This window comes from Hemitrygon akajei, chromosome 12, assembly GCF_048418815.1.
Source record: "Hemitrygon akajei chromosome 12, sHemAka1.3, whole genome shotgun sequence".
NCBI classification, from domain to species: Eukaryota; Metazoa; Chordata; class Chondrichthyes; order Myliobatiformes; family Dasyatidae; genus Hemitrygon; species Hemitrygon akajei.
This window is the reverse complement of record NC_133135.1, coordinates 112,705,265-112,777,353: the sequence shown is the minus strand read 5'-3', so window position 1 is coordinate 112,777,353 and position 72,089 is coordinate 112,705,265. Positions and strand designations below refer to the sequence as shown.

The 72,089-nt window shown below is 43.0% G+C and overlaps 1 protein-coding gene across 1 annotated transcript; it reads right to left on the bottom strand.

Annotated features, from left to right (window-relative positions):
- Positions 1 to 34,093: 34,093 nt before the first annotated feature.
- LOC140737392 (flavin-containing monooxygenase 5-like) lies at positions 34,094 to 68,246 on the bottom strand. The gene is made up of 8 exons (XM_073063873.1): positions 68,106 to 68,246; positions 60,562 to 60,750; positions 53,242 to 53,407; positions 50,710 to 50,852; positions 43,844 to 44,031; positions 41,876 to 42,228; positions 39,646 to 39,718; positions 34,094 to 35,911 (listed from the first exon to the last, which is right to left on the bottom strand). Exons 1-8 carry the CDS (start codon positions 68,235 to 68,237, stop codon positions 35,563 to 35,565), a joined length of 1,593 nt encoding a protein of 530 aa, XP_072919974.1. The 5' UTR covers positions 68,238 to 68,246; the 3' UTR covers positions 34,094 to 35,562.
- Between the last annotated feature and the right edge of the window lie 3,843 nt (positions 68,247 to 72,089).

Here is a 72,089-nt window from a genome sequence, read left to right as displayed (position 1 = left end):
ATCTTATACACCTCTATCAGGTCACTTCTCATCCTCTGTTGCTCCAAGGAGAAAAGGCCAAGTTCACTCAACCTATTCTTGTAAGGCATGCTCCCCAATCCAGCAACATCCTTGTAAATCTCCTCTGCACTCTCTCTCTATTACCCATATCCTTCCTGTAGTAAGGTGACCAAAACTGAACACAGTACTCCAAGTGGGGTTAACTAATGCCTTATATAGCTGTAACATTTCCTCATGACTCTTGAACTCAATCCCATGGTTGACAAAGGCCATCACACCATACACCTTCTTAACAACACTGTCAACCTGTGCAGCAGCTTTGAGTGTCCTATGGACCCCAAGATTTCACTAATCCTCCACACTGCCAAGAGTCTTACCATTAATGTTATATTCTGTCTTCAAATTTGACCTACCAAAATGAACCACTTCAAACTTACCTGAGTTGAACTCCATCTGCCACTTCTCAGCCCAGTTCCGCATCCTATTGATGTCCCACTGTAACCTCTGACAGCCCTCCACACTATCCACAACACCTCCAGCTTTTGTGTCATTAGCAAAATTACTAACCCACCCTTCTTCTTCCTCATCTTCCTTAATATTGACTAAGAAAATGCAGAATATATTAATGATGAATTGTCTTCATGAAAAGCCATTTGATTTGTGCATTGTCCTCTACAAGGATACCACAAGCAACAATTAAGGGCCATTATGTCTGGAATCTTGTCAAGCAGTAAGTAGTTTCAGTTTGTGGCCAAACTTAGTACTTTAAACCTGGAATCTTCTTGGCATCCACGAGATGGCACCAGCGACCAATGGCGACATCCTGCGGATGAGATGCAAATTAATGAGATGCAAACTTATTCTTCATCAATATGCATCTTCTCCTGAACTGCAATCTATTGCAGGCTGCAATTTTCATTTTGATTGTGTATTTTTGGGCTGATTGATCAATCTGGCGCCTTTGCTATCTCCTTGGGTACTCTACGAGATTGAGAGTGGGGTGTACGGCTATCATTTTCTAGTGGCGGAACATGAACCCACGGGCGGCTTCATTACTCCTCTCTGATGAAAGCATTGAGCAAGATTGAAATGAATGAGGGCGAGAGCGGAAGACAAATGGGTGTTCAGCACCTTCTGCCTATGTTTGACCTCTTGCTACTGCTGGAGGAAGGTGCAGGTTCAATCACCTCACCTCATGGTTGTGGTCCCCTTTTTCGGAGGACTCTGTGGTTTGTTGTTTAACATCCTCAGTACTGAATGCACTCCGCGGCTGTGGATTTGTCTCTGGAGGGCTCTGTGGTTTATGTTCCATGTGTTTCTTGTTACTCTTGTTTGCTATTTGCGTGAATTGATTGAGGCATTTTGGCTTTGCGCTGAGTCCTGCAGTCATTGACACAGCGCTAAACTGAACTGATTCGGTGCTGTCACATCTGGACCATTTTGGGAACTCTTGTGGTTTGATGTTTAATATTCTGTGTGGGATTTGCTCACTTTTTGCTGTTTGCGTGATTTGTTCTTTTTTCACATGCTGGGTGTTTGATCTCTTTGTTCCATGGTGTTTCTTTGTTTCATGGCAGTCTGCAGGAGGGTGAATCTCAGGATGTACTAATCTGTATACATACTTTGATAATAAATGTACTTTGAAACCTTGAAGCATAGGAGCAACTTGTTCCTCCAGCATTGTTGGAGATAAATAGAAAAGTAAGGCCAGCTATGCCATTGTCAAATCTTCTTTATTTAAAATAAACACAACGTGCATAAAACTAAATGTGCTTGAAAGGATTATAGTACCATACTTGTCAGACTACACCACAAGGATTATGTTACTTCCTGCAACATTCTTATTTTAATAATACAGGCAAACAGAAAGACCAGATTCTGAATTTTCAACCTCATACTTGAAAGACCAAATTGAAGTTGTCTTCAGCTTACTGATTTCAATCAATGAAAATGGTAAATCATGCCGTCCTGGAACTTTCTTGCTGTGTATCCTCATGAGCAAAAAAAACAGCAATTTCCTGCTCTTTAATTAAGAATCACCCAATAAATTAGAACAAAGGATGTGAAGCAATCATTAGGAACTGCTTCCTTCTCTGCTGCTTTTGAACATAGCTTCCTGCAAAGGTTGGAAATCCTCCAGGAATGCCTTGGAATCTTAGGAAATTAGGGATTCAACTCATTGGCAAGCAACCTCGGGAGAAAATAGTTGTTATTAAACTTGATTTGTATTTTTTCCATCTTTTGACCCAGCAGTTATTAAATATTAGAAATATAACAAAATGCTGTTAGACTGGATGTACTAGCTAGAAATGGGAACTCACATGAAGAAATTGGTAGGGCCACATCAAACCAGTTTTGTTAAGTAGAAATCCTGATTTCATGTGATAAATAAATAATTTCATTAAAATGCGAAGTTAATCAACTGGAGTTCTGTTTCACACAAGTTACAACTTGAATGTCACTTCCTCTATGTACAGTTTTTAACAGCCTCAGGTTATTGATCCCTATACAATCATGTTATGACGAGTTTGTCAGTTACTAGTTTTGTATGATGCTTAAGCCCAAGGCAAAGCTATGACTAAGCAGTTATGTATACTGATGAGATCTTTCCTACATTAGTAATATTTTGCAAAGAGGAATGGATTGAGAGTCACAGTTGCTTTCTGTCAAAACAAGTTTCTGTTGATAACTGATGTTTATATTCCATGTGAATTTCCACCCACGCCAATTGCTCCTTCCACCTTCTTGCTCCCTGAGCTCACACAACCATTAAAATCACTCTCCGGACTGCTAAAAGACAGCAGGTAAGCAAATTATCAAAATGCGTTATTAAACAAAATAACTTGTCTGGAGAGAGCATTTCATTTCTCTCTGTCAGCTTCCATACGGGCAAATTAAATCAAGCATGCTAATGTTGGATAGTTTAAGTGCACTTGCTCATGTGATCTAATTCTTATGGGGGGGAGGGGAAGTAAGCCTCATACCTTACAACTTGCATTTGAAAACAGTTTCTCTATAACTATCAAAGTCGGTGCTGGCAATATATGGGAGCATTTGTGGGCTGATTAAAAACTAATAGATACTCTACTAGATATACTGAACTATAATCACTGCAAACTGCATCCTGTAACTTCCCATTAAGGAATATACTTTTGAACTGTATAAAGGAATTAGCGATTATATGATCTCCTAAAGGATTTGGTAAACTTGAATCTTGAGAAATCAGGTACGGCCAGGGTGGCCATTCCTGGGGTGGATGCTGTGTCGAGGGTAGAGAATGAAAAATTAACCCATGCTTAGCTCTATTACTCTGTGTTGATTAAAGCGCTGAGCCAGATTAAAATGTTGAGGCCTGAGAGTGGAAAACAAACCGATATTTGATGCATCTCCCTCTCTTCTCACTATACCATCAGGATTTACACTGTCCATGTTTGGTGAGGTAGAGAGAGCAGTGGTAATTGGGGTGAAGGTAGAAACTGGTAGAGAGTGGCATCACGTCCAGCAGCCCAGCTCACACACAATCTTCACTTTCTCTTCAGCATCACTTCATCAAATTCCCAAAACTTTACTCAACACCACTATGAGAGTACTTTCACAGACTGTCACAGTTCAAGTCAGAGGCTGATACTAAATCTGGGCCTAGCCAGGGATTCTCTCATCTTAACATTGACTTTTAAAGCTGATCTGGTGTAGTGAAAAGATATACCAGTAATAGTTTAGAGAAGGAGTATTGTGAGCAGTTTTGGGCCCCTTATTTAAGAAAGGATGTGACATTGGAGAGAATCCAGAGGATGTTCACGAATGATTTTGGGAATAAAAAGCTTATCTGAAGAGCAACTGATGGCTCTGGGTCTATACTCACTTAGAAGGGGGGGGGGGAATCTCATTGAAACCTATTGAATGTTGAAAGGCCTGGATAGAGTGGATGTTTCCTTTAGTGGGGGAGTGTAGGACTAGAGGGAACAGCCTCAGAATAGAGGGAGCTCCATTTAGAATGGAGATGAAGAGGAATTTCTTTAGCCAGAGAGTGGTAAATCTGTGGAATTCATCACCACAGGCGGCTATGGAGGCCAGATCATTGGGTATACTTAGGGTGGAGGCTAAGAGCTTCTTGATTAGTCTGTGCTGAAAGGTTACAGGGAGTAGGCAGAAGAATGTGGTTGAGAGGAAAATGGATCGGCCATGATCAAATGGCAGACTCGATGGGCCAAATGGCTTAATTCTCCTCCTATGTCTTATGGTCTTATGATCGATGAATGAAAAAAGAACTGACTTTTAAAAGACGATTTAATTACAATTAAAACCAAGAAATTTATCCTGAACACATAGTTCTGATAGAGAGATGTAAATTATTAACAGACTTTATTAATGACTGGACTACATTCAATATGTTATAGAGATTTCCAAAATGAATAATAGATTAGATCTGGTAGTTGTTCAGATATTACGATTGAACAATGAATGCTGGCCTTGGCAGCATTACTCTCATCCTGACAATGGTTTTAAATTGCAGCACCATTACAGACAACACACACAAAGTACTGAAGGAACTTAGCAAGCCAGACAGCATTTATGGAAAGTAATACAGATGACGTTTTGGTGGGACTGGGAGAAAAAAAAAAGAAGCGGGGTAGAGATAAAAGGTGGGGGACAGACAAGGTGATAGGTGAAACAGGACAGGGAGGGGTGAAATAAAGAGCTGGGAAGTCGATTGTGAAAAAGATCCAGGGCTGGAGAAGGGAGAGTCTGATAGGAGAGGACAGAAGGTCATGGAAGAAAGAAAAGGGCGGAGGTGCACCAGAGGGAGACAATGGACAGGCAAAGAGATGAGGTGAGAGAGGGAAAAGGGAATGGGGAATGAGAAGAGGGGGGCATTACCAGAAGTTTGAGAAATAGATGTTCATGCCATCAGGTTGGAGGCTACCCAGATGGAATATAAGGTGTTGTTCCTCCAACTTGAGTGTGGCCTCATTGCGACAGTGGAGGAGGCCATGGATTGACATAGCAGAATGGGAATGGGAAGTGGAATTACAATGGGTGGCCACTGGGAGATCCCACCTTTTCTGGCAAACGGAGTGTAGGTGCTAGGCGAAGCAACCTCCCAATCTACATCAGGTCTCACCAATATACAGGAGGCCACACTGGGAGTACCAAACACAGTATATGACTCCAACAGACTCACAGGTGAAGTGTTGCCTCACCTGGCAGGACCGTTGGGGCCCTGAATGGTAGTGAGGGAGGAGGTGTAAGGGCAGGGTTAGCACTTACTCCTCGAACAGGACCCCACTAAGGAGCACCAGGCTTATTAACTTTGGGCATCTCCTATCCACTGCCACCAACCTCATAGTTCCCACACCCTACACCTCCTGTTTTTACCTCCTACCCAAGATACACAAACTTGCTTGTCCAGGTAGATGCATTGTTCAGCATTTTGCTGCTCCACTGAACTCAAATATCATACCTCAACTCTGTTTTATCCCCCCTAGTTCAGTCCCTCCCTACCTACATCCATAACACTTCACACACTCTGGATCTTTTCAATGATTTCCAATACCCTGACCTCCATCATCTTATTTTCACTATGGATGTCCAGTCCCTATAATCTCCATGCCCCATCAGGAAGGCCTCAAAGCTTTCCATTTCTGTCTGGACACCAGACCCAACCAGTCCCCTCCGCCCACCACTCTCCTCCGCCTAGCAGAACTTATTCTCACTCTTAATAATTTCTCCTTTGGCTCCTCCCACTTCCTTCAAACAAAAGGTGTAGCCAAGGGCACTCGCATGGGTCCCAGCTATTCCTGCCTGTTTGTCAGCTACGTGGAACAGTCTACGTTCTAAGCCTACACTGGTGATTGTCCTGCACTCTTCTTATGCTACATTAATGGTTGCATTGGTGCTACTTCCTGTACCTGTGCTGAACTCGTCAACTTCAACCACTTTGCATCCAACTTCCACCATGCCCTCAGATTTACCAGGTCCATTTCCGACACCTCCCTCCCCTTTCTCAATCTCTTTGTCTCAATCTCTGGAGACAGCTTATCTATTGGTATAAAATTAAAAACCCATAGACTCTCACAGTTATCTGGACTATACCTCCTGCCACACTGTTACTTGAAAAAATACCAATCCCTTCTCTCAATTCCTCGTCTCTGCCGCATCTGCTCCCAGAATGAGGCTTCATTCCAGAATGAAGATGTCCTCCTTCTTCAAAGAAAGGGGCTTCCCTTCCTCCACCAGCAACGCTGCCCTCAACCGCATCTCTTCCATTTCACACATGTCTGCTCTCACCCCCATCCTCCCACCACCCTACCAGGGATAGTGTTCCTCATCCTCACCTATCATCCCACCACCAAGCACATCAGGATTTCCCCCCAACTTTCTGCTTTCCGCAGGGGTCGGTCCCTACTCAACTCCCTTGTCCTTTTGCCCCTCCCCACTGATCTTTCTCCTGGCACTTATCCTTGCAAGCGGAACAAGTGCCATAGCTACCCCTACACTTCCTCCCTCACTACCATTCAGGACCCCAAACAGTCCTTCCAGGTGAGGCAGCTCTTCACCTGTGAGTCTGTTGGGGTCAAATATTGGTGAGACCTGACGTAGATTGGGAGACTGCTTCGCTGATCTCCTCCATCCGCCAGAGAAAGCGGGATCTCCCAGTGGCCGCCCATTTTAATTCCACTTCCCATTCCCATTCCGATATGTCCATCCATGGCCTCCTCTACTGTCGTGATGAGGCCACACTCAGGTTGGAGGAGCAACACCTTATACTCCATCTGGATAGCCTCCAACCTGATGGCATGAACATCAATTTCTCAAACTTTCGGTAATGCCCCCCCCCCTTCACCATTCCCTATCACCCTTTTCCCTCTCTCACCTTATCTCCTGACCTGCCCATCGCCTCCCTCTGGTGCTCCTCCCCCTTTTCTTTCTTCCATGGCCCTCTGTCCTTTTTTATTAGACTTCCCCCCCCCCCCCCACACTTCTCCAGCCCTGTATCTCTTTGACCAATCAATCTCCCAGTTCCTTACTTCACCTGTCCCCCTCCCGGTTTCACCTATCATCTCGTGTTTCTCTTTCCCCTCCTCTCCCCACCTTTTAGCTCTACCCCTCATCTTTTTTTCTCCAGCCCTGCTAATGGGTCTCGGCCCAAAACATTGACTGCACTCTTTTTCCATCGATGCTGCCTGGCCTGCTGATTTCCTCCAGCACTTTGTGTGCGTGTCTTGGATTGTCTTGGACACACAAAATGCTGGAGGAACTCTGTGGAAAAGAGTAAACAGTCGACGTTTCGGGCCGAGACTCTTCATCAAGACTGGAAAAAAAGATGAGAAGTTAGAGCAAGGAGGGGAGGGGTAGAAAGAGGCACAAGGCAGTTGGTGATAGGTGAAACTGGGAGAGGGGAGGGGTGAAGTAAAGAGCTGGGAAACCGATAGGTGAAAGGGAGAAAGGGCTGGAGAAGGGGGAATCTGATGGGAGAGGGCAGAAGGCCATGGAAGAAAGGGAAGGGGGAGGTGATGGGCAGGTAAGGAGATGAGGTGCAAGAGGGAAACAGAAATGGGAATGGTGAAGGGGGGGCAATTATCGGAATTTCAAGAAATTCATGTTCATGCCATTAGGTTGGAGGCTGACCAGATGGAATATAAGTTGTTGCTCATGCAACTTGAGTGTGGCCTCATCATGGCAGTAGAGGAGGCCACGGACTGGCATGTCGGAATGGGAACTAGAATCGAAGTGGGTAGCTACCGGGAGATTCCACTTTTCCTGTCGGACGGAGTGTAGCTGCTCAGCAAAGCGGTCTCCCAATCTACGTTGAGTCTCACCAATATACAGAAGGCCACAATGGGAGTACCAGATAAAATGATTGGGATGGTCCAAAGACTGGGGGCCCAGCAGATAGACTTGGAAACCCATACAAATTAATTTGTTCATTGTTACACTAAATTAGGAGACAGTCTCTTAGAAATTTTCAAATAATATTCAAGCATCATACAGGTCACTAAAACTCTTTATTCTTTCTCCACATCCTCCCATCACTCTCAAATCCTGATCTATATACACCAGAGCATTCCTATGTCAAAGAAGGAATGGATCAAGAACAAAATGAAAGACCACAGAAGTTAGTCCTAGTTTACCCAATGTTCAGGCATGCAGATTTTCCAGCTGGATTTAGTGAATCTGGTGCTGAACTGTTGACAAAGCTCCATAATAGGCTGTAGTGAGTCCAGGGGCTTCTTATTTGGTTCACAAATTCAGGATTTTCATCACTAGGACCCCATAAATATTGAGCATGCATGGGATTTCTTATTTTGTTGGCGATAATTCCCAACACTGGGTTTTTCCCAAAGTTTTTAGTGGATTTCATTTTTAACATAAGATCCTAGGAAATAAAAACAATAGGAGGCTGGCCTCCTACTTTGTTCAATAAGATCATTGTTGATACACTGCCCTAAGTGCATCTTCCCACCCTAATTTCCATTATGATGACCAAATATACATGGTGCATTTTAACCACCAATATAAGTGTATTTGTAGTCCTCTTTGCAGAGTTATCCAAAGGTTCATTATGTTATGGTTACAATGTTTTACCTAAGTTCTATGTGACCAATATTTTATCTTGAAATAATACTCTGTAATTTAGACTCTCCTAAGAGAGGTGTGGGCATCACATTATCTGTATAGTAATCCTTACAAAGTCTTACTGATTTCAATGTAGAACCTCTAACTCTTCTGTCTTTCTGTGGGAATATGTGCACTGGCTCTTCTCATAGGCAAACCCATTGTTACTTGTTGAATCCATGCTGGGTCACTTCTAACATCAAGTATATCTTTCCCAAGGAGCAGAGAGAGCAGAACCACATAGATTTCTCATGGAAAATCACATAAGATAATTTGGTTTCAGCAAAGTCCTGTCTAATTGCAGCAAAACTTACCCTTCTCATTCTTTCTAGCTGCACCTATACCTTACAGTCTCAAAACCCTGCCAATACTAACATTTACACAATTCTACTACATAAATTCTTGTTTTCCCATTCTTCTTCACATAGGTATCTTCCCTTACTACACAAAAATACAATTGCAGATGCTGTGGATCAAAGAATACGTACACAATGCTGGAAGAACTCAGCAAGTCAGGCAGCATCTGTGAGAAAAGAGTAGCCAATGTTTTGGGCCGAGACCCTTCATCAGGAATGGGGGGGGGGAAGAGAGGGCCAAAACCCAGTAATAGAGATAGGGGAGGGGGTAGGGCCTAGAGGCACCAGGTGGAAAACCAATCAGAGAAAAGATAAAGGGGGGAGGGGATAAGCATGAAAGAAGTGTAGAGATAAAGAAGCAGAAAGTTGAAAGGGGAGAGAGGCAGAGAGGGACCTGGGATAGGGGGAGGGGGAAGGGATTACTGGAAATTGGAGAATTCAATGTTCATACCACCAGGCTGGAGGCTACCCAGACGGTAGATGAGGTGTTGTTTCTCCAACCTGAGTTTGGCCTCATCATGGCAGTAGAGGAGGCCATGTATGGACATATCTAGATGGGAATGAGAGGCAGAGTTGAAGTGGGTGGCAACCGGGTGGTCCTGTCTATTGTCACTGACATCTTCTGCAAACCCACTGACTCCCATAGCTACCTTGACTATACATCTTCCCACCCTGCCCAATGCAAAAATGCCATTCCCTATTCCCAGTTCCCCCGTCTCTGCCACATCTGCTCCCAGGATAAGTATTTCTGTTCCAGGACTTCTCAAATGTCCTCTTTCTTTCAGGATCGTGATTTCCCTTATGGTGTCATCAAAGATGCCCTCACCCACATCTCCTCCACTTCCCACACTTCAGCCCTTAACCCATCCACCTGTCACCACAACAGGGACAGGGTTCCCCTTGTCCTCACCTACCACCCCACCAGCCTCCGGATCCAACACATTATCCTCCGCAACTTCCGCCACCTTCAACAGGACCCCACCACCAAGCACATCTTTCCCTCCCTACCCCCCTCAGCTTTTCGCAGGGATCGTTCCCTCCGCGACTACCTGGTCCACACGTCCCTCCCCACAGAACTCCCACCTGGCACTTATCCCTGAAAGCGCAAATGTTACACCTGTCCCCACACCTCCCCCCTTACCACCATTCCGGGCCCCAGACAGTCCTTCCAGGTGAGGCAACACTTCACCTGCGAGTCTGCTGGAGTCGTCTATTGCATCCAGTGCTCCCGGTTTGGCGAGACCCAACGCAGATTGGGGGACCGCTTCGTTGAGCACCTCCGCTCCGTCCGTCACAATAGACAGGACCTCCCGTTTGCCACCCACTTCAACTCTGCCTCTCATTCCCATCTAGATATGTCCATACATGGCCTCCTCTACTGCCACAATGAGGCCAAACTCAGGTTGGAGGAGCAACACCTCATCTACCGTCTGGGTAGCCTCCAGCCTGGTGGTATGAACATTGAATTCTCCAATTTCTGGTAATTCCCTCCCCCTCCCCCTCCCCCTATCCCAGGTCCCTCTCTGCCTCTCTCATCTTTCAACTTCCTGCTTCTTTATCGCTACAGTTCTTTCATGCTTATCTCCTCCCCCCTTTTATCTTTCCTCTGATTGGTTTTCCACCTGGCGCCTCTAGGCCCTACCCCCTCCCCTATCTCTATTACTGGGCTTCAGTCCTCTCTTCCCCCCATTCCTGATGAAGGGTCTCGGCCCGAAACACTGGCTACTCTTTTCTCACAGATGCTGCCTGACCTGCTGAGTTCTTCCAGCATTGTGTACATATTCTTCCCTTACTACATCTGCCTATCACAAGCCATTTCACTGTATCTCAATAAATAAAACTAAAACATTTGATTCCTGTTTCTATCCTATATCATCATTCTCATCTCCAAAGGGATCCTATCACCAAACATACCTTTACGTCCCTCCCCTCTGCTTTCTGCAGGGATCGCTCCCTCCACGATTCCCTTGTCTATTTGTGTGTCCCCCCCCCCCCCCATTAATCTGCCTCCCAGCACTTATCCCTGCGAGCAGCCAAAAGTGCCACCCCTGGCAACTCATCTCCTCTGTCAACTCCATTCAGGGCCCCAATCAGTCCTCCCAGGTGAAGCAGCTCATCACCTGTGAATCTGCTGGGCTCGTCTATTCTATCTAATGCTCTCGATGCGGCTTCCCCTACATTGGCGAGATCTGTCGTAAATTGGAGGGGCCCTTTGTTCAGCACCTCCGTTTCATTGCTGGTCATTGAATACCCCACTGGGAAAAAAAATTCTTTTCCTGCTACTCTGTTTTATGTCCTTTAACCAATCCTCTATCAATGCCAATATATTACACCTGATCCTGTGAGCCCTTAGTTTGTGGAAACTTTTGTATGATGTCTTTTGAAAATCAAGTACAGATCTAAATTCTACAACTTTTTACATTATACATTTGAAGGCAATTTGAATTTGACTTTTATGGGATGATTAACAAGTCTGTCCCAAAACGCCTTTGTTGTTTTTTCTCTAACACCTACAGTGCTGCAGCGGTTAGCACAACATCGTTACAGCTTGCGGCTCCAGAATTCAGAGTTCAATTTTGACGTCACCTGTAAGACGTCTGTATTTCCTCCCCATGGAATGTGTAGGTTTTCTTTGGGTGCTCTGGTTTCCTCCCATGTAAAGACGTACTGATCAGTACATTAATTGATCATTGTAAATTGGCCCATATTGTTCTGGAAAGAAAAGCTTCATTTTGAGGGCAGATGCTGCAGAGATGAAGGAACTGAGAAAAGGGATTGGCATTTTTGCAAGTGATGGGTTGTGAAGTGGTATAGTCCAGATAGCAGTGAGAGTCAGTGGGTTAATTAAAAATATCGGTAGATAGACTGTCTCCAGAGATGGAGACAGGGAGGTCGCGAAAGGGAAGAGCAGTGTCAGAGCTTGTTAGGAATGTGATAACAAGAGTTGATAAGTTAGCCCCAGGGACTTGCTCCCATTGAATTCATGGCTGTTTTGAACCCTAGCTGATCTAGCCCTCATTTGCTGCATGTTCCTTGACAGCCCTACCCAAAAAAGGTCTTACATGACCAGTGGAAAAGCAAACCACTGCAGATGCTGGAAATCAGAGATATAAGTGGGAAATGCTGGCAATTACTGGTGGGCCAGACATAATTGTGAAGGGAGAGTGACAACTTAAATGTTTCAACTGGAGCTAGTGTCAGCTACGTCCGAGTGCTGGTCTGACACTTGCATGCTCTCTAGGTCTGACCAGTAATATATGACAATTTCTACATCCCTGGAGACTTCATGGAGCCACCTGCGTGTAGCCAAGAGCAAGATTTACATCAAAGAGATCACGATCCGATTCTACAAATGATTTTAGGCAAGTGCTCATAGGCACCCAACATCAAGGGCTGTCCGTGTGCCAGTTGAGAACGACAATGTTCAGGTCTCAGAGTGGGTGCTCTCGGAAAGATCCAAAGCATGGTTGATAGGAGGTTCAAGTCCTGTTGGGTTGAGCACTTCAGGTCAGCACTGAGGGAGTGCTGTGTGCTGCCATATTATGAGAGTGTTGCAGCCAGCGGAGTCACCTCCTAGACAAGATATATTGGAGTATAAAAGTATAAATTTACCAAAACTATGAACTTGCTATTTGCTATGCATGTATCCTAAGAATGTAGAAGACAATGGTGTGTTAATGAGCGGTAGCTACAGAAAGAGCTTGCTATTTGCTATGCATGTATCCTAAGACTGTAGAAGACAATGGTGTGTTAATGAGAGGTAGCTACAGAAAGAGCTTGCTATTTGCTATGCATGTATCCTAAAAATGTAGAAGACAATAATGAGAAGCAGCTAAGTGATGTAGGTTAGAACATGATTAAGTCAATTGATAGAAACAATAGGGACATGATATACGTGAGGTACGTGTAATACGCAACTATAGATCGATTACATATGCTAATGCAACTGAACCAGGAGATTGCTATAAAAAATGCTGTGTCCGGGGATCGGTGGGCAATCAGCGACTAGCTCAATGACTGTCTCAGTTTTGATTTGCAAATTAAAGTTTAACCCTTCTTGAAGAATCTTCTGCGTCTCTTGGTCATTTGTGAGGCACGAAAAACCACGACAAAATTGGCGACCGCGGCAGGACCGGATAGAGACCCACAGAAAGGAAATGGCAGATTGGGGACGCTTCCCAGTCCTCTAGGGACCCCCACAAGGCTAACAGAATTAAGGGTGCACCCAAACAAAAGGTAAGCGCTTTTTGCGACAATTTGGACTAAGAATTCTGTTGGCTTTGGGGAGGTCTTGGAGTCTCAGAAGTGTGGAACCACTGCCGAAGGGTCTCTCCGGTCCAAAGAATCTGGCAGAATTGGGGGTTAACAGAGGAGGCTCAGAGGATTGATCAAGAACACTGCAGTGAGGGTAAGTACAAATAAGTTAATAAGACGTTAAGAAAAAGTCCATGTGGTGTTGGTAAATCCCTGTGGGTACCGCTTCGTATGAAACGAAGGGCTGAACGGGCAGGGAAAGGAAAATAGACTAGGCGTAGAATTAGAGTAAGTTTAGTTAAGAAAAAGTCCACGTGGTGTTAGACTAGGACTAGGTGTTAGACTAGAGTAAATAATATTATCCAGTAAACAAACTGTGAATCTCTGAAATACCTTAAAAAGAGAGAATAACATGACAGGTAAAGGAACAGCAGTAGAGATTCTGAGCAAAAAATTCCCGTTAATTCAAAATAAGATCACAAAAACTTCAGAAAAATGGGAAAAAAGAACCAAAAACCTGGTCACAAAGTGGCCAAGAGAAGGAACGTTTGATGTAAGTTTGTGCGAAGAAATAGAGGGACTAATTAAAAATTACAAACCAAAAGATAAATCTAAGAAAAGAGGGCAAAAAAGAGAACGAGAAATGGAAGTGCTAAAGCTCTTCAGAATGGAGGGGGAAAGGCTGAGGAGGACAGGTAGAATATTGATTACAAGCGAGGAAGACACTAAGGTGCTGGAGAAACAGCCTGTTAGAGAGAGAGAAGGGTACGGTGAGAAGCTGGCTTCGGCTCCGTACCCGGATGCGAAAGAAACAGAAAAGCCCCCTCCCTATAATGAGGAAGGAACCCCTAAGCAGTGCCCCCTGCTGATGGGAACAGTAAACATGCAGGGAGAAGTCCAAGTTTGGGATAATGAGGAGGAGAAAAAACAATACCAGAAGGAAAAAGCGGCGATATGGAAGGAGATACAGGCAGAAAGGATAAAGATAGAACAGGTACAGAGAGATATGGGAGAAGAGATTGAACGGATGAAATACTCGAGAGAGGTAAAGGAGTATGAGGAGTATCGGTTATACTATAGAAATAAACAGACTAGAAAAGAAAGTAGCTCATCAGGACAGGAAGAAAGAGAAGGTGACTCATTGGAGGAGCAAGAGTTAAGTGGAAAGAGAGAGGATACGAGAATTTGTGGGGAAGAGGTAGGAGACATAACCCTAGAAGGACAGAAGGAGGCAGTAGGGGAATGACTTGCGGAAGTAGAGAGAGAGCTAGATAAGTTACTGAGAGGATTGCCAGGAGAGATGCGAAAAATACTCCAGGGGCCAACCAAGTATAGAATTAAGACAAAAAGAAAGGACTCCACAGGGAGACCAAGGGAAGAAGAGGACCCCGGAGACATTTCTGTGGGAGGCAGTAAAGACATACCCTGAGACAGATGGGGAGTCAGGTGAGGAGGAGAGCCAGGGCAGGTGGGAAGAAGGAGGAAGAATGATGCCGTTGTTAGTTAAAGGATCAGGACAAGTGCAGTATATCCCTTGGGGATCCCAGGACCTAGAAGGGCTGAAAAACACTCTGCCAAATTTACATGAAGGAGCAGGGAAATGGATTAGAGCCTTTGAAGAAGAAACAATGGGACGATTATTGGCTATGGGAGATTTGAAGGCACTGTTGATAAGGTTGATGGGAACCTCCAAATTTAACAAACTAATGGAAATGGCTGGCATAGTAAACTCGAACGACCCAAGAACTGATGGAGATGGGTTTGACAGAGTGAGGCAGAGGGTATGGCAGGCCCTCAGAAAGCTTTATCCACCCAAAGTGGACCCCAAAGCCTTAAAAGGGGATCCCCTGGGAGACACTGAAAACCCAGCAGCCTACGTAGAAAACCAGTTGAAAAGGTGGAGACTGGAGACTGAGCAAGAGGTGGAGAATAGCTTATTTATGACCTCACTGTTCCGACATAGCATTTTGGATGCAATGCCTCCACAAGTAAAATCCAAACTGGAGGAAGTGGTTGGGCTGACGTCAAAGACCCCACAAGAATTTAGAGACCACATAGTCCATGCGGTTGAAAAATACCGGAAAGGCAAACAAAGGTTGGCTGAGCAGCAGGAAGAGGTGCAAAGAAAGTTAATACAAATGCAGCTCGAAGAACTCAAAAAGAAGGAAAAAGAGAAAAACAAAAAGATGCTGCCAACAACCACCGGTTCGAGTACAGCCATCGAACTGGACAAAGCACTGCTATATGGAGGGAGCGATCATACTGTAAGACAAGGGTTGGAAAACCCCATGCCAATAATTGTCTTTGAGGGAGCATTCCCACAAATGCCCTATCAGGAACAGACTAAATTCAAACAGCCCAGACAGGACTGGAAGTCCCAAGGAGGGGGACAGAGGAGCTATGGACAAAGGGGACCAGTGAGAAAACAGTGGGAAAGAGGTAGAGAGATTGTACTGGGAATGTAATCAGCCAGGTCACATGAGAAGAGATTGTCCGTTTATACTATGGCCTGTCACACACCAGCAGGAACCGATAAGAAGGGAACTAAAGTTTAGCCAAGGACCAGCCCCCACAGGCCCAAGCGGACCTGTGAACCCCTATGCGAGGTATTAGGGGTGCCCCGAGAACTCGAGTGGGAAGGGACATTACCCAATGATAACAAGGGAGGCATATGAGGAACCCATTGTTCAGGTTATGTTAGAAGGGCAACTGATACCAATGTTGATAGATACTGGAGCCACGTACACTTGTGTACAGCCACAGTATGCCCTTCACCTTCCCATTTCAGGAAAGTTTATTAAGACGGTAGGGTTCTCGGGGAAAACACAGTTGGCACAGTGCATGGCTCCAGTGCGGTTGAGAATGGGAAACAAAGAAATTGTTTTGCCGGTGCTAGTATTTAAAGGAACTCCGATTAATTTGTTAGGCAGAGATGCCTTGTTGAAACTGGAATTAAAATTAGAATGCACCAGAAATGTGCTGAGTGTGGAAAGAGCAGGGGCTCAATTGATAGTGCGAGAAGACAAGAAGGCTAATGTCTTTTGGATAGGAGACATTGCAGATCAGATTCAGGAAACCTGGGAAAAATGGAAAAAGGGCATGCAGGCTATTTTACCCAGGGCTGTAATGCCCAAATCTGAGCTACATTATACAGTGATTTTTGACGATACTCAGAACAGGGAGTTAGAGGAGAAATGGCACCTGGAGGCATGTACCCAACAGCACCTGGAAGGGGAGGCTGTGATAATTGGAAAGCAAGGGGCAGCTTTACAAGTTAAGTGGAACACCTTTTTAGAAAAATGGTACAGGATACCGGAGGTTGCGCCCCACGTAAAGTTATTGGTAAATAAGGGATATCAGTCTAAAGACTTAGGACCTTTAGTTAAGAGTGCTGAAACCGTAACAGTGTGGAGGAAAATCACGCCAGAGGTGTGGATATCAGAAGACAACAATTGTATTAAAATAATGGTAAGTGTAGATATGGTAGGGACAGTGAGAGAGGTTGAAATAACTCCCCAACCACATGTGCCCTTGCTGGGAAAGGAAAGAGGCCAGCGGAAAGATAAAAGGTTAGATGAGTTGCCGTCTATTCTGTGGTCACAGCATGACACAGACGTAGGGAAAATAAAAACAGCTAGTCCGGTGGAAATAAGGCTGAAAAGGGGAGCAATTCCACCCAGGAGACCACAATACCCACTAAGACAAGAAACAGAAGAGGGAATAGCGTCGACAGTTCAGGGGTTGCTTGAAATAGGAGTGCTTGAAAGAACAAACAGTCCATGCAATACCCCGTTGTTGCCGGTCTTAAAAGCAGATAAAGCTAAGTGGAGATTGGTGCATGATTTGCGAGCGGTAAATGATGTGGTAGAGGACTGGCCAGCGGTAGTCCCCAACCCACACACGCTTTTGACTAATGTTCCACCAGAAGCAAGTTACTTTTTAGTGATTGATTTGTGTTCGGCTTTCTTCAGCATTCCTCTAGCCGACCAGTGTCAGTATCTGTTTGCATTTACTTACAGAGGTGCTCAGTATACCTATACCAGAATGGCGCAAGGATTTAAACATTCACCACACATTTTTAATCAGGTGTTGAAGGCAGACCTAGAGGGCATGCCATTGGAAAGTACATTGTTACAGTATGTGGATGACCTGTTGATTTGCTCCCACAGCGAGGAACAGTGTGAGCAGGACACTATAACTCTGTTAGAGAAGCTAGCGCGCGGAGGACATAAAGTATCCAAAAAGAAACTGCAATTTTGCACGCAGCAAGTGGAATACTTAGGCAGGGTAATATCCAAGGGAGTGAAGGCGATAGCACCAGATCAGATTGAGGCAATAACTAAGGCTCCCAAACCCCAGACTGTAGGGCAGATGATGACGTTTTTGGGAATGGCAGGGTACAGCTCAGATTGGATAGGAGAATATGCTGAGATTGTGGCACCTTTGAGAAAGATAATGAAAGAAGCAGGACATACAAATTTGAAGAACGGCTTACAGTGGAATGGAGAGGCGGAGATAGCTTTCAATACTATTAAGCAGGAATTGCAGTCAGCACCAGCATTAGCTTTGCCTGACTACGAGAAGGTTTTTTATTTGTATGTATCCAACCAACAGGAGGGTTATGTCACAGCAGTTCTAATACAAGATACAGGCACAGGAAAAGCAAAGCAGCCGATAGCATACTACAGTACGAGACTAGATGAGGTGGCTCAGGGATACCCACCCTGTTATCAGGGATTGGCGGCGCTGTACTATGCATATGAAAAGGCATCATCGGTAACCCTGGGCTATCCTGTGATTCTGTACACACACCACAAAGTAGCAGAATTACTAGAAAGAGGGAAATTTGTGCTGACGCCAGCCAGGATAGCAGCGTATCAGATGCTATTGACATTTCCTGACATAACTATACAGTGATGCACTACCAGTAATATAGCCGATTTTGTCCCTTTAGACTATGAAGGAGAACCCCATGATTGTGTAGGGAAGATGATGGCATTTGCCAAATTGAGAGCAGATTTACGGTCAGAACCACTAGAGGATATAGATAAAAAGGTTCTGTTCGTAGATGGATCTTGTTATAGGGATTATGATGGAAATCACGCAGGATTCTCAGTGGTGCAGCAGGATCAGTCAAGCTATAAGATTATTAGGATGGAGTCCTGCCCCCAACCGTGTTCCACCCAACTAGCAGAAATCAAAGCCCTGACAGCTGCGTGTGAAATGATGGAAGGTGAGAAAGTAGATATCTATACTGATTCAGCATATGCTCATGGAGTATGCCATTTGTTCGGGGCACTGTGGAAGCAGAGAGGTTTTAAAAAAGGTAATGGAGATCCCATACAACATTGTCAGCAAATTCTAGACTTAATAAAAGCCATAATGAAACCTAAAGCATTGGCTATAGTAAAATGCCAGGCACACAAAAAGGGAAATGATGTAATAACAAAGGGAAATCAAGCTGCGAACGAGGCAGCCAGAAAAGCGTCTGGGTGTACGTCAGCTGTCATTGCCCCCCAGGTAAGCCTAACTCCAGAACCTGAGGTAGAGGACCAAATTGAAATACAAGGTAAGGCAACTTTGGCAGAACAGACAATGTGGAGACGAAGGGGGGCCAAGCAGAACCCGGAAGGCTTGTGGAGCACGGAAGACAGTTTGTTGGTAGCGCCCACCCCTCTACTGACTATTGTGATTTCAGAAGCGCATGGGATGGACCATTGTGCAAGGGGGGAAGTGATAAGGAAAATAAAGAAGGATGGCTTTTGGTCACCTTATTTACAGGCTTCAGTGGACTTTGTCTTGTCACAGTGCGAGGTATGCGCACAGAATAATGTTCGGAAGGGAATTACAACCCCAATAGGTCACATTCCTGTACCTGAAGGACCATTTAAACATTTAGTGATCGATTATGTAGACATGATAAAGACAGTGAGAAGGAAAAGATACATGCTGGTAGTAATTGATTGATTTAGCAGATGGGTGGAGGCAGTACCTTCAAGAGATCAAGGGGCAAAGACAATGGTAAAATTCCTGACAAATGAAGTGATCCCAAGGTTTGGAATACCTACAGAAGTTAGCTCAGACAATGGTTCAGCTTTTATCCAGAAAGTGGTCAAACTGGTACTACAGGCGCTGAGGATAAAGCAAAGATTTGGATGTGTATACCACCCTCAGTCGCAGGGCATGGTAGGGAGAATTAATGGAACCCTGAAAGCCAAACTGAACAAAATTTGTGCAGACACTAAACTTAATTGGGTCGATGCTTTACCATTAGCATTGATGAGTTACCACATGCAAACTAATCGAGTGACATGCCTGACACAGCATGAGATGCAGGCTGGAAAGCTATCATACCTGTGATAGGGGTAAGCGAAAATGTTGAATGGATAAACTATATATACTATAATCAACAGAGATTCATCAACTACACCGATGATGCACTGGAGGCCTTAGGGCAACAGGTAGATGCAACTAGCAGGATGGCGTGGCAAAACAGATAGGTACTGGATTGGCTTTTGGCAGAAAAAGGGTGTGTGTGTGTAATGTTTGGAGAACAATGCTGCACTTTCATACCGAACAATACTAGCCTAGAAGGGTCTTTCACCAGAGCAATGAATAAGTTAAAGAATCTGCGGACGGAGGTCAAACAGAACGCAGGGTTTGGACATCAGTTCTTTGATTGGTTAGAAAGTAGACTCGGAGGATGGGGAGCATGGCTAACTAAAATGGCAATAACTGTCAGTATTATATTATTGAGCTGTGCGTTTGTGCTGTGCTGTTTTCTTCCTTGTCTCAAATCTCTTGTAGCGCGTCCTGCAACCAAACAATTTCCAATGCTCGTGGCAATTACTGAAGCAAGCTTAGTGGAGAAAGAAACACTGAAAATGTATCGTTACAGCCTACAACACCTGCAGGACGAGCAGGAGCAAAACGACGGTGTGGGAGTAGATTGTAAGGGCTGCTGAGTCTTTTTCCCTGTCTCAGATACATAGGGACAGGTTTTTGGCTCAGCGGCCCAGGGTAACAGGGAGAGAATACTTTGAGGTCTTGGCACAGAAAATTTTAGTTTAACCCGAGATTTGGGAATAAGTGCTTGAGTTTATTGGGGCTTTTGTGTGCAAACTCTTGGTCTTTCTCTGTGTGAGACCCTCTGGGAGGATATATTGGAGTATAAAAGTATAAATTTACCAAAACTATGAACTTGCTATTTGCTATGCATGTATCTTAATAATGTAGAAGACAATGGTGTGTTAATGAGAGGTAGCTACAGAAAGAGCTTGCTATTTGCTATGCATGTATCCTAAAAATGTAGAAGACAATGGTGTGTTAATGAGAAGTAGCTAAGTGATGTAGATTAGAACATGATTAAGTCAATTGATAGAAACAATAGGGACATGATATACGTGAGGTACGTGTAATACGCAACTATAGATCGATTACATATGCTAATGCAACTGGACCAGGAGATTGTTATATAAAAAAATGCTGTGTCCGGGGATCGGTGGGCAATCAGCGACTAGCTCAATGACTGTCTCAGCTTTGATTTGCAAATTAAAGTTTAACCCTCCTTGAAGAATCTTCTGCGTCTCTTGGTCATTTGTGAGGCATGAAAAACCACGACAGATACAAAGCTGAAGCCTTTCGAGATAGTCCTTTGTGTACTAATGATCCCATGGCACGATTCAAAGGTGAGTAGGAGAGTTTTCTGTTCAGTACTCCAGCCAGTATCTAGTTCCAATATCTAACCCCCAGCACATAAACTGGTCATTTTTTTTCACTATCACTTGAGGGAAGTAGCTCTACTTAAATTGGTAGCCACATAGTTTACAATAGTACTACAAAATTAACTGCATATTAACAATATTTCTGCCACTGCCTGTAAAGAGTTTGTACTGTATGTTCTCCGCATGACTTCATAGGTTTCCTCTGGGTACTCTGGTTTCCTCCCACAGTCTAAAGACGTACCTGTTGGTAGGTTAATTGGTTATTGTAAATTATCCTGTGATTAGGCTAGTGTTAAATCAGGGGTTGCTGGGCAGCATAGCTCGAAGTTACAGAAGGGCCTATTATGCTCTAGATCTCATTAAGTAAATTGAAAAAAAACATAGAACACTTTGTAAAGTCCTGGGGGCCAAGAATGGAATCATACAAATGCAAAAAAACCCCAAAAGGTAGGAAATAACCAACAGTTCAAGCAGCGTCTGTCGAGAAAGAAAAACTCAGTTAACATGAGAGCTTTCCGATATGAAGTAACATTGCTCATCAAAATCTTATTCTTATTTTTATGACATTTTGTTGCAGAAGAAAGTTATCTTTAGGTTTGTTTCAGTTCTTCTGCCCATTATCTTAAACTGGCAGCAACTTATTAAAGTTGTTCCTTGATGAAATGTTCTTTCAGAGCAACAGGTAAAGTAATAAGAAGATCAGATCAAATTGCTAGAATTTCCAAAATAATTCATAGAAATCAAAATGCTTTAAGCAAAAATATTACTAGTATTATTTATTATTAAAGTTATTTATAATCTGCATTGCTTTCATTATTTGGGCAACACAGTAGTACAGATAGTGGCATTGTTGCCTCACAGTTCATGGGCCCAGGCACAATCTTGACCTCCAGTGCTGTTTGTCTCCCTATGACTATGTGGGTTTTCTCTAAGTTCTCCAGTTTCCTCCCACTTCCCAAGTTGGGAGGTTATTTGGCCAATTACATTGCTCCAAATGAGTGGTAGAATCTGTGTGAGGGGATGGGAAGGTGCGATTAATGTCGGATTACAGTAAATAGGTGATTAAAACATAGAACAGCACAGCAATAGGTCCTCTGGCCCAGAACATTGTGCCGAACCAGCTAAAATCAAATCAGAAACACCCAAAATCAAATTCCTCCCATCTACACAGTGTACATACCCCTCCACCTTCCTCATACTCATGTGCCTATCTCAACATCTCCTAAAAGTCTCTAATGTATTTGCTTCTACCACCACAGTGCATTCCAGGCATCCACCACTCTCTGAGTAAAAAAAACTTACCCCTCACATCCCCTGTGAACCTACCCCCTCTCACCTTCAAAGCATGCCCTCTGGAACTAGACAATTCCACTCTGGGAAACAGATACTCCCTGTCCACTCTATCTGATGATAACATTGTTGGGTTACAAGAAAAGGTCGACTGAATGAATTGAAAAAAAATCAAGATAATTGCAATTAATGTTTAATTTGTTACTATGTTCATATTACCATTCTTTGCCGAAAATGACAATAGAAATGTTTAAGCGTACTTAGTTTTGTATACTTAATGCTGCTGTTTCCAAATCTGAATTAAAATTCTACGGTGACTTCAAAATTTCAATTCAGCTCAGTAAATTCTGGCATTAAAATGATGAACTCAGTAAACAGCTGGATTATTGTAAAAGCACAACTGTGTCAATAATGTCCATAAGTAAAGAATCTGTTTCATTGTGATGTTATTAAGTGGTAGTGATTTGATTGTTCTTTGAAATGGCATAGGAAAGTGTTCAATTGTTTCAGCCAAGTAAGGCAGCATTTTCTGAGGGGATAGACAATAAGTTCCAGCCTGGACAATGGTGCTCATGTCACGTGACCAAGCAAATTTAATGAAGTTATTTTGTGTCAGTCTCTTGAATTTGGCCTACCATTCAAAAAAAATCATGACTGATCTTTTTCCTCAGCACCACTTTTCTGCATCAACTTTGTATTCTGTGATTCTTGAATGTTGTAAAGTATTTTCCTCCACCATCTCCTCAAGCAGTGCACTCTAGGTCAGGAAATTCTTCCTCAGATCCACTCTAAACCTCACCTTAAACCTACACTCTCTACCTTTAGACACCTCAGCATGTGGAAAAGTTTCTTATGATCTACCCTATCTTTGTATATCTCCATTTAGATCTGGGGTTCCCAGAGCTCTTTATGCCATGGACCAATACATTAAGCAAGGGGTCTGGAGACCCAGGTTGGGAACCCCTGATTTAGATACCCCCTTCCCTCCAATGTTACTCTGTGCTAAAGAAAATATTCCAGCCTTTCCAGTTTCTCCTAGTGGATGCCCTCTGCAGCCTTTTCAGTACAATTACATCTTTCTGTAGTGTGGCAACTGGAATCGTATATAATATTCCAGTGGTGGCCCTATCAATATGTTTTGAAATTGTATCATGACCATCTGCACTTCTATTCTATACCTTGGCTAATGGAGGCAACCATCCTATATCAATTCTTCACCTACTATCTACCTTCAGGGATCTTTGGACTTGTACACCAGGGTCTCTTCATTCCTCTATACTCGCTATGGTCATTCATGGTTTCTGTCCTATCCCTGTGTGATCCCCTCTCCCAAATGATCTCCCCCTTGAATATTACTCAACAACTGTACCTCTACAGCTTGGGCAGAGTGTTCCAGAAATTCAGCGCACTCAGGGTTAAGAAATTTCTTTTATCTCTGTCCTAGCTAGTAACCCCTTATTTTTGAGGCCAGGACAAAATCAACTCCACATTTATCCTGTAAAAAAATTATGCTGCAGTGAGATTACCTCTCATTCTATTGTACTCAAGAAAGCAAAATTAAATATAAAATATAGATTTATATATTGTGAAAAGAAAAATAAAAAATAATGCACTGTGCTCTGAAAGGGATGCATAACTCTTAAATGCATTGGTAAAGATTTATAAGAATGTGACTTTCTAAGCTGTATAAACAGGAGCACTGGTTATGAAAGAAGAGCAGTAATTACATGCGACTGATGAGGCTGAAGATGGAAGACCGTGGCCAATGTTGTGAACTTCGAAAACAATATTGAAGTACCATGTTAAATGGCCTAACGTTCTTCATTTGTGAGACAAATAAAGATGGTGGAGCTCATTATATTGGAAATTAAAGATCTTCAAACTTACATGTATGTTGTATATAGAAAAGGCTGGAAACAATATTCAATTTCTTTGTCTTTGTGATTTTGATAAACCATGTCGCCTGTACAACATAATACCTTATTTGACTTTCATTCCACTTGTTCTGGATTTCATCAAATGATCCCGCACTGCTGTTCTCTAAATTGGACCATGTGTGACCCATTGATTCATACTGTTGCAGTATGAAAATTATCATTTAGCAAGACCATACCCAACATACAATTTAGAAGCAGTGTACATCTGAACGGTAGACACTGTCTGTTTATAAAACTTCAGCAGAATAGCTCTATCAGGGAAAGAGAACTATTTATTTCAATAGATTGTATGCACACTCTTGTAATCACTCACTATTGCAGAGATATATAGCAATGCCGAAGCTGTGTACAAAAGGGTTATCAACTCATATGCTTTTTGTGAATTTATTCATTCATGGCTGGGGACCACTTAGCACCTATTGTCTATCCCTAATTCCCCCATCATGCTATTTCAGAGAGTAGTTAACAGCCAAATGTCTTGCAGACACAAACAGGCCAGAGTAAAATTAGCAATTTTCCTTTGCCAAAGGGCATTAATATCCAGTCATTTCATAATCGGTACCATTGATAAATGTTTTTTAATTTCAGATTTATTCAATTACCTTGACTATTGCAAACTACAACTTCCTTTAGTGGGATTCAACCTTTTGATCTTCAGGGCTATTGTCCAGATTTCTAAATGTTGTCAAGTAACTATCAACTATGGTAACATACCAGGAGTGCTATTTCTGAGTTAATTGAAAGCTTAGTTTGCAGTTTAATCAAGGGAATAAGATTATTGTATAAAATTGAATGCTCAAATAAAGAAGGCCAATACTTGTTCACATTTTTATAATAGTGTTATTAACTTTTTAAAACTTTGGAATGTTTTTGAATGAAACATTCTCCTTTGATGGCATTGGTACATTTGTACAGGGCCCTGGTGAGACCATACCTGGAGTATTGTGTACAGTTTTGGTCTCCAGGGTTAAGGAAGGACATCCTGGCTGTAGAGGAAGTGCAGCGTAGATTCACGAGGTTAATTCCTGGGATGTCCGGACTGTCTTACGCAGAGAGGTTAGAGAGACTGGGCTTGTACACACTGGAATTAAGGAGATTGAGAGGGGATCTGATTGCAACATATAAGATTATTAAGGGATTGGACAAGATAGAGGCAGGAAATACGTTCCAGATGCTGGGAGAGTCCAGTATCAGAGGGCATGGTTTGAGAATAAGGGGTAGGTCATTTAGGACAGAGTTAAGGAAAAACTTCTTCTCCCAGAGAGTTGTGGGGGTGTGGAATGCACTGCCTCGGAAGGTAGTGGAGGCCAATTCTCTGGATGCTTTCAAGAAGGAGCTAGATAGGTATCTTATGGATAGGGGAATCAAGGGATATGGGGACAAGGCAGGAACCAGGTATTGATAGTAGATGATCAGCCATGATCTCAGAATGGTGGTGCAGGCTTGAAGGGCCGAATGGTCTACTTCTGCACCTATTGTCTATTGTCTATTGTCAAAAGGGAAAAGGGATGGGTTGCATCTTAATAAGCGGGGGACCAGCATTCTGGCAGACAGGTTTGCCACTGCAACACGGATGTGTTTAAACTAAGTAGTGGGGGGTGGGGGGGGAGGGGATGAACTGGAAATATAAGAATGGAGTTAAAGGGAAAGTGAAAATAAGAAAAGTTAAAAAGGACAACAGAATCAATGGAGTAGAAAGCTCAAGAAGAGATCATACAGTATGGCCAAATGAAATAGGAATTGATATGAAAGGAGAGGGGAGTACCGAATGAAAAGTATTATATATGAATGTACGAAGTATAAGGAATAAAGTAGATGAGCTTGAGGCTTAGTTGGAAATTGGCAAGTACGATGTTGTGGGAATAACTGAGACATGGCTTCAAGCGGACAGGGCCTGGGAAATGAATATTCAAGGATATACATCTTATTGAAAGGACAGACTGACTGGCAGAGGGGGTGGGGTGGCTCTGTTGGTGATGAATGATATTCAGTCCCTTGTGAGGGGGTCATAGAATCTGGGGATGTAGAGTCAGTATGGATAGAACTGAGAAATTCTAAGGGTAGAAAGACCCTAATGGGAGTTATCTACAGGCCCCCAAACAGCAGTCTGGATGTAGGGTGTAAGTTGAATGAAGAGTTAAAATTGGCATGTCGCAAAGGTAATGATACTGTTGTCATGGAGGATTTCAACATGCAGGTAGACTGGGAGAATCAGAATGGTGCTGGACCCCAAGAAAGGGAGTTTGTGGAGTGCAAACAGCTTGTACTGGAGCCTACCAGGGAGAAGACAATTCTAGATTTAGTGTTGTGCAATGAACCGGATTTGATCAGGGACCTCGAGGTAAAGGAACCATTAGGAGGTAGTGACCATAATATGATATGTTTTAACCTACAATTTGAGAAGGAGAAGGGAAAATCAGATGTGTCAGTATTACAGTTGAACAAAGGGAACTGTGGAACTACGAGGGAGGAGCTGGCCGAAGTTCAATGGAACAATACCCTAGCAGGGAAGACAGTGGAACAAAAATGGCAGGTATTTCTGGGAATAATGCAGAAGGTGCAGGATCGGTTCATTCCAAAGAGGAAGAAAAATCCTAAGGGGAGTAAGGGGTGGCCATGGCTGACGAGGGAAGTAAAGGGCAGTATAAAAATAAAAGAGAAGTATAACATAGCAACGATGAGCGGGAAACCGGAGGACTGGGAAGCTTTTAAAGAGCAACAGAAGATAACAAAAAAGGCAATACGCCAAGAAAAAATGAGGTACGAAGGTAAACTAGCCAAGAATATAAAGGAGGATAGGAAAAGCTTCTTTAGGTATGTGAATAGCAAAAAAATAGTTAAGACCAAAATTGGGCCATTGAAGACAGAAACGGGTGAATTTATTATGGGGTACAAGGAAATGGCAGATGAGTTGAACAGGTACTTTGGATCTGTCTTCACTAGGGAAGACACAAACAATCTCCCAGATGTAATAGTGGCCAAAGGAACTAGGGTAAAGGATGAACTAAAGGAAATTTATATTAGGCAAGAAATGGTGTTGAACAGACTGTTGAATCTGAAGGCTGATAAGTCCCCGGGACCTGATGGTCTGCATCCCAGGGTACTTAAAGAGGTGGTTCTAGAAATTGTGGATGCATTGGTAATCATTTTCCAATGTTCTATAGATTCAGGAACAGTTCCTGCTGATTGGAGGGTGGCTAATGTTGTCCCACTTTTCAAGAAAGGAGGGAGAGAGAAAACAGGGAATTATAGACCGGTTAGCCTGACGTCAGTGGTGGGAAAGATGCTGGAGTCAATTATAAAAGAGGAAATTACGACACATTTGGATAGCAGTAGAAGGATCAGTCCGAGTCAGCATGGATTTATGAAGGGAAAATCATGCTTGACTAATCTTCTGGAGTTTTTTGAGGATGTAACTATGAAAATGGACAAGGGAGAGCCAGTGGATGTAGTGTACCTGGACTTCCAGAAAGCTTTTGATAAAGTCCCACATAGGAGATTAGTGGGCAAAATTAGGGCACATGGTATTGGGGGCAGAGTACTGACATAGATTGAAAATTGGCTGGCTGACAGGAAACAAAGAGTAGTGATTAACGGGTCCCTTTCGGAATGGCAGGCTGTGACCAGTGGGGTACCACAACATTAGCAAATTTGCTGATGACACAAAGCTGGGTGGCAGTGTGAAATGTCAGGAGGATGTTATGAGAATGCAGGGTGACTTGGAGAGGTTGGGTGAGTGGGCAAATGTATGGCAGATGCAGTTTAATGTGGATAACTGTGAGGTTATCCACATTGGTGGTAAGAACAGGAAGGCAGATTACTATCTAAATGGAGTCAATTTAGGAAAAGGGGAAGTATAACGAGATCTAGGTGTTCTTGTACATCAGTTAATGAAAGCAAGCATGCAGGTACAGCAGGCAGTGAAGAAAGCTAATGGCATGCTAGCTTTTATAACAAGAGGAATTGAGTATAGGAGTAAAGAGGTCCTTCTGCAGCTGTACAGGGCCCTGGTGAGACCCTACCTGGAGTATTGTGTGCAGTTTTGGTCTCCAAATTTGAGGAAGGACATTCTTGCTATTGAGGGAGTGCAGCGTAGGTTCACAAGGTTAATTCCCAGAATGGCGGGACTGTCATATGTTGAAAGATTGGAGCGACTGGGCTTGTATAAACTGGAATTTAGAAGGATGAGAGGGGATCTGATTGAAACATATAAGATTATTAAGGGATTGGACACACTGGAGGCAGGAAGCACATTCCCGCTGAAGGGTGAGTCCAGAACTAGAGGCCACAGTTTAAGAATAAGGGGTAGACCATTTAGAACAGAGATGCGGAAAAACTTTTTCACCCAGAGAGTGGTGGATATGTGGAATGCTCTGCCCCAGAAGGCAGTGGAGGCCAAGTCTCTGGATGCATTCAAGAGAGAGTTAGATAGAGCTCTTATAGATAGCGGGGTCAAGGGATATGGGGAGAGGGCAGGAACGGGGTACTGATTGTGTATGATCAGCCATGATCACAATGAATGGCAGTGCTGGCTAGAAGGGCTGAATGGCCTACTCCTGCACCTACTGTCTATTGTCTATTGTCTATAAAAGGAATAATGTAGGTGAAAACAGTGTGTGATAAACTTGGGCAGCTCTTTCAGCATGGAAAATATGTAAATGTCTGGGCTGCACATGAGGGGTTTTGTTTTAGATAATGTCATTATCTAAGTTAAAACTTCCCTAAACAATGAGATGAACCTTAACCTTCATTTTCCTCATCACAGGCATTCTCCACACTTGTGGAATTGTGACTCCTGCACAGGAAAAATAGGGGGTAGTTTTGTAAATCTTCTGCCTTCATTTAGATAGCACCTTTAATGTTGCAAAACATCTCTAGGTACCACACAAGGTCTGAGATCAGACTATTTTGGTCTACTTTAGCAAAAAGGAACCACATTTAAATCCTTATAATCCTGACCACATAAGTGTAAAAAATAAATTCCTGCCACCACAAACAATTTGAGCAGGAAGCTATTGCCAGGAAGAATCAAATATTAAATAAGAACCAGGTCAGAAAAGTAGGTGCAAAAGATTTAATCTCACTATTTCAATTGTCTTAAAAAAAACTTATCTCAGTACTTAGAACATTAGCAATGTTTGCCATTCTTGAATCATAATACTGTGGCAACCCACTTCCCAGCGCACTCGAACCGGCTCACAAAGTGGCGCGCGACGGCATAGAGGCCGGTCCCAAAAAGGGCGCCAAGTCTGCTTCACCAGCCAGGGGAAAAGCCCGCGCGCGGGACGGAACTGTGTATACGCGCCCCCTACAGCATTCCCGCCCGGGGAGGGCGGGATCAGGAAGGCTTTAAAGCGAGGCCGCGAAGTTTGAATAAATCTCTTTTGCAACTGCAGCTCACCGACTGCGTGTCGTTATTTCAGCGCTGTGTGTAACACACTGCTACAATTGGTGACCCCGACAGCCCAAACGATATTTGGGCCGAAGATGAACGACGCCGCATCTGTTCATGCAGTTTCGTTAAAACTGCCAAGCTTCTGGACGTTGCGACCTCACCTGTGGTTCCAGCAAGCAGAAGCCCAATTCCACATTCGGCAGATAACCTCTGATGACACAGGTTACTACTACGTGGTGAGCTCCCTCGACCAGGAGACAGCCGCCCAGGTTGAGGAGTTCATACAGTCGCCCCCAGTGGACTCATAAGGACCTTCGGACTCTCACGGCGCGAGCGAGCTGCCCGCTTACTGCACCTGGATGGTTTGGGGGACAGGCCACCATCAGCTTTGATGAACGAATGCTGTCCCTGGCCAGAGGTCACAAGCCCTGCCTCATGTTTGAGCAGGCATTCCTGGAGCAGCTGCCCGAGGACATACGCCTGCTGCTGTCCGACGCGGATTTCAGCGACCCCCGGAAGGTGGCGGCCCAGGTGGACGTGCTGTGGAAAGCCAAGAAGGAGAGTGGGGCGTCCATCGCACAGATCACCAGGCCACGCTCCCAGCAGCAGACCAGACCAGGCCCAGCTGCAGAGCCCACTAACCCCAGAGGGAGGGGTGAGGCGCAGAAGCCCAACCTGCAAGTTCTCGGGAAACGCCAGGGCCAGCTGCCGCTGATGGCTATGGCGGCTGGCCATCGGGATAGCCTCCTGTATGGCTGGGACAAGCAGTCAGGACGCCGCTTTTCGGTCGACACCAGAGCTGAGATCAGCGTCTTACCTCCGACGAGTTACGACACCCGCAACAGGGCACTGGGTCCCACCCTGAGGGCCGTGAACGGCAGCACAATAAGGACTTATGGCACCCGTCCGGTGCAGCTACGGTTCGGCTCCAGCCGGTTCACGTGGGACTTCACACTGGCCGCCGTAGCCCAGCCGCTCCTGGGTGCGGATTTTTTGCGGGCTCACAGCCTACTGGTTGACCTGCCCAGGAAGAGACTGGTCCACGCCGAGACTTTTCAAACGTTCTCCCTGGGTGAAGCCCAGTTGCCGGACCCCCACCTATACTCCATCATGCTGTCCGACAATGACTTCACCAGAGTCCTGACGGATTTCCCATCGGTTCTGGCACCACAGTTCACGGCAGCCATGCCCGGACACGGCGTACAGCACCACATTCCGACCCAGGGACCACCCCTCCACGCCCGTGCTCGAAGGCTTCCCCCAGACAAGCTCCGACTGGCGAAGGAGGAGTTCAAGAGGATGGAGGAATTGGGGATCATACGGCGGTCCAACAGCCCATGGGCCTCCCCCCTGCACATGGTGCCCAAAGCAACCGGGGGCTGGAGACCATGCGGCGACTACCTCAAGCTGAATGAGGCTACAACACCGGACCGCTACCCTGTGCTGCACATTCAGGACTTTGCAGCAAACCTGCACGGCGCACGGATCTTCTCCAAGGTAGACCTCGTCCAGGGATACCATCAAATCCCGATGCATCCGGACGACGTCCCCAAAACGGCACTCATCACCCCGTTCGGCCTTTTTGAGTTCCTCCGCATGCCGTTCAGCCTAAAGAATGCCGCACAGACGTTTCAGTGGTTAATGGATGCGGTGAGACGCGACCTGGACTTCGCTTTCATCTATTTGGACGACATCCTCATAGCCAGCAGCAGTCGTCAGGAGCATCTGTCCCACCTCCGTCAACTCTACGCCCGACTGAGTGAATACGGCCTGACAATCAACCCAGCCAAATGCCAGTTCGGGCTCGACACCATCGACTTCCTAGGCCACAGGATTACTAAAGACAGGGCAACCCCTCTGCCCGCTAAGGTAGACGCGGTCCGCCATTTCCCCCGACCCAACACAATCAAAGGCCTTCAGGAATTCGTGGGTATGGTAAATTTCTACCACCGCTTCCTCCCTTCAGCTGCCCGAATCATGTGCCCCCTGTTCGCCCTGATGTTGGGTAAGGGCAAGGACATTACCTGGGACGAGGAGTCCGCCGCCGCTTTCGTTAAAACCAAAGAAGCCTTGGCAAACGCCGCGATGCTAGTGCACCCCAGAATGGACGTCCCTACTGCCCTCACAGTGGACGCATCTAACACGGCAGTCCGTGGAGTGCTGGAACAACTCATCGAGGGTCGCTGGCAACCACTGGCGTTTTTCAGCAAACACCTACGACCACCGAGCTCAAATGCAGTGCTTTCGACCAGGAACTGTTGGCGCTATACCTGGCAATCCGGCATTTCAGGTACTTCTTGGAAGGTAGGCCCTTCACCGTGTTCACGGACCACAAACCGCTTACCTTTGCATTCACGAAGGTGTCCGATCCCTGGTCGTCCCGCCAGCAGCGACATCTGTCCAACATCTCCGAATACACGACGGATGTCTGACATGTCGCGGGAACGGACAATGTCGTGGCCTCTCCCGCCCTAACATCCAAGCCCTGTCCCAGGGGGTAGACTATGAAGCACTGGCGGAGGCGCAGCAGGCAGACGAGGAGATCCCTAGTTACAGGACTGCAGTCTCCGGTTTGCAGCTCCAGGACCTTCCCATAGGCCCAAGTGAGAGGACCCTACTCTGTGACATCACCACAGGCCAACCCCGCCCCGTCGTCCCGGCAACCTGGCGGCGGCGCGTTTTTGACTCCATTCACAACTTAGCGCACCCCTCCATCAGGACAACTGTCCAGATGGTAGCCAACAGGTTCGTTTGGCACGGACTCCGCAAGCAGGTCAGTGAATGGGCCAGAACATGCATGCACTGCAAAACAGCCAAGGTGCAGCGGTACACCAAAGCTCTGCCGTAGCAGTTCCACCCCACCCGCCGGCATTTTGACCATATTCATGTGGATATCGTGGGCCCCCTGCCAGTGTCGTGCAGAGCGCGGCACCTCCTCACTATCGTGGACCGGTTCACAAGATGGCCAGAGGCGGTCCCGCTCACCGACACCACCTCCGAATCTTGTGCCTGGGCACTGATTGCCACCTGGGTATCTCGCTTTGGTGTACCGGCCCACATTACCTCCAACAGAGTCGCCCAGTTCACCTCCAGCCTGTGGTCAGCTATGGCCAGCCTTTTGGGTACACAGCTGCACCACACAACTGCCTACCACCCACAGTTGAACGGACTGGTGGAGCGTTTCCACCGTTACCTGAAGTCGGCTCTCATGGCCCGCCTCAAAGGGCTTAACTGGGTGGACGAGCTTCCCTGGGTCCTGCTCGGAATCTGCACGGCGCCCAAAGAGGATCTGCACACCTCGTCGGCCGAGTTGGTGTACGGCGCACCCCTGGTCGTCCCAGGAGAGTTCATACCAGCCCCAAGGGGGCAAGAGGAAGAACCCGCAGCAGTCCTGGGCAGACTACGCGAGAGGCTCGGTAACCTGGCCCCCATACCCACTTCGCGGCATGGGCAGAACCCGACCTGTGTACCCAAAGACCTACAAAACCGTACGTTCGTTTTTGTACGACAGGGCGGACATCAGACACCGCTACAGCGGCCCTACGAGGGGCCGTTTACAGTGATCAGAAACAATGGGTCCATATTCATGCTAGGCATTGGGGGGAGAGAGGAGGTTTTCACAGTGGACCGACTCAAACCGGCCCATGTGGACGTGGCGCAGCCGGTTGAGATTCCGGCACCGCGGCGCAGAGGCAGACCTCCCAAACAGAGTCCGACCCAGACTGTGGACATTGGGGGGTGTATCGCCGGTTCTGGGGGGGGGGGGGTTATGTGGCGACCCACTTCCCAGCGCACTCGAACCGGCTCACAAAATGGCGCGCGCCGGCATAGAGGCCGGTCCCAAAAAGGGCGCCAAGACTGCTTCACCAGCAAGGGGAAAAGCCCGCGCGCGGGACGGGACTGTGAATCCCGGGGAGGGTGGGATCAGGAAGGCTTTAAAGCGAGGCCGCGAAGTTTGAATAAATCTCTTTTGCAACTGCAGCTCACCGACTCCGTGTTGTTATTGCAGTGCTGCGTGTAGCCACACTGCCACAATTCATCCATTTCACAATCCTTGTTGTTTGCCTAATCAGCTGCATCTGTGTACTTCTCTGGGTCAACATTTACAGATTGAATCACCCCCTAAATGTATGTAAACATGAGAACCGAAGCCAAATATGTTTATTCTGCAAGCATACAAACAGAATAGGTAGCCTGCATAAACTTCAGCTATCAATTTACCCCAATTATAAAAAATATTCTTAAGAATTTTCTGATAATTGAAAGTCTGAATATTATTAGGTAAATATCTCAGAATGTTCTCCACAACACACAAATAAATAGTAATATACTTGTACCCCCCTGGGTCGCCTCAGGCTCGCTCAGCTCATTCTCGTCTAGGGGGAGCAGCCTTCGGCCCCGCCAAACTGGGTAATCAGCTGGTGTGGATGCTGTGTGATGTCCCCGCCTCGCCCAAAACAACAGACAGTACACCATATGTGATTAAATGAGTACAATTTATAAAGGTTACTATAACTGTGATTAATAACGATACAGTATATATGAAGGAAAAAAAAATAAAGAAAAGGCGCCAAACTTATCAAAGTCCAAACCACTTTGTGCACAACCGTTGCAGCTCAATTACTGAAGTCTTCTGGCCACCATTCGATCCCCTCCGAACTCCTCGACTCGCAGCTCAGGACCACCCGAAGTGATCAACCAAGCACATCTATCTTCGTCTCCTCTCCTCGGGGTACCTCCTGACCTTAGACCCCCACTTGGGGTCCGTTCCTTGCCCAGTTTACAGCATCGCGTCCTCTCTCTCTCACCCCCTTGCGCCGATCTCCCCAAAAGCCCACCAACAATAGCTTACAGACTCAGAAGAAACAACAACATTAATCTCAATTGGTTTACAAAGGAATACAATTCTCATTATCAGTAAATTTTAACCCAAACAAGCTTCCAGCACTCTCTCGCAACAAAGAAGCATTCCTACTTTTAATAAAATCACAGGTAGATCCCTCCAAATACAACAGAAATTTCTAGGATAAAACTGAATTATTTGCCATTAGTTGAGTGAAGAATATTGGTCAGGGTGTGAGAAGAACTGATCGATCATGCCTCAGCCTTAAATTTGATAATTAAGCGTAGCCAACAATACCAAGCTGAGGATTTTGATACAAGATTACTAACTTCCACTTCTGGGGTAACGCACAACTTTTGTGAAGAAGTATTTTCCCATAGTCAGATGAGATCACACTTTTTCACCTCTTTCATTTCCAAATTGCAAACTCAAAATGGAGTGCAGATCCCTCAGTCATCCAAGTTAGCATTGTCTGAGCATTTTAAAATAACATTTGATTCATAGTGTTGGCGCGTGGCATCGGATAAGGCATCGGACCAATAACCTGAACGTCACTGGTTCGAGCCTCAGCTGAGGCAACTTGTTGTGAGCACTTAACAACATACTTAACAAAGCACTTCACAACACATTGCTCTGCGACATCACCGGTGCCAAGCTGCATGGGTCCTAATGCCCTTCCCTTGGACAACATCGGTGGCGTGGAGAGGGGAGGGCTTGCAGCTTAGGCAACTGCCGGTCTCCCATACAACCCTGCCCAGGCCTCCGCCCTGGAAACCTTACAAGGCGCAAGTTCATGGTCTTACGAGACTAACGGATGCCTATATGATTCACATTTACTTAAATGCCCAGCTATATACATACAGTTCCTGAATGATAAAAGGACATTTTTTAAATTAGTGATTATGAAAAAAAGGCACATTTTGCTCATAGAATGAGCAAAGACTGTTTCTTGGCAAGATGTTCCATTCAATATAAACAATAGAACCAAACCTCAGGTTTGTTTCATTCAAGGCACTTGAGTTCTTTCAAAGTGTAATCAATAACATAATTAGTTACAATTAATTTGAAACGATTGGATGCGAAACAATCTCCATTGATATTTGGCTTGGCAACAGAAGCCGAGCTGAACTCCTCGTTGGACTTCTGACTAATAGAGAATTAGATAAACAGCACAGAGCGCCACCAGTACAGGCAAGAATTTCAGCAGGATTGGCCAAGAGGCATTTTGCTGACTACTACGAACCACGCGCGTTTTAGTGGGCTTGATGGTGCGGTGCCACTGTGTCAAGATGGTTTCCCGGGCTTTTGGCCATTTTCCAGGTCCCGTCAATCGAAACTGGAAAGATGTGCAGGGGCCAAGGAAAACTTGAAATGCCAGCTGTGGATCAGTGAGGAGGAGGTGCCTGATGTTGGGTTTTACACCGATCAGCTCAGCTATCTCATCCATGTAGGGTATGAAATCAACTTGAATGGTGTGCCTTTGGGAGCTGACGTATCTTTTGCATGGAAAGAGAAACAGAAGGGAATTAAAGTCAAAAACAATACAATGCAAATGGCTATAGTTAGAAAACAGAAAACTGCTGAAAATCATCAATGGATTAACAGCAACTGCGGAGAGAAACTGCATTACTGTTAGCAACCTTTCAGCCGAACCTCTCTGCTTCGTATGAAACTTCGTATGAAAATGTAACCCCACTTTTTAAAAAAGGAGGGAGAGAGAAACCGGGGAATTATAGACCGGTTAGTCTGACATCGGTGGTGGGGAAAATGCTAGAGTCGGTTATCAAAGATGTGATAACAGCACATTTGGAAAGAGGTGATATCATCGGACAAAGTCAGCATGGATTTGTGAAAGGAAAATCATGTCTGACGAATCTTATAGAATTTTTTGAAGATGTAACTGGTAGAGTGGATAGGGGAGAGCCAGTGGATGTGGTATATTTAGATTTTCAAAAGGCTTTTGACAAGGTCCCACACAGGAGATTATTGTGCAAACTTAAAGCACACGGTATTGGGGGTATGGTATTGATGTGGATAGAGAATTGGTTGGCAGACAGGAAGCAAAGAGTCGGAGTAAACGGGACCTTTTCAGAATGGCAGGCAGTGACTAGTGGGGTACCGCAAGGCTCAGTGCTGGGACCCCAGTTGTTTACAATATATATTAATGATTTAGACAAGGGAATTAAATGCAGCATCTCCAAGTTTGCGGATGACACGAAGCTGGGCGGGGGTGTTAGCTGTGAGGAGGATGCTAAGAGGATGCAGGGTGACTTGGATAGGTTAGGTGAGTGGGCAAATTCATGGCAGATGCAATTTAATGTGGATAAATGTGAGGTTATCCACTTTGGTTGCAAGAACAGGAAAACAGATTATTATCTGAATGGTGGCCGATTAGGAAAAGGGGAGATGCAACGAGACCTGGGTGTCATTGTACACCAGTCATTGAAAGTGGACATGCAGGTACAGCAGGTGGTGAAAAAGGCAAATGGTATGTTGGCATTCATAGCAAAACGATTTGAGTACAGGAGCAGGGAGGTTCTACTGCAGTTGTACAAGGCCTTGGTGAGACCGCACCTAGAATATTGTGTGCAGTTTTGGTCCCCTAATCTGAGGAAAGACATTCTTGCCATAGAGGGAGTACAGAGAAGGTTCACCAGATTGATTCCTGGGATGGCAGGACTTTCATATGAAGAAAGACTGGATCGAATAGGCTTATACTCACTGGAATTTAGAAGATTGAGGGGGGATCTTATTGAAATGTATAAAATTCTAAAGGGATTGGACAGGCTAGATGCAGGAAGATTGTTTCCAATGTTGGGGAAGTCCAGAACGAGGGGTCACAGTTTAAGGATAAAGGGGAAGCCTTTTAGGACCGAGATGAGGAAAAACTTCTTCACACAGAGAGTGGTGAATCTGTGGAATTCTCTGCCACAGGAAACAGTTGAGGCCGGTTCATTGGCTATATTTAAGAGGAAGTTAGATATGGCCCTTGTGGCTAAAGGGATCAGGGGGTATGGTGAGAAAGCAGGTACAGGGTTCTGAGTTGGATGATCAGCCATGATCATACTGAATGGCGGTGCAGGCTCGAAGGGCCGAATGGCTTACTCCTGCACCTATTTTCTATGTTTCTATGTTTCTAGCTCTTCAGTTTGGTGAAGAGCTAGAAGTTTCACCTACCAGAAGAGGTAGAAGTTTCCTTCTATAACGGGTTCAACTGCAATACTTAAGAGGCATTTGGATATGTACATGGAGGGTTATGGGGTGAATGTGAGAACTGGGACTTGCAGGGAGGACACTGTGATCACTATGGACTACTGGGCTAAAGTGTATATTTGTGAGCTGTATTACTCGAGGAATCTCTAGGTTCTGTTTAACCTTCTCTGTATTTTAAGTACTTTCTGCTTTACAAATCTGGTTTTGCCTTGAATTTACCAAAACCAACTCCCTGATAGGCAAAATTCTCACAATGGGGTGCTGTAACAGAGATAGCATCAGTTTCCACTGCAAAAGGCACCCTTGCTGCATGAGCTTTGACAGAGATTGAGAAGCAAGTGATGTTGCCATCATGTCTGAGACTATCCCCTGTTCTTATTCAATGTTCTCAGTGCAACTTCAGAATCAAATAAGAGAACCATATTTGTCTACTGGCTTAGGATTACACTCAATAATGCAGTTACCCAGCTGGAAGCTCGCATAGTAATCAATACAGTTGTTGACAGTGAGAACGAATTGACTCACTCACAACAAGTAGTCAGCCCCAGCATTATATGAACTTCATTGCGAGAACATTTTGGGGATATATAAACAGTGAAATAATGGTCAAAGTCTTATAGGTCACAGAAAGAGGGATAAAACAGTCTAGTAACAATTTACATTGAGGTCTCACCTGTAATAAAATAAAACACACTAAAAGAATTGGAAAGACAAGCTAGCTCGTTTTTACTCTCATATAAATCCTGCCTGTGATAGATGCCATTCGGAAGTAGCCTCTTTGACTCATATGTTCTGGTTTTGCCCTCTTTTGAAGAAATATTGGAAAGACATTTTTGAGATTATTTCAACAGCTTTGAATATTGATTTACATCCCCATCCTATTACTGCAATTTTTGGCTTACCAATGGTGGAACATAGTTGTCTATCCACTTCAGTTCGTCAGATGATTGCATTTGTCACATTAATGGCCAGAAGATCCATTTTATTGAATTGGAAAGAGATTAATCCTCTTACTACATTTCAATGGTTCTCCCAAACTATATCTTGTTCAAATTCAGAAAAAATCAGAAATGTCACTTTTGACGCTTCGGTTAAATTCGAAGAAACTTGGAGACCATTTATTCAACACTTTCATATGATGTAACTTGACCTTTTCCGAATCCTTTTTATTATCCTTAAATATTTGGATAGAGGAGCGGAGTTATTGACTGTATCCGATGCAATATAATAGCCCAGCTTTGTTTAGCTTAGTTTTGTTTAAATTAGTTTAAATTTTTTTTGATTTCTAATTTGGGGGTTTTTCTCGATATGTTTTTTTCTATCATGTTTAATACATCTAGAGTTTGGGAGGCTTAGTACACCTGGGTTATTTATAGCTTATACTCATATATATTGTTTACCAACTATGTATTCCCAATCTCTCTGTATTAATATTGTAACTATGCCTATGTATTTGAAAATTAATGAAAAGATTTAAAAAGAAAGAAAGAAAGAATTGGAAAATGGCTTTGCAGACAGGGAGCTAATAGGCCAGGCCCTGAGGTACAACTTAATCCTGATTTTAGAGGCTTATATTTACATTTGATTTTATATTAACAATTTATCTTGAAGTAGTGAAATTTTTGCTACATTATTTTAACCTTTCTTTGAAAAATGAAGAATATTGTGACAGGGTAGATTGAAGAGAGTTGGCAAAAGGTCATTTAGGGTCTCAGAGCAAGGAAACAGTGACCAACATGGTTAACTGAGCATTTACCCCATCTCTTTCTAAGCACTGCCTTTCACATACCTGTCCAAGGGGTTTTTGAATGCTGTCAATTTACCTACTTCAATTACTTTTTCTGGCAGTTCATTCCACTATACTGGCTACTCTCTGGGTGAAAATTATATGCCACAGTATTCCAGCTGAATAAAATAACCAATCTCTGTGCTGTCAATTTTGTACAATACTATGTAATACCATATATGGTGACATATATGTAACATTGATAATAAATTTATTTTGAACTTTTAATACCTTTTGGCCATTTGTTCTTTTTTCTCCAATATTTCTGCCATCATGCTGTTAGCACAGGGTAGTGTAGCTGAGCCTACAACACAAAATACAACATTAGAGAATGGGGTTTACCTCAGTGAATAACTTAAACGTAGTACAGCGCTAAATGTGGAAGGAATCTGTTGCCCTAAGTTCACTGATAATACAGAGCAGTCCTATGTACCACAAGTGACTGGCTGCTGACAGGATGGCTTTAGCAGCCAGCAAGGTCCTACAACACCCAGTTCACCCCCATTCCTGTGCAGCCACTAAGCTTGCAGGATGTCCAAACCACCACTGAATTACCTTGTCCTACTTCAATGCACTGTGTAATGATTTGGTTTGTGTCAATGATATGCCAAACAAGCTTTTCATTGTACCTCAGTACATATGACAATAATAAACCAATTCCAATTTCAACGTCACTGCTTGTGGTTGTGTTTCACCGTCCATAAAGTACAGAAAAATTAACATATTACAAAGTATTCAATAATTTTTACTAAATAACTCACAATTCTCTAAATAATTAAACACATAAATTACGTGAAATAAATCAGAAAAGAAAATTGATAGGCAATGTCCTGGCTGCCCAGATCAGAATCCTTCGTTCAATCCCTTTGTCTACTAAATTTTGCCTTGCCTTCTCAAATGTGTAACAGTTCATAATTGGACTCAAACAAGGGGAGAAATAATTTCCCCAACACAGAGAGCTGTACGTTCAGAGAGAAAAAAAATTAAAGATGATGGTTTCCTTATTATCATAGCAACCACAACCACATCTATTAATCTGAGAGGTCATCTGAGGAACTGCTCATTAATCAAATCAGGGCTACGATCATTGACAAAGTCATGAACTGTGTCATTTTATGGCAGCTGTACAGCACAAGGCATAAAGAATTACTGTAAATTACAATAAAATAAATAAGCCAGCTGTGCAAAAGAGGATTAGTGAGGTGGTGTTCAGGGTCTGATTAGAAATCTGATATCGGAGAGAAAGAAACAGTTTCTAAAATGTTGAGCGTGGGTCTTCAAGCTCCTGTATCTCTTCCCTGATGATAGAAATGAGAAGAGGGCCTGTCCCAGATGTTCAGGATCCATAATGTTGGAGGTTGCTTTCTAGAGGCACCACCTTTTGAAGATGTCCTTGATGGTAGGGTGATTTGGAGCTGCTGGAGTCTACAACCTCTTTTGATTCTGTGTATCGAAGCCTCCATACAAGGGTGTGATGCAATCATTCACAATATGCTCCACTGTACATTTGTAGAAATTTGTTAGGAGTCTTTGGTGGTATAACAAATCTCCTCATACTCGTAATGAAGTATAAACGCTGACGTGCCATCTTTGTGACTGCATCAGTATGGTGGGCCCAGGACAGATCCTCTGTAATGTCGATGCTCACCTTTTCCACCACTGATCCCACAGTAAGAATCGTGTGCTCCCGTGACTTCTTCCTCCTGAAGAGACAACCAATTCCTTGGTAATGCTGATGTTGAGGGCAAGATTGTTGTTGCGACTCTAACCAGACCATCTGTCTTGCTCCTGCGTGCCTCCTCATCACTATCTGAGATTCTGGAACAAGTGGTGCTCTTGATGAATTTATAGGTGCATTTAAGTCGCACCTAGCCATACAGCCCCGAGGGTAGAGCAAGTAGAACTGTCAGAAAGGAGGAGATATTATTACTGATCTGCACTGCCTGTGGTCACCTGGTGAAGAAGTTGCAGTACATAAGCCCAAGGTTTTGAAGCCAGTTGAATTGTATTGATGGAATGATGGTATCAAATGCCAAGCTGTAGTTAATAAACATCAGCCTTAATGCAGGTATTGTTGTTGTCCAGGTGGTCCGAGGCTGAGTGGACAAACAGTGAGATTGCATTTACAGCAGACCTTTCGTAGTGATAGGCAAATTGCATTGCGTTCAGATCCTTGCTCGGTCAGCAGTTAATTTTAGCCATGACCAACCTCTTAAAGCGTATTATCACGGTGGATGTGAGCGCTACTGGTTCATAGTCATTGAGGCAGCTTACCCTGCTCTTCTTGGGCACTGTATGACTGATGCCCTTTTGAAGTAGATGGAAACTTTTGAGTGCAGCAATAAAATATCCCCATAACTATATCATCTCAACAACCAATGGAAAATATGTATATTGCATATTATCAATGAAAAATGCATACAATGCTTGTTACTGATATTTTCAAAAAATGCCTGCATACCTTTAAGCACCCTTGTGGCCCAACGAGCCTGCATTTCAGATACTGGTATAATGGATCCAAATGTCTGGATAAGACCAATGATGGCTAGAGTCGGCTGCTCCAGCTGAGGTGGAAAGACATTCTTATAAAGAAGGGCATGGTTTCTGTTAACTTTGATGACAGACTCATTCAGAAATGGGAAAGCAAAACTGTATCCTGTTGCAAAAATAACAGCATCAATATCTTCCACTGTACCATCTTCAAAGATGGCTGCTGATTCAGTGAACTGCTTCACATTAGGTTTCACAAGAACACGTCCGGATAAAATGCGATTTGGCAAATCATCATTAACTGCTGGATGTTGGCTGTATAAACTGAAAAAAAAAGAGAGAACATCCCATCTGCACTGATTTTAGGGCATTAATGTTAATCTTTCAGAATTGACACAGATGGTTGATACAATAAAATCAGCATGAGATAATCAAAAGCAAAAGGACTTTATTATTGGACTATATTGGGAAGGCGAGTCCTTTCATGGGATTCTCCCAATTGGTGAAAACTAGTAGCGGATAGAGCATAGGGATAATGCAACAGTGACAGAAGTGTGGAAGTTGATATACGATAGACTGGAGATGCTGTTAGACTATACACTCTAATAGATGATCAGAAGTGGAGAATAACCATTTTGGGCAATGAATGCAAAATTCAAGTGCTGCATTGATCTGGTAAAAGAGAAAACCCTTACAAAATAAAAGCATATAAATAAGTAACTACGTCCACAACTACCTGTATGGAAAGTAAGTTGAGCCTGATCAGAATCAAGGGAAAGGTGATGCTAAGATGTGCAGTAGTGAAGTAGATAGGAAAAAAAGGAAAAGTAGCTTGGGTGCCATGGCATAGAAATTGAACACATGTGTGAGTACTGGCTTGGTCTTTGCTCCATGTTCCAATGACCCTTGCTTCTGGACGACATTCGGGATCTGGGTTAGTTTGCTCCGGTATAGAACAAATATACACCAGAAAATTGGGAAATTAGGTAGGGAAGAATAAGTAAGATGAAAGCAATTGTCACAATGAGCCGGTCACTGAAAAATAGCAAACTTCTGCCCACTCACAGTTAAAAATAAAAGCTTATCATTACAACCTACAGCAATTTTATGAACCAAACTCAAATGGTGCAGATGCCAAAAACTCTGAAATAAAATAGAAAATGCCTAGCAGCTTCGGCAGCAAATGTGGAGAAAGAAACAAGAGTTAAACTCAAACACAAGAAAATCTGCAGACGCTGGAAATCAAAGTGACACACACAAAGTGCCAACGGTACTCAGCAGGCCAGGCAGCATCTATGGAAAAGAGCAAACTATTAACATTTTGGGCCAAAACGTCAGGTCTCATCTTTCAGGTCAATGATTGGTTATCAGTTCATGGGAATTCCTTCTGCTGGAGACAACCAGTTCAAGGGAGCACAACTTAAAAGCAATATTAGACCATTAAAGAGAAAACCCAGAGGTTTGTTCAAGGGTTGAACCATCTGCTATAAAATGGAGCAGAAGACAGATTAATTTGAGATTGACTGACATTTGGCCAGAAAAAGATATAAAAGTACACAGAGCTGATTTGAAGTATCTACTCCTCAGCTTTTTTTCTTCAGTCCTGCCAAAGGGTTTTAGTCTGAAACGTCGACTGTACATTTCCTCCAGCGTTTTGTGTGTGTTACTTGAAATATTATCTCTTGTTTCTCGCTCTTCACAGATGCTGGCTGATACTGTGATTATGTCCAACATTTTCTGTTTTATTTGCAATTCTATAGCCTTTGAAGCATTCCCAAATGTTTCACATGAGAATGAACAAATAAAGTGTGACATTAAAGCACATTTAAATAGGACGAGGACAAAGTGAGGTTTCTAAGAGCAGTTTAAAGCAAAATGAAGATGAATCTGCATCACAAAGTTTAGCCCCATGAGCAGAAAGCTGCCCGGTATTACAGACCTGTGGGTAGATTGCAAACCATAGTTTGCATGATCGAATCGATTGTTTAGCTTTCTCTGCATTAGTGAGGCAGTTAAAGGTGAAAAAAGCAGGCTATAAATGCGACGGTTATACATCATGTCCATAGGGTATCCTCTTTCAGCCACACGATTAATTACCCAGGTACCCCTTCTTGTACTCAGAAACACCTGCAAGACATTTGAGAAAGTAAAAGATAGCAAATTGTAAAATTTTGCAACTTGGACAAACGTCAAGATATACTATCAAAAATGCATTTATTTTTCCCTCCAGAGAAAGCTATGTGCTTTTGATTCTGGAGGATGATGGGGAAGAAGATGGCAAAGGTAATGTCGCAGTAGTTATGGGGGATTTCAACATGCAGGTGAACTGGGAGAATCAGGTTGGTGCTGGACCCCAGGATAGGGAGTTTGTAGAGTGCCTATGGGATGCATTCTTGGAACAGCTTGTACGAGAGCCGACCAGGGACAAGGCTATTCTGGATTTAGTGTTATGTAATGAACAGGATTTGATAAGCGATCTTGAAGTAAAGGAGCCATTAGGAGGTAGTGATCATAATATGATGTTTTTATCTGCAATTTGAGAAGGATAAGGGCAGCTCGGAGGTGTCAGTGTTGCAGTTGAACAAAGGAGACTATGGAGCCATGAGGGAGGAGCTGGCCAAAGTTAACTGGACGGATATCCTAGCAGAAAAGACAGTGGAACAGCAATGGCAGGTATTCTTGGGAATAATGCACAAGGTGCAAAATCAGTTCATCCCCCGGAGAAGGAAGGATTCAAAGGGGGGAAAGGGGCCACAGTGGTTGACAAAGGAAGTCAGAGATTGCATAGCATTAAAAAAAAAAGTAAGTATGACAGAGCTAAGGTGAGTGGGAGGACAGATGATTGGGAAATTTTTAAGGAACAACAGAACTTAACTAAAAAGGCAATACGGGGAGAAAAAATGAGATACGAACGCAAGCTAGCCAGGAATATAAAGGAGAATAGCAAAAGCTTTTTTAGGTATGTGAAGAGAAAGAAGATAGTTAAGAACAATGTTGGGTCCTTGAAGAATGAATTGGGTGAAATTGTTATGGGAAACAGAGAAATGTCAGAAGAATTTAATAAGTACTTTAAATCTGTCTTCACTAAGGAAGACACAAGCAATCTCCCAGATGTATGGATGGGCCAAGGACATAGGGTAACAGAGGAAATGAAACAGATTGAGATTAGGAAGGAAACGGTGATGAGTAGACTGATGGGACTGAAGGCTGACAAATCCCCAGGTCCAGATGGTCTGCATCCTAGGGTACTAATGGAGGTGGCCCTGGAAATTGCGGATGCATTGGTAATCATTTTCCAATGTTCCTTCGATTCAGGATCAGTTCCTGAGGATTGGAGAATGGCTAATGTTATCCAACTTTTTAAGAAAGGAGGGAGGGAGAAAACAGAGAACTATCAACCTGTCAGCCTAACATCAGTAGTGGGGAAGATGCTAGAGTCCATTATTAAAGATGAAATAGTGGCATATCTAGATAGCAGTGATAGGATTGGGCCAAGCCAGCATGGATTTACCAAGGGTAAATCATGCTTGACTAATCTATTGGAGTTTTTCGAGGATGTAACCAGGAAGTTAGACGGGGGAGATCCAGTGGATGTAGTGTACCTCGATTTTCAGAAGGCATTTGATAAGGTCCCACATAGGAGATTGGTGGGTAAAATCAAAGCTCATGGTATTGGGGGGAAGACATTGACATGGATAGAAAACTGGTTGGCAGATAGAAAGCAAAGGGTAGCGGTGAACGGGTGTTTCTCGGAATGGCAGGTGGTGACTAGTTGGATGCCACAGGGTTCGGTATTGGGACCACAGCTGTTTACAATTTACGTCAACGATTTAGATGAAGGCATTGAGAATAACATCAGCAAGTTTGCTGATGATACTAAGCTGGGTGGCAGTGTGACATGTGATGAGGATGTTAGGAGAATTCAGGGTGACTTGGATAGGCTGGGTGAGTGGGCAGATACTTGGCAGATGACATTTAATGTGAATAAGTGTGAGGTTATCCACTTTGGGAGTAAGAACAGGAAGGCAGATTATTATCTGAACAGTGTAGAGTTAGGTAAGGGAGAAATACAAAGAGATCTAGGAGTCCTTGTTCATCAGTCACTGAAGGTGAATGAGCAAGTGCAGCAGGCAGTGAAGAAGGCTAATGGAATGTTGGCCTTTATTACAAAGGGAATTGAGTACAAGAGCAAGGAAATCCTCTTGCATTTGTACAGGGCCCTGATGAGACCACACCTGGAGTATTGTGTACAGTTTTGGTCTCCAAGGTTAAGGATGGACATCCTGGCTGTAGAGGAAGTGCAGCGTAGATTCACAAGGTTAATTCCTGGGATGTCCGGACTGTCTTACGCAGAGAGGTTAGAGAGACTGGGCTTGTACACGCTGGAATTATGGAGATTGAGAGGGGATCTGATTGCAACATATAAGATTATTAAGGGATTGGACAAGATAGAGGCAGGAAATATGTTCCAGATGCTGGGAGAGTCCAGTACCAGAGGGCATGGTTTGAGAATAAGGGGTAGGTCATTTAGGACAGAGTTAAGGAAAAACTTCTTCTCCCAGAGAGTTGTGGGGGTCTGGAATGCTCTGCCTCAGAAGGAAGTGGAGGCCAATTCTCTGGATGCTTTCAAGAAGGAGCTAGATAGGTATCTTATGGATAGGGGAATCAAGGGATATGGGGACATGGCAGGAACCGGGTATTGATAGTAGATGATCAGCCATGATCTCAAAATGGCGGTGCAGGCTCGAAGGGCTGAATGGTCTACTTCTGCACCTATTGTCTATTGTCTCTATTGTCTATTGATTGCATTAGGGGTTTCCACTTCTAGTCAATAGTCAAAGACAAGAAAATCTGCAGATGCTGCAAATCCAAGCAACACACACAAAATGCTGAAGGAACTCAGCAGGTCAGGCAGCATCTATGGAAAAGAGTAAACAGGTTGGAGGCTACCCAGCTAGAATATAAAGTGTTGCTCCTCCCTGATGGAATATAGGTGTTGAACATTGATTTCTCTAACTTCCATTAATGCACCCCTCCCCTTCTTGCCCCATCCCTTATTTATTTGTTTGTTTGTTTATTTATTATTTTTCCCTTTTTTTCTCTCTCTGCCCCTCTCACTATCACTCCTTGCCTGCTCTCCATCTCCCTCTGGTGCTCCCCTCCCCCTTTCTTTCTCCCTAGGCCTCCCATCCCATGATCCTCTCCCTTCTCCAGTTGTGTATCCCTTTTTCCAATTAACTTCTCAGCTCTTAGCTTTATCGCTCCCCCTCCTGTCTTCTCCTATCATTTCAGATCTCCCCCTCCCACTTTCAAATCTCTTACTATTTCTCCTTTCAGTTAGTCCTGACGAAGGGTCTTGGCCCGAAACGTCGACTGAACTTCTTCCTATAGATGCTGCCTGGCCTGCTGCGTTCCACCAGCATTTTGTGTGTGTTGCTGGAATATAGGTGTTGTTTATATTCTCTCTGGGTAGCCTCCAACCAGGTGGCATGAACATTGGTTTCTCAAACTTCTGGTATTTGCGTCCCTCTCTTTACCATTCCTATTCCCGTTTCCTTCTCTCACCTCATCTCCTTACCTGCTCATCACCTCCCTCTTCCTTTTCTTCAATGGTCTTGTATCTTCTCCTATCAGACTCCCCCTTCTCCAGTCCTTTATCTCTTTCACCTATCAGCTTCCCAGCTCTTTACTTCACCCCTCCCCTCTCCCAGTTTCACCTGTCACCTACACCCCTGTACTTCTTTCTCCCCTCCCCCTACCCCTTCGTTCTAACTTCTCATCTTTCTTTCCAGTCCTGACGAAGGGTCTCGGCCCAAAATGTTGGTTGTTTACTCTTTTTCACAGATGCTGCCTGGACTGCTAATTAATAGTCAGTTCCTTTAGCCTAAGAAAATGTGTAAACATCACATAGAGAAAATAATTAGTCCTTGAAATGCAGAAGGAAGAATTTCTAGGTAAGGTATTTAAATTGGCTTTATTAAAGGTGTTATAAGTGTAAAGGGGGTTTCTTCTTTTTCTTTGTTACTGCGTATGTTAATCAAAATGGCATCTTTGTTTTGTTAAAAGTAGGAATGCTTTGTTGCGAGAGAGTGCTGGAAGATTGTTTGGGTTAAAATTTACTGATAACGAGAATTGTATTCCTTTGTAAACCAATTGGGATTAATGTTGTTCTTTCTTCTGAGTCTGTAAGCTATTGTTGGCGGGCTTTTGGGGAGATTGGCGCGAGGGGGTGAGAGAGAGAGGACGCAATGCTGTAAACTGGGCGAGGAACGGACCCCAAGCGGGGGTCTGAGGCCAGGAGGTACCCCGAGGAGAGGCGACAAAGATAGATGTGCTTGGTTGACTACTTCAGGTGGTCCTGAGCTGCGAGTCGAGGAGTTCGGAGGGGATCGAATGGTGGCCAGAAGACTTCAGTAATTGAGCTCCAACGGTTGTGCACGAAGTGGTTTGGACTTTGATAAGTTTGGCGCCTTTTCTTTATTGTTTTTCCTTCATATATACTGTATCGTTATTAATCACTTAGTTATAGTAACCTTTATAAATTGTACTCATTTAATCACATATGGGGTACTGTCTATTTTTGGGCGAGGCGGGGACATCACACAGCATCCACACCAGCTGATTACCCAGTTTGGCGGGGCCGAAGGCTGCTCCCCCTAGACGAGAACGAGCTGAGCGAGCCTGAGGCGACCCGGGGGGGGGGGGTGCATAAACATAAATTGAGCAAAGAATTCAGAAGAAATTCTTTTATCCAGCTGGTGGCTAGAATGTGTAATTTGCTACTGTTGGAATAGTTGAGACAAACAGCATGAAGCACATTGGGAGAAAGAAAGGAATAGAAGGACATGTTGATAGGGTTAAATGAGGAGTTTGAAGGAGGATTGTGCTGTGGGTAATATAGGAGTATAGCAACAAAAGGACTAACTCCCCCTTTATTTCTGGCATTACAAGGTCGACAACATCCCCTGTTCTCCCTGTGCTCCAAATCTAACAACATTTCTGATTAATGCAGATCTAGCCACCTTAGATTTTAAGTTTTAAATTGCTTTATTATTGTCACATGTACTAAGACAGTGATAAGATTTGTTTTGCAAGCCATCAATGCAAATTATGCCAACATATCAGTACACTGTGTTTAAACAAGGCAAAACCAATAACAGGTTGCAGAGTAATCTGGTTGCAAAGAAAATGCTGTGTAGTAAATGATAAGGTGCAAGGCCATAATGAGTTCAAGAGTCCATCTTATCATGCACGGTTCTATTCTGGTCACACAAATAACCAACGAGAGGAGCATTAGCTGTCATTATGGAGTCACAGAGTTATAGACTATGAAAACAGGCTCTTCAGCACAGCTCTGCCAAGCTGAGTTCATCCCACTTCCCCACATTTGGCCCACATCCCTCAAGTATTTCTTATCCATATACCCATGTAAGCATCTGTTCAATGTTGTAATTGTACCCACCTCTACTACTTTGTCTGGCAGCTCTTTCCATTTACTCACCATTCTCTGTGTGAAAGTGCTACCTCTCATACCTCCTTTTAAAACTCCCCCCTCACCGTAAACCTATACCTTCTAGTTTTAGACTCCCCTACCTTGGAAAAAGACTGAGCATTCGCCTATCTATACCCCTGATAATACTGTGTACAGTGGATTCCAGTTAATTTGGAAACATCAGGACCAGTACATTGTAGCCCAATTAAACGGCTGCTCCAATTAGCTGAAGCTACATGGAAATAGTTAAAAAGGTATAAATAAAGGCAAATTGAGCAATAAATTATGTATTTAAGTGAGTACAGAATGAATCAGAACACTACCAATACTACCACCATACTATAAAACTGTATTAGTTCCTAATACTAATTGACAGAGGAACTCATCTGTCTTGCTTTCTTTTTATCCATGGAAAAAAATCAGCAGATGTAATGGACTGCCTTAATACGATGTTGTTGATGATAGCATCCACCAAGTCTTCATTTTAATTGTCACATTCAAGGTAATTCTTCATAGTGCCTTACTTGTTGAAGTAGAGAGATTGTTTCATGTTCTATCCTGGCCATTTGTGGCACTGCCAAACCTGAATGCTTGAAACCGCAGTGAGCAAAGCAGTTCTGAATGGTTTTATTGCTTACTTCGTACCAACTATCAGTGACAAAAACCAGTACATCTTGAAAACAAACAGACACAACTGACGCTATTTCAAAACTGTTCGCTCTAAGCATGGTGTAGTGTCTAACAGCAATGCAAGTGCATGTGACTGACACTAGTTAGAAACTGTTCGGTAACAGCATCCTGCCACAATTAAATGGCTTAGTGTCCCAAATAAATGAGGGGATTATTTTTCTAGTAGTGTTTGTTCTTTAAGAGTTGTCCCAAATAAGAGACTGCCCCAATTAGCTGGTGGCCCAATTAACCAGCATCCATTGTACCTCTCGAAAAGCTCACCCCTCAGTACCCGATACGTAAGAGAGATAATTCTTTATAATTCAATATAAAAGGATGAGTTAATTTAAGTTTATAATGACTTTTAAAGAAATTAGTAGCAAAGAGGGGAACTTTTTCTGCTGGTGGGGAATGTTTAGTTAGGTCATTATGAAGAGAAGCTAAAATACTTCACCCAGAGAATGATAAAAAAAAACTTCTCTTGAAAAGGGCACTAAACGCTTGTTCAATTAATAAATCTTAAATTTGAGACTAGACTGGATTTTAATGTACAGTGACATAAAGGGATACATATGGATGGAACAATGATATATCTCACAGAACACAGACCAGGTTTAGATATTTTTGTCTGTGCTGCTCCTCACCTGTTTCGCACGTTGACTGATTTCCACTGCAAGGTCGCCCCCAGTGCTCCCAGTTCCAATTATTACCACTCTTTTCCCTTCAAATTTTAAGGGTTCTTTATAATCTTTACTATGCATGTATTGACCCTTGAACTTTTCTATGCCTGGGGAAAATCAGGAGAGACAATGTTAGAGCATTTGCTTGGTGAGTATACTCGGTAATTATAGTAAATATACATTACACAGTAAGCTAAGTAAATTTCATATTTACGCTTGTGCAGTAAATTGTCATCAAAATTTCAGTACAGGAGGTGGTTATTTACTCATTGACTCTGGCTGTTTTCTCAAGTCTATTTTCCTACAGCTTTACATTTTCTCAAATCCCTGGTCAAGTTCCACCAATTGGGCTCAACAAGCACAAACTCCATAAATATATTTTGTAAAGAACATGCTAAATATGTCCACGCTGTCCAATCCCACTTGAAAAGTACTGTTCTTTTTCTCACACTTTTCTGTCTGAATTGGGTGGGATTACAACTAGAGGTCATGGGTCAAGGGTGAAAGGTGAAAATTTTAAGGGAAACAAAAAGAGACACTTCTTCATTCAGAGGGTTATGAAAGTGTGGAATGAGCTGCCAGCGCAAGTGATGCATGCAAGCTCAATTTCAACATTTAAGAGAAGTTTGGACAGGTACCTGGATGGTAGGGGTACGGAGGGCTATGGGCCCGGTGCCAGTTGACAGGAGTAGGCTGCTTAAATGGTTTGGCACGGCCTAGATGGGCTGTAGGGCCTGTTTCTGTGCTGTACTTTTCTATGACTCCGTAACTCTAAACATGTCATACATGTTAAATATTTTCTTTCTCCCCTATCAAATTGTTTAAGATTTCCCAACACTTAAAATATTCTCTAATTTTCGAAACCTTTCCTGTTAACACTTAGACTGATAGTCATTTTTTCCCCTCATTTCTACTGATCTCCTCGATTTGCTTTTCTTTCTGCTTGCTGTACTTCCACTGTATTGTGAACTCTCATTTTATGATAAATCTTTCAATTGGATTTTATTTTTAGTCTCATGTCTTTATCCCTCACACCTGCAATGCCATTTATATTTGGCAAGCCAGATTAAAGCTGCATCCTAATGTTCCTTTAATGTTTCTTTACTAATGTCGCCACCTAGAAAAAAAGTGTCACTGTATCTCCAGTCACTGAATCCTTCTCCATTTTACTAATTTTTAAAAAAAACTTAGAAGTGTACCAAAAATAGCACACATTGAAAATTTGTTGCTTAATCCATACTTTGAGATAATTAAGTTGTAAATTCCTGCTAAAGTCAGGATTTGAATAATGAAAATCATTGTTTTAAATTGAATTCAGAAAATATTTGAGAGCTCCTGGGGCTTCCAGATCTCCATGCCAAATCAAGATAAATAGAGAAAATGTGCAGCAAAGATATAGGACCTCTGTTGAGGTTGCAGTTGGTGGATGGAGTGGTGAGATGGTTAGGAAAGAGGAAAGAACAGCACCCAGGTCTATTTTCACAAATACACACACACACACACACACACACACACACACACACACACACACACACACACACACACACACACACACACACACACACACACACACACACAGTTTGCTCTTAATGAAAACATTTAGTGATTTATATATTTGCTCTCTCAGAACCCTTTGACCCACAACTTCATTTATATTCTTTTCTTCCCATGTAAAACATGGCCTCTTAATTTTTTCTTACCAAAAATAATATCTTGCAGTTGTCTATTTTAAAACTATTTTCTAATTACACATCCGTTGTACATGCAACAAATTACCCAAAGAAGAAATATTTAACCAGTCATCATCCAAGCTGACCATTCCTCCTCGTATGATCTCATCTAAAAATTTTGAAATTGTTATGGAGTCCGGTTTCACAATTTATATTAAAAATAGGTTTCAGCTGGTGGTGTCAGCTCTCATCTTCGAAGGAACTCGCTTCCCAGTTCCTGCCACTTTGGAAATTACACATTCCTCCTGCTCTGTGTTCTACCAAGGACCTAACAAGCTACTTCACAACTTGTCTCCCAACTCTGAATGTACTGACTTTATCAAAAGTTTTGGTTAGTATCACATTGCTCTTTGGGTGACATTGCTGACCATAGACTAGTAGCAGGGTGACATAAAAAAAACATTAATTATAATATTTGCAATGCAGAAGCTGCTTTATGAAACACTGTGCAAACGGAAATACTTTCACTAATTTCTTACACTGTATGTTCAGCTTAATTCCCTCAACCTGTGCTTTAACTGATGAATTGTGGTGAACTACATATACCTGTCTGGACACGCCCCCCCCCGCTGACTGCTCCTGTGGCTCCTCCCACGGAACCCGGTAAAAAGGCGATTGGAGCCTGAGCCCTGCCTCTCAGTCTCCAGGATGCAGTGTGGTGGTCAATTGCTGCTTATTCTTTCTTCCAGTCAATAAAAGCCGATATCTCGCCTCACGTCTCAGAGAGTTATTGATGGTGCATCATGAATATACTCATTTTGCTCACCAGGAAATGTATCCAGAGGTAAATGATGGTCAGCATGATGACCGATACAGACCAAAATAGCATCAAAGGTAGTCGTTTCCAAATTTCCTTCAGTATCACTCGTCACTACATCCCACTGTCCAGTGGTAGAGAAATCTGTCCGCTGTGTAATACTGCAGACATTGGTCTAGAGGAAATGCAAAGGGAAGTGGTTAGACAGTGATTGTGAAGGGAGTTTTCAAAGACAGCATTAAGATGCAAGTAAGTAAGAATTGCCACGTCATTAAGTTAAATAATAAATATTCCTCTTCCAGTTTTCTGCATTTTCAATGACCCAAAGAAAGCATTGCTACTTTAATAATTCTCTTGTTTAGGCTGACCAGCTCTTTGTATTTGACTCTCACACTACATCTTTTTTGCTGGATACCTGTTTGAGTTAGAAAGTTAATCAGACAACGAAAGTAATTACATTTAAAATAGGTCTATTCACTTCCCCAATTTGACCTCACTGGAAGGAGACTATTAATATTATACATGAGTCTCATGCATCGGAAATACAAAAACAATGATTTGGGCTTCACCTAGTCCAAACTAGCTTCCTAGACAAGTTTGCATTTGTAAAGATGTAGCCATCGCAGGTTTCCTTTTGACGACAATCTCCAAAAGGCACCAATGTCTGACTAGTTTCAAAGGCTAGTAAGAGTAGAATGTGCCTAATAATCATTTTTCACAATTGTCTCCACTGCTCAGTAACACCCTTGTTTTCCAGCTGAGCCCAATAATGTGTTTGGGTACTCGCTGAATTACATTGCAGAATCTTGTGCAACTGTGGAGCGTAAAAGGGGAAAAACTCTTGGTGAGTAAGGGAATTAGGTTAATGGGAAAGGAAAGCTATGTTTGTACTTAGAAACAAAGCATTGTGTTTAGTCAAGAATGCACAGCAGTGCCTCCACTTCTTTTGGAGACTGAGGCAAGTGAGGCTTCCCACCCTCATTCTAACCACATTGTAATGGAGCATCATTGAGAACATCCTGGCTGGCTGTATTACTGAATGGGTTGGGAATTGCGAGGCTTCTGACTGCAAGTCACTGTAATGGATCGTGAGGACTTGAGAGAGTCAGAGAGTCATCAGGCTCTCTCTTCCATCCCCTCCCCCACCCCCAGGACGTGTAACAGAAGTGCTGTGTTCGCAGTGCCCTCAACATTGTCTACCATCCGTCTCTCAATCTCTTTGACCTCATACCCTCAGGCAGAAGGTACTGCAGTATAAGAACAAGGGCTGTTAGGCTTCTTACCCCAGACTGTGAAATTTCTGAACACCCTATTTATGACAGCACCCATAGCATTATACTATTATATATTTATCTATATGTCATACATGCACTTTCTTCAACTTAAACTTCTACAGAATATTTTTTAAACACTTAATACTATTGTGTAAATATCATTTTATGTGTGGTTGTGATATATGCACTGTCTTTTGCACCTTACTACCTGGGAATATTGTTTCGCTTACCTGTATACATGGGCATGGTTGAATGACAATGAACTTGAACTTCAACATTCAGATAGCTGATTAACTGACTCCCTGCTGAGCACCCTGGATTTCTCCCTAGCATCAAGAGTGCTACTGGAATCAGCACTAAAAGTGGTATCTCCCAATAACAGTAATAATGATAATAATCCAAAATAGTGGTCCGTTCTATTATTTCTATTTTTGCAGCATTCAATGCTTTATAGCATGCTGAAGAATTTAAGATTGCTATCCTCATCTTAGATCCTTCCAGGTCCTTTCCTTGCTTGGCTCCGTTATTTTTTTGAAGCTTAGTTCCTTCAACAAGATTCTTACTAGTTTTTTTCCCAGCATACAGAAGGAAAAGGGAGTGAGAAAGGCTATAATAAGCACAAAGTAGACGGCGGAGGTCAGTTAGAATAAAGAGTGTTGGGCAAGTAGAACAAAGTGCAGAATATAGACCCAGAAGTTATTTTAAGTTCATGAAGATCTGAAAAGGGGAGTTTACCTCATTCAGCCTGGTAGTGGCAGTGATGTGGAGGCATTGGTGATTATTTCTATATTAGATGTGTTGAGAAATGTCTAATATAAGCAATGTTATAAAGTAAACTTACTCTAATTTTGAGGAAATTATATTGCAAGCTCCCAACAGCATGAAGTTCAATAGTCAGATTCATCATGATAATGGCTGGAATGGTAAAAATGTATGGACCCAATTAATATTGAATAGCTTATAGGAAATGTTCAGAGGTGAGAGAACATACCAAATTCCATAAAATTATGTCATTATTTTCTGGATTTCAATTCTCCAGCATGTCTTGGAAGGCAACAAAGGGAGCCTGAATTGGTGAGGTGATACAACAAGCATGTCGTTTCCATCTGGTTATAGATAGCATCAAACAGAGTCACCAGGTCATAGGAGCACAACACAGAAACAGGAGCACACAAGGGGATCATGCTACTTGCATCTAGCTGAGAAGCACTACCTGTGGAGGATTCAGTTGTTGCTTTAAACTACAAGTGAAGATCTGACTGGAATTTACTCTGCTGGATCACCACTGCCTGTTGCTTCAGTGACAAAGGCTGATTCCAGACACCACTGGGGCAGCTGTACCAAAATACATTAATCACTCGACGTAGTGGTGGCTACATCAGAAATATCGCCAAGTGTGATTATACAATATGTAATTCACTGGTGTATACTGAGCTATTGGGAGAGTATTTTGAACCAAATGAAACAGTGAGTGCCAATTTTGCTGAGCTCATCAGGTCTAAAGGTATCCAGTTTGCTTTGGAGTTTGACTGTTCCAGCTGACCATCAGAAGTGAGCTTTCCTGAGATTGTCAAAGTGATGCAGGAACATTTAGAAACAATACAACACAAAACACTGGGGGAACTCAGCAGGCCAGGCAGCATCATGGAAAAGAGTAAACAGTCGATGTTTTGGGCTAAGACCCTTCATCAGGACTGGATGAAGAGTCTCGGCCTGAAACATCAACTGTTTACTCTTTTCCATAGGCGCTGTCTGGCCTGCTGAGTTCCCCTGGCATTTTGTATCTGTTGCCTAGATTTCCAGCGTCTGTTGATTTTCTTTGTTTTGACATTTAGAACCAAAGCCGTTGTTGATTGTAGAAGATTTTAGGTTTCATAAGTGGAATCAAAAAGAAAGGGAGTCCACTTCAGCATATGTGGCTGAATTGCAAAGATCGTCTGAGCATTGTCAGTTCAGTAATGGGCTTAATGATAGTTTGTGGAATCTTAAAAGAAAGCATTCAAAAACAGCTTCTAACTGAAACACAGCTTACGTCGAAATGAGCAGTGGAAATCGCTGTTTCAATGGACACTGCAGACAGAGACACAGTCAGGAACAAAAGTGAGCATAGGACAAGCGACTATAAACAGAAACCAGCCTGGCCAATCAAATTGTGCCACCGTTGTGGCAGGGGCACCCATGAACCAAAGAAATGCAGATTTAAAGACAGAACATAGAAAATATAACAAAGTAGGACAAATACAAAGAGTTTATTGGGCAGACAACAGAAGGAATGTCCAGGGAAGAGAAAAAGCTAAAAAGTCAAGTTGCAGTTTCAAAAAGAGCACTAATCTGTATGCTGTTGACAAAAAAAAATCTGATAATGATGAAAGTGACACAGGATTGTGCAGTCTTGAGATTTACAATGTGAAAATTAATAATAGAAAGCATGGAAACAGGCCATTTTGGCCCTTCTAGTCCGTGCCAAATGCTTACTCTCACCTAGTCCCACCGACCTGCACTCAGCCCATAACCTTCCATTCCTTTCCTGTCCATATGCCTACCCAATTTTACTTTAAATGACAATACCGAACCTGCCTCTACCACTTCTACTGGAAGCTCGTTCCACACAGCTACCACTCTCTGAGTAAAGAAGTTCCCCCTCGTGTTACCCTTAAACTTTTGCCCCCTAACTCTCAACTCATGTCCTCTTGTTTGAATCTCCCCTACTCTCAATGGAAAAAGCCTATCCACGTCAACTCTATCTATCCCCCTCATAATTTTAAATACCTCTATCAAGTCCCCCCTTAACCTTCTACGCTCCAAAGAATAAAGACCTAACTTGGTCAACCTTTCCCTGTAACTTAGGTGCTGAAACTGAGGTAACATTCTAGTAAATTTTCTCTGTACTCTCTCTGCCAACTGAAAGCAAATTAAGGAAGGTACTGGATGATGCCACAGCTCTCTCCATGCTGTATGCTATGAGCCATTGTCCAAAGGAGGACAAACAGGCATTGGTGCCAACCTCTGTGTGCCTCCAGTTGGAAAGCATATTGGATCAAAGAAGGACAATGCTGCTCAGAGGAACTGTGGAAGTGATGAAGGCACAGGTCCAACAACACAGTTTTTCTATGCAACATAACTGAGAAAGCTTCTGATATGTTAATCAGGCAGATACTTGTGAAATGTGGCTTGGTGTTACGTATTGGAGTATAAAGTTGCATTGTTTGCTGTGTAACCAAAACTATGTAGTCAGCTTTGTATTTGCTATTTGCTATGTATGTATCCAATTTAGTAGGAGAATGAAATCTCTGTTTTGTCTCTGTACTATTGAACACATCAGTGACTTAAGAATGTAGCCAAATAAGAAGATAATGGTGTGTTAATGAGAGGCTAGCTAAGAGATAACTGTGGCCAGGGATGAGGTAACACGTGGCCCAAAAAGTAGATTAGAACATGATTAAGTTAATGGGTAGAAAGAATAGTGGAAAGTCGGGAGCTGATGTACTGGTGATACGCAACTGTTGACCGATTGGATATGCTAATGCAACTAGACCAGGAGATTGCTATAAAAAATGCTATGTACAAAGATCGGTCGGTGGGCAATCAGCGACTAGCTCAATGACTGTCTCAGCTTTGATTTGCAAATTAAAGTTTAACACTTCTTGAAGAATCTTCTGTGTCTCCTGGTCGTTTGTGGGGCACAAGAAACCACGACATACGCTGGGAGTTCAAAGAGCTTCAGAAAAGTTGCAAGCACTCAGCTTTTGTGAGTATAAAGATCCAGAATCTACTCTGTGTGCATTAAAGTTATTGCATGAACTTCAAATGGGAGACAAAAAGCTGCTTGTAAAAGTAGATGCATAGACCAAAAGTCCAGCTGGATGAATGGAAGGCCGAAAAGAAAGGAGTCAATAGAAATATGATAACAGAGGTTTTGTCAGAGGATGTTGTGGATGAGGAAATGGACAGGAGAGATCAGGTCATAAAGGGAGCAATAGAACAGTTAATAAGAAAATACCCCAGTGAAACTAAATGGACCTTCCTAAGATCAAGGTGCACAATCTAGAATGAGAAAAACAAGGTGACGAGAAAGGGAAAGGCGTGAGAGGGAGTGGCGTGAAAGAGAATAGGAACATGAGAAAGAAAAAGAAAGGGATTAAAATAATTCCAGAGAGGGAAAAGGAGAAGAAAGTTGTGCAGAGTTGTCAGAAATATTTCCTAAAATATCAGAATCTTGCAACCACCAGAATCTGAGGCTACGTCCACACTACACCGGATAAATCCATAACTGAAGCTTTTTCTCTTCATTTTGATCCGCCGTCCACACTAAAACAGTGTTTTCATCCCCCGAAAACGGAGATTTTCTGAAACGCTCTCCAGAGTGTGTAATTTTGAAAACGCCGGATTGGCAGGAGCAGTGTGGACGGGGTAACCGGAGAAATCTAAAAATGCTGTCATGATGTGCCGGAGCAGATGCTAGTGGCAGTGCGCCATTTCATTGTTTTCTTGAATGCAACCTAACAATTTCAGAACAGACGGCAACGAGACTGAAGCTAGAAGAGTTAGAAATGTACTCACCAAATACTTTGACCCATAACTTACTGAATAAATAAGTATACTCAGTTTGCCCTGTTTTCTGTCCTTGCTTGTATGAAGATGGTTTACCTATTTATGCAAGTACTTCTCTGACAATAGATGTGTAACAGCCTAATGTAACATTGTATGGAAATACAAGATAACACTGATGCAGACATGTTTTATACATTTAACAAGGGGCTTTATTAATGCGACAGAGTTAGTGAGTTTTTCAATGTTCGTCGTCAGCCGGGTCATACTGTCCGTGAACTCCCTGTCGGTTGCCTCCATACGCTCCAGTATTTGTTTTCTTTAACTTTTAAGTCCTCCTGCGCGAGAGCCAACAGCTGTCCGTCGTGTAAGTTTTTCTAGTCTGTAACTGAACAAATGCACACCAAGACTTTCACAGCGAGATTCGACACCAAACATGTTGCTTCTTTTTGGTAGATGTGTCCTGTGCATGCGCAATAGGAGGAGATTCGCTGAAATATCCGTTTTAATGTGGACAGAGATATTTTCAAAAACACTTAGTGTGGACGCCTATTGTTCTTACGCGAAACCAGCGTTTTCAAAATTATCCGGTTTAGTGTGGACGTAGCCTGAGATTGCTTTCACAGCCACAAGTCTCATCTACCAAGCAGAGTGATCCCTGTTTCAGGAAAGACATTATTCTGCAAGAGTAAGAAATCCTCCACAGTGATAAAATATTTAGGCCTGAATGGGACAATTTAAAATTTACTATGCTGTGGATGTCTCTGTATAGTAGTTGTATTACATAGTACACAGTGTATACATAAGAACATAAGAGATAGGAGCAGGAGTAGGCCAATCGGCCCCTCAAGCCTGCTCCGCCATTCAACAAGATCATGGCTGATCCAATCTTAACTCTAGTTTTCACCGAATCCCACAAGGCAACAGTGCCAACTAACAGGGCACCATGCCGCCCATTTTATTTTATTATTCATCCCGCCCAAACCCATGTGATCACCCGGGGAAAAAAAACCGAGTTGCCAATTGAGGAGAAAAAATCTGGAAAATTCCTCTCCGACCCATCCAGGCTATCGAAAACTGGTCCAGGAGATCACATGGCTGATCTAAACCTAGCCTCATGTCCACTTACCTGCTCGCTCACCGTATCCCCTAATGCCATTTTTATCCAGCAAAATGTATATGTATATAATTAAGATGCGTTCTTTATTGAGTTGGAGTTTATACCTAAACAGGAAGGAGCGTTGTATAGTATTGTTGTATTTCAATACACACACACACACACACACACACACACACACACACACACACACACACACACACACACACACACACACACACACACACACATGTTAATTGCATATGTCAACATGCTACCACGTGACACCTTGCTAAAAGTAAAGATGAAGCTAGACCTGCTTTCCCGGTCTCCCAGGTTTCCTTTGAATTAATTTAAGATTTTGATAATAGACAACAGATAACTTTCCTCAAAAATAGATGTAAATCTTACCGCAAATTGTATATACTTCCTCAGATTGAAATGTGTAGCATAAAGGACCAAATACTCCTTAACTTTGGAGTGATGCATATAGTTTGAACAATCGTCAGGAAATGGAAAGTCACTGTAGCACATCATCTCTTTAGAGGTATTGCTGATCAGCGACTTATAGATGCTAGCTCTCCCATCCGTCACTTTTTCCTGAATAAAGTTAAAAAGAATACATTTATTAGCAAGTTAATACAAAATTACTAGTGTGATTCACCCCACCCTCAAATCAGTTCTCCAGAAAATCGGTTGCTTTGTTTTGAGAATGAAAGTTTTGTGCACATTTTCCTTGTACCTCTGTCTCAAAGGTACGGCAACCAAGACTGCAATTTCCCCAAGTCACAATAATCAGACTGTTCATGGTGTGACCTATAATCACAGTGTGGCTTGGATTTTGCTTGGCTTTAGTTCACTTGCAGACTGTTGGCAAATCCAAACACAAAAGGTGTCAAAATTGCTGACAGATTCCTGTGGACAAAACCAATCGTCACACTCAGTTGTTGGTCTTAAGTACAGAATCCTGCTGTGTACCACAAACAGACTGCAATTGCCCAGTATTTAAAATCTGCTCATTGATCGTACAACATGCACAGGATCCATAAGCCCAGTGCATTAATGGAAATTTCACAGCAGAAATCATGAAAGCTAAATAAATAAAAGGAATCCAGCTATTTTCTCAATTCGTTTTTGTTCTTTAAGAGTTGTCTCAAATAACTGGCTGCCTCAATTAACCAATAGCCCAATTAACCGGAATTCACTGTATTTTCAAAGGCATCTATCCAATGTCAATTATTCTTTCTCTTGGAGGAAAGAAAATCATTTGTTATTTTTCTCCTTATCGTTTGGTAGCCACAGCTTAAGTTTTGCTAGTTGTTCGTGTTACATAAATACAACAATTCGGAATTCTAATTTCAAGGAATGTGGAGGGAAGAAGATCTTAATAACGTTCATGTTTCCCACTTTAACTTCTGACTCTGGATCCACAACAAGAAGAGAATGCGACTTGACGTAAACATTTCAGTTTTGCTTCTGGATACATTGAGCATCTTCCTGTACTTACTGTAGCCAATAAGTGGCCGCGAGGTACATGCTCATGGTCTTCTAGTGCTGTAGACCATCCACATCAAGGTTCGACATGTTGTGAGTTCAGAGATGCTCTTCGGAACACCACTGTTGAAAACCATGGTTATTTGAGTTGCAGTCACCTTTGTGTCAGCTTGAACCAGTCTGGCCATTTTCCTCTGACTTCTTTGCAGATCAGCTATTTGCATTAATGAGCAGGTATACAGGTGTACCTAATACAGTGGCCACTGAGTGTATATTTCCAATACTTTTAAATGCAGAACAGGTGTGCATAATTTGTGAAATATTTAGCAAACTGTGCTTCAGTGTGCAGGACACCACCAAAGTACAGTTAACAGAGATCATCCTCCACTGCCTACATACTATGTCCTCTTTGTGCTCCCATTGCAAAACCAAGATTCTCAGTCCCATTCTGAATGGAATGCTATTGGATCCCTCAATGTAAATATTCATCCTAAATTGTCAAACCCGAACAATGAGAATTCCATAGTTTTGGATCATTGTCACAATTGTACCTCTGACACGTGACAGTGTTACACAGTCCTGGTGTTGTATTCCCTCTTCACAATGAAGCTTCATTGTGAGAGCTGGATAGAGAAGTGGGGAGTCAAGTTCGAGAATTACTCAGATATAAAGTTAAAAAATCAAACCCATGGCCAATCCAAACCAATTTGAAAACTGTAGGAATTTGCAGAAAAGCAGTAAATGTGTTGTTGTGCTAAACGAACTTTGTTCTGGGGCACAGAACAGAAGCTAACCATCTTCATTCAAGATGGCACCAGCGAACGATGATCCCTTGGGCAACATCTTTCAGATAGGTAATCCCTTCAATTATCTCACTTTCTCTGCGATTGTTCTTTTGGTCTTGATTGTGTTACAGAAGCTATTGGAGCCTGCGACATGCAGTTTGGAATTCGATCGAATGTTCTAACGCTCTTGCTGTCCAGAGAGGACCGAGGGCACAAGCTGCATCGTGGAAAAGATGAGAAATGGGGCGCGGGGGGGGGGGGGGGGAAGAGGCCATGATTAACTCCATTTCAAAGTGCTGAGGAAGATTGAAGCACCGAAGCGAAGGAGGTCGGCTGTCACTCTTCACAGAGGCCATGGGGTCGACAGCGGCTGGCAGCCTGATCGGCAGCTTTCAAACCCGGCGCGGCAGTCGCTCCTCACAGAAGGACTGAGTTCGTGCAGCTGCTCTCCTCAATGCTGACAGGAAGGTGTTTCCAAAAATCTGAGATCTCTGTGATTATTAGACTGTACTTTATATTGCTGTCCTTCAGTTTTTGGTGTGTTCTTTCTTGTTGCTGGCTGGCAGATGGGGGATATGTTACTTTCTGTGCAAGGGAGGGGTTGGGCTTTTGATGCTAGTGTCACTATTCTCTCCTGTGAGGGAGGAGGTTGGGTTTTTTTAAAAAAAATTTTAATTAGTTTTTTAAAACATTTTACAAAATTAAAAACCCCAAATCCCAATGAGGAGCATTAATACAGTGCAAGATTAAGCATACAATAACAATATACTACAAAGGAAGAGAATTTAACAAAAAAGCACCTAAATTAAAGACAAGTGAGCTTAGTGTCCTCCCCAAGCCCCACACCACAAGAAAAAAACAACAACAGCTCCAGACCAACCACCACACAGTATAAAGAGTATAAGTCCGGACAATCAAACTCCCAGACTGTGAATACACTTAGCAACAGAGGATAATAATGCCTACTACCAGAAAAAAAAAAGGGAGCTGAAAGCAAAAAACCCTAGTCAAGAGGAAGGTTATGAAAGTACTCGATAAAAGGCCCCCAGATCTTATGGAACTTTAGATCCGAATTAAGAACTGAATAATGAATTTTTTCGAGGTCCAAGCAGGCCATAATGTCGTTAAGCCATTGCGCATGAGTGGGCGGGGCAACATCTCTCCATCTAAGGAGGATCAAGCGTCTTGTCAGGAGAGAGGCAAAGGATAATATTCGGCATTTGGTCGGACCCAGACATAAATCTGTCTCGCCCCAAAAACCGAACAGAGCAATTAAGGGGTTAGGTTCTAGGTGCTGATTCAGAATACCCGATAATGTAGTGAAGACATCTTTCCAGAATTTCTCCAAGCTAGGACAGAACCAGTACATATGGATGAGAGAGGCCACGCCCCTCTTGCATTTATCACAGAGCGGACTAATGCCAGGGTAGAATCGAGATAGTTTAGATTTAGACATATGGGCTCTATGAACAATCTTAAACTGTAAAAGGCAATGGCGAGCACAAAGAGAGGTTGAGTTAACTGATTTGAGAACTGAGTCCCAGCTCTCCTCGGATAAGGAGATATTTGAATCCTGCTCCCAGGCCATTTTAATTTTATCCACAGGGGCCCGTCGTAAGGCTGCTAGTTTATCTCGGATAATTGATATTAAACCTTTACCTAGTGGATTAATGGAAAGAAATAGGTCCATAGCATTTTTCGCAGGCATTTCAGGAAAGTTAGGAATTAAAGGAGCAGTAAAGTGTCGGATTTGGAGAGATCTGAAAAAGTGAGCGTTAGGCAGGTTGAACTTAACAGAGAGCTGCTGAAAAGAAACGAAGCGATTATCAATGAAGAGATCTTCAAAATGTCTAATGCCCTTCCTGTACCAAACATGGAATGCTGAATCGTACGTAGTAGGTAAAAAAAGGTGATTATGTGCGACAGGGCTAGAAACGGAAAACCCCTGGAAACCATAGCATTTCCTGAACTGAGCCCATATACGCAAAGTGTGTCTAACCAGAGGATTAGCTATTGATCTGGGCAGACTGCTAGGGAGTGCAGAGCCAAGAAGTGCAGATATAGATAATTCTTTAGTGGAGCTCAACTCCATTGCCACCCAGTTAGGGCACTCGGGTTGACCGTGGAAGAAAGACCAGAAGGCAGCACAACGTATATTAGCTGCCCAGTAATATAAGCGAAAGTTAGGTAAAGCCATGCTACCCTCTGTTTTAGATTTTTGGAGGTGGATTTTATTAATTCTAGAGCGCTTATTCTGCCACAGATATGACAAAATAATAGAGTCTAAGGAATCAAAAAAAGATTTAGGAATAAAAATTGGGATAGATTGAAATAAGTATAAAAATTTGGGGAGAACATCCATTTTAACAACATTAATACGACCTACCAAGGACATAGATAGAGGTGACCATTGTACCAGACTCTGTTTTATAGCATATGAAACACAAAGTTTTCACAAAAGAGATCTTTAAACTTCCTTGTGACTGTAATTCCAAGATAAGTAAATTGATTATGGACTACTTTAAAAGAGGGATCACAAAATATTAGTTCTTGTGCTTCTTTATTAATTGGGAAAAGTTCACACTTATGTAGGTTGAGTTTATAGCCAGAGATCTGGCTAAACTGGTCAAGAAGTGAAAACATTAGAGGTAAGGATGTAGACGGATTTGAGAGAAAGAGTAATAAGTCATCAGCATAGAGAGAAACTTTATGCTCAACACCCCCTCTCCAAATCCCGGTCAATTCAGGACAATTTCGAAATGCTATCGCCAGAGGTTCTATAGCCAAATCAAAGAGAAAGGGACTTAAGGGGCATCCCTGACGGGTGCCATGTTTGAGATTAAATACTTGGGATTTCTGAAAATTAGTTAGAACAGAAGCAGTAGGACACAGGTACAGCAATTGGATCCAAGAGATGAAACTTTGGCCGAGGTCAAATTTTTCTAAGACTGCAAAAAGATAGTTCCACTCTATACGATCAAATGCTTTCTCCGCATCAAGGGAGATAACACATTCAGGAGTCCCAGTTGGAACTGAGTATAAAATATTAAATAGACGCCGAATGTTAAAAAAAGGGAGACGGTTTTTAATAAAGCCTGTTTGGTCATCAGAGATAATGGAGGGAATAACGGTTTCTAATCTATGAGCCAAAACTTTAGCTAAGATCTTTACATCAACATTGAGCAAAGGAATTGGCCTATACGAGGAACACTCTGTTGGGTCTTTGCCCTTTTTTAATAGAAGAATAATAGATGCCTCATTGAAAGAGGGTGGCAATTTGCCGTAATTAAACGAGTCAGATAATACTGAAAGTAACTGAGGAGAAAGAAGTGAAGAGAATGATTTATAAAATTCCACAGGGAACCCATCAGGTCCAGGAGATTTCCCTGAGGACAGTGCAGAAATTGCAAAAGATATTTCTTCTGGTGATATAGGTGCATTGAGTTTGGCTTTGAAATCAGATGAAAGTGAGGGGATATTCAGATTCTGTAAAAAATGATCCACAGAGATATTGTCATTCAGAGATTCAGAGGAATAAAGCCGAGAATAAAAAATTTTAAATGCGTCATTAATTTCTAAATGATCCGATGTAAAGTCTCTGTTCTCCTTCCGGATCTTTGTAATATGTTGTTTGGCTTTGGAACGCCTCAGCTGATTGGCTAGGAATTTACCAGACTTATCCCCATGAATGTAAAAGCGACTCTTGCTTTCGAGAAGTTGGCGTTCGACAGGTTGAGTGGACAGAAGGTTAAATTTAGTTTGGAGTTCAACGCGCTTCTTGTATAATTCAGGGTTCTTAGTTTGGGCATATATTTGATCCAAATCTTTAATCTGGTTAATGAGGTCTGCTCGATCTGCATGGGATCTTCTATTGAGATTTGCTGTGTAAGAGATTATTTGACCCCTCAGATATGCTTTGGTTGGGGGTTTGATGTTACTGTCACTTTCGTTTTGTGAGGGAGGGGTTTGATGTTACAGCTGCCGTTTTCCATGTGGGTGATCTGTTAGTTTATGTGCAAGGAAGGGGGTGGGGAGTTTTGGGGTCTGCGAGTTTTGTTTTTTTCGTTTTCATGTTGGAGGAGGGAGATTGAGGTTTTTTGTCCTTCAACAACCCCCATGGTTTTTCTGTACTTTGTGGCGATCTGGAGAAGATAAATATCAGAGTTATGTTGTACATGCATACTTTGACAATAAAATGAGCCTTCAAATGAATGATTCGAAGTTGAGAAAGTACCGAGTTAGTTTGGTAAAACATGACTTAAACTGAACTCACAATTTCAACCTCAGCGCAAGTCATCAAGGTCCCTTGGGACTGGATAGCTGAGCACCAAGTTAATATACATAAAAATAATATTTTTGTGGAGTTACACCCATTTTAAATTGATCTCAGTGAAAGCAGGAGATTTTTTTTAAGTGCAAATGTTGGATAGTGGAATAAAAACAGGTGTGCAAAAACTCAGGCCAGGCAGCATCTGTGGAAAGAGCAATACAGTTAACATTTCAGGTCTGGGATCCTTCAACAGAACAAACTTTGTGGAAACTCACTTTCTTCCACAGGATTACTCAATAACAAGTAGGTTTCATTGGTGTCTAGGGCAGTGGTCCCCAACCACCGGGCCGCAAAGCATGTACTACCGGGCCGCGAGGAAACGATGTGATTAGGCGATATGAAACGATATGAGTCAGCTGCACCTTTTCTCATTGCCTGTCACGCCCACTGTTGAACTTGAACGCATGCGAGGTCATTACCCATGCGAAGTCATCAGTCGCCTAAACGCAGTGACACCCTCGCGCCAGGGATCACTGGTTAGCCTCAGGTAACCAGCTGGCGAGAAGTGCCGTTGATACTGGCCTGGAGCCTGGACTGATGGGCGCTGCCTCTAAACCTGTTTGGTACACCAAACGCTCGTGGGGAACCCGGTGCTAAAATATTCGCTGACGACCTAATTCGGGCTCGGGGTTTCATAAGAGGCAGAGCAGCTACCTCGCTGTGATCTACTGAAAATCATCCCTCGAGCCAAACTTTCATTAGCCAATAGATTCTACCTACCTACAAGGGGGCTGGGCCGCGCCCTGTCACACCCCTCGCTCGGTCGGTTGCTCTCTCTGGACTGCGTCTGCCACGGCCCCAGTACAGGGACCTCCGGCCCTTACCTTGTCCTCTCACTGGTGTGTTGCAATGATTTTATATGTTCATACGAGGAAAATATGTGCTGTGTGTTTAATATCCAAACGTTACTTAAAATGTTACGATGCTATTGACTTAAAAGTGAGTTATAATTAGCTTATCACTATGTTCATGCGATGAAAACATGCACTGTGTGTTTAGTATTAAATTCGTTAGATAAACCCTTTTAGAAACGAAATTGAGTGTATTAGCCACTTATAACTGACATAGTAGTTGACTTATCACCTATATTCTGGTCGTTATTAACACCCCCCATCAGCCGGTCCGCAAGAATATTGTCAATATTAACTGGTCCGCGGTGCAATAAAGGTTGGTGACCCCAGGTCTAGGGGTTCATGCTGTTACCATGTCTGATTAGGTCTCCCAGGCCTGAAACATTATCTGTTTTTCTTTTCACATATGCTGTCTGATCTGTTGAGTATTTTCTCTTTTTATTGGCAAGGGACGGCATGGAAACACCAAAAAACTAATAAAACACCCAAACATACCTGAAAGTTCCAGAGCCCTCCAATGTCGTTGCTTTTTTCAAAGCATACAGGCTCCAAGCCTTCATCCAAACAGCATTTTATACACGCTAGCCCACTGGCTCCAGCCCCAATGATAGCGACTCGCTTGGCCATCTTCACCTAACAAAGGAAACAGCCAGTAGCTTGACTTCATTTTACAAAGTAAGAATAGATCTGGAAACCATATTTATCATGTTCCCCAAATATTTACAGCTATACTTTAGAGCACAGCCACACTATATTTGGGGCAGCATGGCAGTGTAGTGGTTAGCACAATGCTTCACAGTGCCAGCTACCTGGGTTCAATTCCCACCGCTGCCCGTAAGGAGTTTGTATGTCCTCCTCGTGACCGTGTGGCTTTCCTCCAGCTGCTCCGGTTTCCAAAGACGTACTGGCTGGCAGGTAAATTGTCCTGTGATTCGGTTAGGATTAAATGGGGGATTGCTGGGTGATGCTGGTTGAAGCCTAATCTGTGCTGCATCTCAATAAATAAATATTACACAGCACAGCATGAACTCTTTTTAGGGTCGTTACACCAAGCTAATGGAAATGTTGGGCTCTTTTAGGTTTAAATTTTTGTTGAGTATTGTCTATGGTTGTTAAGTAATAATAATGGATAAAATGTGGGGGGTTCCTGTTACAACATGGTACACATTCTGCGTAACAACACTAACCACCCCCCACCTCACCATATGGAGCAAAATCTCGGTTAAGTCCGCACAATGGCATTAGCTGTTCCCAATCAGAATGTCTGTCAGAAATGTGTCTAATTATCACCTTTTTTTAAAATCATCGGACAAGAAAGCATATCCTTCAGAAACACAAAGCCATCCAGGATAACAACACACACAAAATGCTGGTGGAACACAGCAGGCCAGGCAGCATCTATAGGGAGAAGCGCTGTCGACGTTTCGGGCCGAGACCCTTCATCATGACAGGATGACAGCTCTGGAAGTTGTGACCCAACCTTTGCTCTGACTGCGAGATCCAGCAGATCATGTTTACTAAGCCTCTAACCCTGGTCTTTCCCCATACCAGAAAAAAAAAGCATTTAAATTTGTTTTTCTGTTCTTATTCTAAATGCCTGTTTAACATGCTGTTTTAAACAATGCACTGCAATAGCCCTTCATATGACAATAAAATCCAGTCATCTTTATTTTTCTTTGTTCTATTCATTGACAATACATGCGCAATCTTAACTGTGAGATTCTATTTCCATAATGTTAAATCAGACTTTAGATCCAAGTTCCCTTGAAGATTGAGATTAACATAGGATTAGTGACAGTGGATGACTGATGATCAGTAAAGAATCGATGGGCCAAAGGGCTCGTCTCTATGCCAACCTGGAGCAATCCCATTCCTCCAGTTATTTACTGGAACACTAACTGTCCACCCCCCCCCCCACCCCATAGATGCTGTTTGACGAGCTGAGTTCTTCCAGTGTTTCATATATTGGTGCTCGAGTATCATTGGGGTCATAAACTGGAAACACAATAATATTCTAAGCAACAGCTGTTCATTCAGTGAAACAAAACATATTCCAAAGTGAAGGCATCAAAGCTATAATGTTAAACTTCTTCAGTAAAAGCAAACCTCTGCATGGGTGGCATCATTTTCCTCTGATGAAGATGGACATTTAGAATTCAGCTGAGCATAGCAATCTGGTTTACTGGCAGAAAGTCTCCATTGTGGTCTGGGCAAATAAATTTAGGATTCAACCTCCACTTAATCAAGAAAATTGACTTTACTTGCTTTACTAGACACTTTAGAATAGTTTTAGTGTTAGGCAACACTAGGTATGAAATTTAATAGGTGTGTGAGAGTAGGCTCCCAGTTCTGTCAATCACTGTGTTTTTAAATTTAAAATAAGAATCTAAGCCGTTATTTAAAAAAATCTCCCAATTGCTCTTCTTACTGGGTGAAATTTCAGCAATATTTTAGTTCTTTCGTATAATCAAACTTATTTATTTATAATTATAGGGAAAAATGGCTCTCTGGTGGGAATTGAAGTTGATGTAACAAAGTTTAGCTTTGTGTATTCATTCTTAATAATGGCAAGTAAATAAAACATGGTTAACGCAACTGATGCAGACTTTTCTTTTGGAATTTGCATAAATAGTACGGTAGAATCTTCAGATTAGTTTATACTTCAGATTGCAATGAAAATTCTTGCTTGTGTGAAGCTTCTTAATTCCTTGCAGTTTTCCCTGGAAGTGAAAATTATGCCGAATCTATTGCAATTATTTCATCTTATTTATCTCTGAGAGATTGTAACTGACAAAAAAAATCTTCTGTGTCCACTGTTAATAATTGCTGGAATCCCACAATATTAAATAGTTCAACACGTTCAGTGTAAAACATTGAAGTACACTTAGCTTGATGGTCTATCAATATGTAATTTTCTCCCATTTATTTTATATATAGTTGGAGGGAGCACAAATTCTTAAACGTGTTACCATCAGAGGCACTTCCTGACAGATAGGCAGAGTGAGCTTATAATTACCCTGCTCTGCTGCCAAGTATTAACTTACATTGAGTCACTGTGCCACCAGCCGTGATGTCCACAGAGTAGGAAGGTCATGATGTTAATCATCACAGCCTGTAACTAATGCACTCTCTCAATCACATGTGGCTGAAGATACATTTGGCACAGGAGGAATGCCATCTAACTGACCCATCTCCATGCTGGCTGGTAAACTGTTGGAGGGAATCAATGAATCTGACAGATATTTGGATGAATGTCAAGTGCAGTGAGGATTTTAGAACTGGCAAATATTTTGGTGACAAGAAGGACGGGGTGTCCAGTGTTTGAAGGGTGCAATAAAGACAGGACTGGCAGCACATATTGGAGTCGGTTTGTGAAGAGCTGAGGAAGTGAAACAAGAGGGAACTGGCCCAGAGGAGTTCAGCTGAGATCAGCCGTGATCATATTGATTGATGGGGCTGACAGGCTTGAGGGGCCAGGTAGCTTAACCTATCTCCTAGTGTTTTTGTGCAGTCCAGCAGTGGGTAGGAAAGGGTGAAGCAGTCAGGCTTGAAATCAGAGTAAAGTCGAGATTGCAGGTTAGTGTGAACCATGGTGAAGGAGCCAGGTTGAAGATGCTATTACCTTACAGACCTCCCAGCTGTTGTATTCCAATGATCAAGCTATCCTGGAGTGTTCAACAACAGACAACCCCAAGCCAACCCGATCCAAGCTCCAAACTATGTTCCGGAGGGAAAGGTGTAAGGAGAGTGAAGTTATCCCATGTGCTTCATAGCTGGAAATTTCATTGGATGCACAAGTGTGCCTCACATTGGGAAATGTCTGTTCATATTTTTTTCAAGTGACACACTATAATCCTGGAAATGGACATCACTGTGTGTTGGTCAGAAGCAAAAAACAGCAATGACACTGATATACAACTGGATGTACCTGAATCATAATCAGAATCAGGTTTAATATTGTTGGCATATGTTGTGAAATTTGTTGTTTTCCAGCAGCAGTACAGAGCAATACATAATAAAAACCCTATACATTACAATAAGATATATATATATATATAAATTAAATAAGTTAGGCAGAAAAGAGAGCAAAAATAGTGAGAAAGTGTTCAAAGGTTGGTTCAGAAATCTGATGGTGGAGGGGAAGAAACTGTTCCTAAAGCATTGAGTATGTGTCTTCAGGCTCTTGTACCTTCTCCCTGATGGTAGCAATGAGAAGAGGGCATGTCCTGGGTGATGTGAATCCATAACGATGGATGCTGCCTTTTTGAGGCATCGCCTTTTGAAGATTTTATTTATTTAGCGATACAGTGTGGAGTTGGCCCTTCTGGTCCTTTGAGCAACGCTGCCCCGATTTAACCCTAACCCAATCACAGGACAATTTGCAAATGACCAATTAACTGACCCGGTATGTCTTTGGATGGTGGGAGGCCACTGGAGCACTGGGGGGAAACACATGCATTGCATGCAGAGGACATACAG

Coding starts and splice junctions, on each gene's coding strand:
- LOC140737392 (XM_073063873.1), bottom strand. CDS start 68,237: ATGGCCAAGCGAGTCGCTATCATTGGGGCTGGAGCCAGTGGGCTAGCG. Junction 44,032..50,709: donor TCAGTCAACGTGCGAAACAG/GTGAGGAGCAGC, acceptor AATGTCTTGCAG/GTGTTTCTGAGTACAAGAAG. Junction 35,912..39,645: donor AAAGAACAAATGGCCAAAAG/GTATTAAAAGTT, acceptor TCCATGCAAAAG/ATACGTCAGCTCCCAAAGGC.